The sequence below is a fragment of the Zootoca vivipara genome, chromosome 3, assembly GCF_965207765.1.
Source record: "Zootoca vivipara chromosome 3, rZooViv2.hap1.1, whole genome shotgun sequence".
Lineage (NCBI taxonomy): Eukaryota > Metazoa > Chordata > Lepidosauria > Squamata > Lacertidae > Zootoca > Zootoca vivipara.
The window spans coordinates 112,085,820-112,147,675 of record NC_142586.1 but is presented as its reverse complement, the minus strand read 5'-3'; the positions used below and the strand labels follow the sequence as shown (position 1 = coordinate 112,147,675).

General features: G+C 43.4%; 1 protein-coding gene and 2 long non-coding RNA genes across 4 annotated transcripts in view; all 3 read right to left on the bottom strand.

Moving 5' to 3' along the window:
- Positions 1-3,713: 3,713 nt before the first annotated feature.
- LOC148686411 (uncharacterized) lies at positions 3,714-13,540 on the bottom strand. The gene is made up of 2 exons (XR_015949202.1): positions 13,413-13,540; positions 3,714-3,929 (listed from the first exon to the last, which is right to left on the bottom strand). It is a non-coding gene; the product is annotated as an uncharacterized LOC148686411 (long non-coding RNA).
- Positions 13,541-26,896: 13,356 nt separating this feature from the next.
- LOC148686410 (uncharacterized) lies at positions 26,897-36,867 on the bottom strand. Of its 2 annotated transcripts, XR_015949201.1 has the most exons (5): positions 36,734-36,867; positions 36,376-36,501; positions 32,999-33,136; positions 31,923-32,048; positions 26,897-27,115 (listed from the first exon to the last, which is right to left on the bottom strand). It is a non-coding gene; the product is annotated as an uncharacterized LOC148686410 (long non-coding RNA). The 2 variants fall into 2 exon arrangements; XR_015949200.1 differs by having other exon boundaries at positions 36,376-36,809.
- An 8,275-nt stretch (positions 36,868-45,142) lies between these two features.
- The window catches only part of LOC148686409 (uncharacterized), a 22,861-nt gene continuing 6,147 nt past the window's right edge, over positions 45,143-61,856 (bottom strand). Inside the window, exons 4-6 of the mRNA XM_088666898.1 lie at positions 47,541-47,678; positions 46,463-46,588; positions 45,143-45,516 (exon numbers count right to left, since the gene is read on the bottom strand). Of these exons, the coding sequence (XP_088523024.1) occupies positions 45,470-45,516; positions 46,463-46,588; positions 47,541-47,678 (311 nt within the window). The 3' untranslated portion in view covers positions 45,143-45,469. The remainder of the gene's footprint in view (positions 45,517-46,462; positions 46,589-47,540; positions 47,679-61,856) is intronic.

Genomic DNA, 61,856 nt, shown 5'->3' with positions numbered 1-61,856 from the left:
CGCCTCTGCCACGTGCAGGGGCGTCGCAACAGAGAGCGGGCAGTGCCCCCTGGCCCAGGGCCGGCCCTATGGCCAGGCTGTGTGGCGCAGGGCACTGGCCCTCCAGGCGGCAGCCACGCTGTGCTGTCCTGGAGGGATCCGTCGCACCACGGCGCCAGGTATGCTTATGATGGCCCCTGGCTGGACTCTTATAATTGTCGGGATGTCCAGGAGGCTGCCTACTCACAAGTAGGACCCTGGCAGAGACACATGCCCTGCTGGCATGTTCTCCCCCTCCTGGGTGATCGTTCGGGAGCTTCTTAAGCATTCTCCAGCCCGAACATCACAGCAACTGGTGCCAGAAGACACCAGCACACTTTAGGAACCCGCAGAGGTTGCGCAGTTGCGTAACAGACCTCAGTAGCACAACATCTTGGCTAAACTAGTTTATTTAAATATAAACACACACGGAGCTCTTCATCATTTTGTGCATTTTTTGTGCATTTTGGATTGTGTTTATTTTGTGCATTTTGGATTGTGCTGTGGTTTTATTGCCAGCTTAACATGTGGTCTTACAATTTTAGCAGCATGTCAGTATATTATGAGAGGAAGGGGTCCTTGCTTACTCTGGTACACACGATTAAATCCCTGAGGCCTAAAATCTGCAGCTGAAAGGATCAGAGAGCAGACGACTTGACAAACTGAGATGTAAGGGAGCACTTCAGAGTCACAGTCAGGAATACTGCACCAGAACAAGGCGGTTTCCTAAATGATTGCACAGAAAGAACAATCTCCTTATTGCTGCTTGCATTTAAGGAGCATCTGCACCTCTGCAGGGAAAACAGTTTGGATTCAAAGCTGTTCCTCAGGTGCTTTGCAGACAACTTAATCTCTCCAGATCCTGTCAGCTGCCCTTGGGATTCCCCGATGGAGAACCTCTGGAGCAGCTGGTCCCAGACTGCTCTTTGAAGCTGAGCACCTGTGTTTTGAGAGGTACCTGCACTGCACTTTGCATCCCTGACAATTAGCTGAGAATCAGTGCCATGCCAAACCCAGACACAACATTGCCTGCCCCACACCTGCCAACATGCATGTCATCAAGTGTAGGACATACAGAGTATCCCTGTGAGAGGGAGGGGAAACCCAGGAAAATCTGAAAAGAAACCAGCTATTTTCTTCCTTCTTGCTTGCTCAATGCCCCCCCCCAAAAAACCCCACCATGTTCTGAAAGTCAATGTGTAAAAAACAAAGAAAGCACCAACAGAGAAAAACATAAGGAAAATATATGAAACATCAAAAAACCTCATTGGACCCAAAGGAGCAGAAGAGGCCTCCTTTGCTTGAAAAAACATTGTCCATCCGCTTCCCATTACATCCATAAACAACCAACAGGAAACTGCTTATTCAACTTCCTGTTTGGCTGCCATGGCGAACGGCTGTGTCCATTACATCTGAGCCTTTTTGTGCGGAATTCGAGGAAAATATGGGAGTAATTACCCTCCCAACCAGGGCTGTGGGGGCAGCTCCACCCGCAGATCGTCCGATACCTGCTGCCCATCTGGAAGGAACGAGAGGGCAGGGGGAGCTGGGTGCGATGCACTGTGTGTTTTTGGCAACTCTCCAAAGTTGTTGCCATGAGCAGAGGACACCTGCTTTTTAAGATGAAATTCGGACTTAATTAACAGGTATGCTCTGGTCTACAGGAGCTAAAGTATTCTGCTAACTGATTCAGCCACTGGGTGTCAAAATACACAAGCGGGATTGAAAGAATATTTAACTATCATTATGATTATGGTTTAACTATAGCTGGTGGTGTGAAATTGGACTACGATTTTCGCAATCACTTTCAATGGAAAGATAAAAAGAATTTACCAGAGGAGTAATGGTGTTCTTGCTGAAACATCGGTTTATTAGCAGTTGGAATGAGACCAGAAATGACAGGGGGCCAGGTCTCCCCTTTGTCTTAATTGTGACACATTGAGAATTGACTTTGTGTTGAAGGGAGAGATTTGTCAATTGTGTTATTCAGCTAAATCTGATCATATAGTTTGCATTGTATAATTCTGATTGTATGGCTTAGCCCCCCATATCCCTAAAATGCTTCTTAAAATGCTTTCCTCTTTGCCTCTGCGTCTGTGCACCAAAGTGGGCCAAAGTGTAATAAAAACATTTGATAACAAGACAGAATGCCCTGCTAAGCTATCAAGGCTGGATGACTGTCTTATGTGATGCTAGCAGTCTGACGCGAAGAGCAGGCAAAGAGCAGGCAAGATAGATAGAAATTCAAGCCCCCACTCAAGGCTGAGTGAGGATGCTACCGGGGTAGCATGAGTCAGCATGTGTTTATGCACAGGACCGGACATGGATCTTCCTTATATGTACTTGTGACCCCCTTTGTGTTTATGAGAAGGACAGGATACGGATTTTCCTAATATGGATTTGTAACCTGTGACCCCCTTGCGTGCGCACATTTACAGAGGAGGGGGAAAGGAGCCCAAGAAGTGTATAAGAAGCTTTGAAAATTTGTGTTTCTTTACTCTTGTCATGAAGCTTGTTCACCAAGAGTCTCTTAAATTTAAGAAATTAAATTCTTTCTCTGAATTCCACCCTCGGTGCCATTATTGGCTGTCTCTGTCCCTGCCTGGGCGCAACTTAAAGGACCCTTGGTAGCTAATAAGGCTACAGTGTGTAGAAAGTGAAAAAGAAAGCAGTCGATGAAATTAGAATCACAAAGGGAAAATAAAGAAGAAGAAACTTATTTCACACAGAATTATAAAGGATTAAGCCACTTGCTCAATGAATTCTGAGCCTGTTAAAAATAAATGAAGGATTAACATCAGAAATGTTTTATTGGGATTTTTTGAATTATTCAAGGAATGCAGTACAATGTGAGATCATCACTCCTCAAACTTCAGAGCATGGGAAGTCAGCAAAGATATATAATTTGGCATAAAATTTGGTCTTTTTTATTGTATCATAATTCGGAATGTATTTAATGTGGTTTTTATTGGATTGTCAAATTGGAAAACTTAATAAATATTTTTTTAAAAGGGGGGGGAGGAAACTGCTTATTCATTGAGGGCAGCCCATTCCATCAAGCTCTTTTTGCCTTTCTAGAACGCGGTTACAAACATTCATTAAAACTTCCTGTTTCAAGTACTGTATAATGTAGAAAAAGAACATTGCTGTTATCCTGTTCAGCAGACAGGACCATAAACAACAGCAACTTGTGAGAATTCCCTGGACACTTGAACCATTCATTATATTTCCAAATTGTGGAATCTGGGGGCTTTCCAAGAACCTTTGCTGCAAATAAAATTGGCAACACCTGAAATCTAAATAGCATATTATTATACATACTAACATTTTTATTGTGACTGTTCTGCCTGCTTGGGACAATTTTGAGCTTCTCCAGCTGCTCATCATATTATCCCTCTGGTGACAGGGGAGGGAGAAACCTGCGTTTGTGTCTGGGAACTGGGGAAGAAGGAGTGTTTTGCACCTGGGATTGTGTGCCAGCTCAGTTTGAAGTGAAGGAGGAAGCAGGAGAGCCACAGGAGACTATTAAACACAAACACACACCAGGCCTTGTCCAAGTTCCTTTCAAGCTGAGATCCTTTCCTTTGAAGCCAAAGAAAACCAGGGAGATTTTTAATTCTACCATATAGCAATGAAATAAACAAGGTAACTTTGCCTCCCAGTTTGCATAGAAAAAGATGACAAAGGACTTGGTCTGCAGATCAGGTATGGTTTTATTAGGAGCACAAAGGAATGAGATAGTTAATTCCTGGAAAGCCTCTCAGTAACCAAAAGTAACACCTGAAAGATGGTTCATCTATCAAATGCTTCAGAATAGCAATAGAAATAGGGCTCCATTCTTTACGAAGACACAGGTGCAACTTAGGAATTTCCTGTCACACTCTTACAAAGGTATCATTGGGATATTCCCCCTGTCAAAGAGAAGAGAACAAGTGATGTTAAATCTCATGCAATATTCCACACTTGGGGGAGGGGGGCATATTAAATGAGAAAATTAGAAAAGCCAGAATTCTTGAGCATATATTTCTAACTGGAATGCTTTGTAAAGCAAATATCTTGAAAGATAAAGAAGAATGGTTAGCTTCCCTTCTTGCCATTCGATCTATGCATTCATTCTCTAGGGTTAGTACCCAAAGTTAGTCCAAGTCTGGTTAAAAATTGGCTTGACTAACTGAAGCCCATGAATTTTAATGCTCCACTCCAAATACAACTTAGTTGTCCTTTTCTTAAAGTTGCATCATCATTTTGCATATTAATTAAAATAAATTTTTATATAATTTACATAGATATTCCTTCCCAAAACTTTAAAGTTGTCAAAGCCACCAGCCCATTTTTTTCTGGAGCAGCAGTCCAAGTTAGGGGTTGGTGGTACTGCTTTGTGGTGACTGACATCATACTTCTAGGGTTGTTTCCCAAGGGTGATGCTTGCAGCCCCATTGAACCTTCAATGTGGGGTTCTTTAGCGTTCAGTGTTATCCCCATGCTGTTTAACATCTGCATGAAATCTGGCCTCTCTTTTTCTCTTTCATTGAAGAGCAGGATGTTTTAATGCCATCACAATCACAGAGGTGTCTGTTGAGGGGCTATATTGATTAAAAATATCTACACAACCAGATCAGTAGTTGGGTTCCTATTCAGGATATTTAGAAAGCCAACATGACAATGTTGTGGGATGGAGGATTGCATTGATCATTCTGTGGTATTATGCCAGTGGACAATAATTTATTGTATTTTTTGAATAAATGTTTTTTTTTGGGGGGGGGGTTAAGCATCTACATGAAAGCATTGAGTGGGGTTATTCAGAGTTCTGGAGTAGATTGTCATCAATATGCTGGTGTCATCAATATGCTGGTGACAGATAGCTCTACCTCTCCTTTATATCTGCAAGTGTGGAACTGGAAGTCTTGCCTCTGTAATGGACTGGATGAGAGGCAACAAACAAAACAAAAGCTCAATGCAGATAACACTTAGTGCACTTAGTGGGTGGGAGGTTGCCTGCTCTTGATGGGGTCACACTCCCTCTGAAGGAGTTAATACGCAGCTCAGGGGGTATTTCTGGGTCCTTTACTGTCATTTGAGGCTCAGGTGGCCTCAGTGGTGGAGATGGCCTCCCATCATCTTCAGTAGGTGGCCCAGCTGCAACCCATCTCTGTACAGATAGACTAACCTCTGTTGCCTATGCTCTGACCACTTCAAGGTTAGATTACCGCAATGCCTTAAATGTATATGTGCTGAGCAGCAGCACTTTTTCTCTGTCCCCCAATAGCATCTCTTTGTCTTCTCTCACACACAGCACCTGCTCCTTGTTTGTTTTTCTTGTTGCTTTGAATACTACTGTTTATTATCTTTAACCTCTTTTCCAAATCATAATAATTGAGGCTCATAACAAAATAATTGAGGCCATAACAATAATAATAATAATTGAGGCTCATAACAAAAGCATAAATATAGACATAAATATAGACATAAATATAGACATCCTGGGCATCAGTGAACTAAAATGGAAGGAAATGGGCGAATTCAGTTCGGGTGACTATCGTATCTACTACTGTGGGCAAGAATCCTGTAGTAGAAATGGAGTGGCCCTCATAGTCAACAAAAGAGTGGCAAAAGCTGTAATGGGATGCAATCTCAAAAATGACAGAATGATCTCGATACGAATCCAAGGCAGACCTTTTAACATCACAGTAATCCAAGTTTATGCACCAACTACCGGAGCTGAAGAAAGTGAAATTGACCAATTCTATGAAGACCTATGAAGACCTACAACACCTTCTAGAAATGACACCAAAGAAGGATGTTCTTCTCATTACAGGGGATTGGAATGCTAAAGTAGGGAATCAAGAGATAAAAGGAACAACTGGCAAGTTTGGCCTTGGAGTTCAAAATGAAGCAGGGCAAAGGCTAATAGAGTTCTGTCAAGAGAACAAGCTGGTCATCACAAACACTCTCTTCCAACAACACAAGAGACGACTCTACACATGGATATCACCAAATGGGCAGCATCGAAATCAGATTGATTATATTCTCTGCAGCCAAAGATGGAGAAGCTCTATACAATCAGCAAAAACAAGACCTGGAGCTGACTGTAACTCAGATCATCAGCTTCTTATAGCAAAATTCCAGCTTAAACTGAAGAAAGTAGGAAAAACCACTGGGCCAGTAAGATACAATCTGAATCAAATCCCTTATGAATACACAGTGGAAGTGAGGAACAGGTTTAAGGATTTAGATTTGGTGGACAGAGTGCCTGAAGAACTATGGATGGAGGCTCGTAACATTATACAGGAAGCAGCAACGAAAACCATCCCAAGGAAAAGGAAATGCAAGAAAGCAAAATGGCTGTCCAACGAGGCCTTACAAATAGCGGAGGAGAGGAGGCAAGCAAAATGCAAGGGAGATAGGGAAAGATACAGGAAACTGAATGCAGATTTCCAAAAAACAGCAAGGAGAGACAAGAGGGTCTTCTTAAATGAGCAATGCAAAGAAATAGAGGAAAACAATAGAATGGGGAAAACCAGAGATCTGTTCAAGAAAATTGGAGATATGAAAGGAACATTTCGTACAAAGATTACCATAATCAAGGACAAAAGTGGTAAGGACCTAACAGAAGCAGAAGACATCAAGAAGAGGTGGCAAGAATACACAGAGGAATTATACCAGAAAGACATGGAGGTTTCGTACACCCCAGGTAGTGTGGTTGCTGACCTTGAGCCAGACATCTTGGAGAGTGAAGTCAAATGGGCCTTAGAAAGCACTGCTAATAACAAGGCCAGTGGAAGTGATGATATTCCAGCTGAACTATTTAAAATTTTAAAAGATGATGCCGTTAAGGTGCTACACCCAATATGCCAACAAGTTTGGAAAACTCAGCAATGGCCAGAGGATTGGAGAAGATCAGTCTACATCCCAATTCCAAAGAAGGGCAGTGCCAAAGAATGCTCCAACTACCGCAGAATTGCGCTCATTTCACACGCTAGCAAGGTTATGCTTAAAATTCTACAAGGCAGGCTTAGGCAGTATGTGGACCGAGAACTCCCAGAAGTGCAAGCTGGATTTCGAAAGGGCAGAGGAACCAGAGACCAAATAGCAAACATGCGCTGGATTATGGAGAAAGCTAGAGAGTTCCAGAAAAACGTCTACTTCTGCTTCATTGACTATGCAAAAGCCTTTGACTGTGTCGACCACAGCAAACTATGGCAAGTTCTTAAAGAAATGGGAGTGCCTGATCACCTCATCTGTCTCCTGAGAAATCTCTATGTGGGACAAGAAGCTACAGTTAGAACTGGATATGGAACAACTGAGTGGTTCAAAATTGGGAAAGGAGTACGACAAGGTTGTATATTGTCTCCCTGCTTATTTAACTTATATGCAGAATTCATCATGCGAAAGGCTGGACTAGATGAATCCCAAGCCGGAATTAAGATTGCCGGAAGAAATATCAACAACCTCAGATATGCAGATGACACAACCTTGATGGCAGAAAGCGAGGAGGAATTAAAGAACCTTTTAATGAGGGTGAAAGAGGAGAGCGCAAAATATGGTCTGAAGCTCAACATCAAAAAAACCAAGATCATGGCCACTGGTCCCATCACCTCCTGGCAAATAGAAGGGGAAGAAATGGAGGCAGTGAGAGATTTTACCTTCTTGGGCTCCTTGATCACTGCAGATGGTGACAGCAGTCACGAAATTAAAAGACGCCTGCTTCTTGGGAGAAAAGCAATGACAAACCTAGACAGCATCTTAAAAAGCAGAGACATCACCTTGCCGACAAAGGTCCGTATAGTTAAAGCTATGGTTTTCCCAGTAGTGATGTATGGAAGTGAGAGTTGGACCATAAAGAAGGCTGATCGCCGAAGAATTGATGCTTTTGAATTATGGTGCTGGAGGAGACTCTTGAGAGTCCCATGGACTGCAAGAAGATCAAACCTATCCATTCTTAAGGAAATCAGCCCTGAGTGCTCCCTGGAAGGACAGATCGTGAAGCTGAGGCTCCAATACTTTGGCCACCTCATGAGAAGAGAAGAATCCTTGGAAAAGACCCTGATGTTGGGAAAGATTGAGGGCACTAGGAGAAGGGGACGTCAGAGGACGAGATGGTTGGACAGTGTTCTCGAAGCTACCAACATGAGTTTGACCAAACTGCGGGAGGCAGTGGAAGACAGGAGTGCCTGGCGTGCTATGGTCCATGGGGTCACGAAGAGTCGGACACGACTAAACGACTAAACAACAACAACAATCCTAAAGAAATCAAATGTTGGGTGTGCAATCAATTCTGCCATAAAAGTTTTCACTGTAAAAATAAGCAAGATAAAGCTCCAAGTGTTAGCCCTCAGAAGCAAGCTTATTGTATCCAGTCAGCTGAGGCAAGTCAAGCTAGCCCAATCACCACGACGACAGCAGCTCCACTCAGGCCTCATGCTGTGGCAGTTGAAGACACAGTAGCTCATTGCTATACCATTAAATATGAAAATCAGTTGTTGAAGAAAGCTGGGGAATTTATTGGGATTGAGGGGAGGCAATTTCTTGCGATTCGTGATACAGGATCCCAGGTGACTCTGGTGCACACAAATTTTGTTAGTCCCTCTAAAATAATCCCTGGAAAAGTGAGGAGAGTAAAAGGAATTTCTAAACAGCCAGAGGTGCTGAAGGTCGCACGGCTTCAAATTCAGTACCAGAATTGGTCAGGAGAATGGGAAGTGGCAATATCTGAAGAGATTCCCTCTGCTGTGTTAATAGGATGGGATCTCATAGAGCACGTACAGAGTTCTTTTGTATTAACACGTACTAAAGTGAGTCAGCGCTCACCTCATGCTGAGGAGATTGCTACTGTTGCCCATGAAGCTAGAGCTGAGGAACTAAACTGTGAGGGGGAAAATGAAGCCCTGTTGGTTCCTATTATAAGAAAACAAAAACCTAGCTTTGCTCAGAAACAACAAGAAGATTCTGAGTTGTTAAATTGTTTTGAGGCAGCCAATCCTTTAACACCTGGAAGCCCTGAAAAGTTTTGCTTGAGCAAGAGACTTTTAGAAAAGGAAGTCCAAGCTACACAAGCCAGGGAAGGAAAAGAAATGTTTATAGAACCTGTGATGGCGAACCAAACCCTTAGTTTGGCTAAAAAGCAAAACGAAGACACTGAGAGGCTGCCACATGATTTATTGTTAATGCAAATTACTCAGAACCCAGAAGTAATAATTAGCCCGCCAAGTTCTTTAGGGAATACCTTTACTAACACCAGTGATGCAAAGGAAAACAATTTGCTTTATCAAGGCTGGGGGAAAGTAGATAAAACTAGTCTGAGTCAAGTTGCAGTAAAAGGGCATGAAGAAGTTAAAGTGGGGGGAGAAAAAGATTCCAAGTTAGAGAGTGATCCTTGTCTCTCAGGACCCACACAAGAGCTTCCTAATGCCGCACAATCTCACAAGAGTTGTATGGATAGGAAAAACTTATCATACCATGTTCCTGGTTCAGCGAAAATATTACATATGAATGAGAGCAGTTCGAACACTTCTGACAAACCCAGACGGGTACAGTTTAACCGTGCTCCAGGAAAACTCAATAGGTCAAGATCCATGCCTAGAGATTGTTTCACTTCAGTAACTGACACGATTACTCTTTCAAAAACAAGTCTGAATGATACTGATACTCAGTGGCAGAAGGACCTGTGGCATGTAAGCAAAGTCCAAAATAGCTGCAATATTACTCAAGTGCCAGCTGAGAAAGCAGAGTATGTGATCAGGAAGTCTATTAGTTCCAAAGAAACCAAAGAGACCAAACCTATAGTTTTTAAGGAAACTACTGAAGAACTTAACTTAAGTAATACAGAAGGAAATGACCAAATTGGTGCCAAAAAGAGAAAGCTGACTGTGCATTGTGGGTCAGTTAAGCGAAATAGAATATCTGTTGCAGATGAAGTAAAAGTAACAGAATTAGAAATCTCGAAAAGTGAGAATTTGTCAGAACAACTTAGGGAAGATATTGAGAAATCAGATGATGCAGCTATCCCTAAGATGTTTAGAAGAGGGAGGAAGCGAAAGGCTGGAAAACAAGCCATAGTTAAAGAAATAGCAGAGACAACCACCATGGCAGTGCCTGTCAATCCAAAGACAAGTCCTAACCGAGGAATGCCAGTTGCGTCTGCAGCAAAGATGCCAAGACCCAGAGGCAGACTAAAAGTATGCCCACCTGAGAGGAATGCTATTCGCGAGGGAGACAAGCATGAAAGAGACGTCGGTTGTGAGCATCCACGAGCTTAAGTCAGAGAAGAGATCCCAGTTGACACCCACAGAAAGTCATCTCATAGATCAAGAGCGTCATCAACGTCTGGATCCGACAAGAGTGACAGCGGTACCTCTGATATCCGAAATTTGGACTGACAATCTACCCAGGACACCGGAGGAAGAAGACCAAGTGGACATTTTTTTAAAAAAGTTTGTTTTATGCATTTAGAAGTGGTATGTATATGTGTATATTTGGAATGGGAGGAGGAAAAGGTAAAAGTATAAATGTTGTATTTTGAACTATTGTTGTTTGAACAGGAGAGTAACTGTGAGAAGTTAACACTCCTGTTTCAAACTTATTAAGGGGGGAGGTATGTGGCGTTTCACCTCTAGAGGGCCTAGAAGGGGTTAAGTTACCAGGGAGGGAGATGGCCAATGGGAGCTCTCCAGCCAGAAGCAGGGTGTATATAGGGAGAAGCAGGCAGGCAGGAGAGGGGAGTGAGTTAGATGAGAGGAGTTGGTGTGAAGATAAGAGCTGGTTATTATTGTGGTGGCTGTTAAATAGTGAGATAGACAGGATACAGTGTTATGAGTTTAGTGATGATTATTATTAGTTATATTTAGAGGTAATAGGCCAGTAATTCATATTTAGAGGTAATAGGCCGGTATAGGAACCATCTGTGATTTGAAACCGTTTAAGCTTTGTACAGTAACCAATACGCATAAGAACATTCAATAAACCATCTTGTTTTATTTTACGATATCCTGGTCTGAGGTGTGTGAGTGATTGAAAGCATTTGTTTGTCGTTGGCACATCACCAATAGACCGTCAAACGTCCGGGGGTGATGTGCAGATCAGAGTGACCGCGACAGCCACGCTTCGCAAGGCGAAGCAGGGGCCATAGAAAAACTCATCGTCTTGCGAGGCAACCTCCGATCGCAAAATCCATTCGTCTAGCAAAAAATTCCTCTTACAGAGCATTCGTTAAGTGAGGCACCACTGTATCCAAAACTGACCAGTTGGGTCTTCTACAGCCAACTGCAGTGCTGAGAATAGCTGGCCCTCCCTTGGCAAATGTAGCAGTATGAAGAAGGAAACAAAGAATGGAATAGGCTAAGACCGCTGTGGTTGAACACTCGTTCTGCTCCAATCTCAAGAAGACTCACAGATATAATCAAAAGTTTCCCCTTATTTATGGATCATTGCTGAAGGATGTCGTGGCACCCACAAGGAAAGGAACAAACAGGCTACTTGTTCTCAACAGCCCATCTCAATGGCTAGACAATATGTACCTTTCTGGTGGCTTGCTCTTTCCCTGAAAAGCAGCCATAAAAAAAAATCAATATCTGTGTCCTCTTTGGATGAAAGACTGACCGAGATGGCCAGCTGGAGTCTCTCCTTTATTGATCACCCAAGATCCTGAAAAGGGAAGTATTGTATCATTTGCATGGTTTGTTATTTTGTTTAAGGACTGTCACTGTTTTTTGTGCCCAATTTAAGCATGCTATTTCATGCTTTCCTCCACATGCATGCTGTGCACCCAGGGATGGGGTGATCCCCTGAGGGATAGCACCCAGGGAGGCCCACAAGCCCCGCATCCCCTTCCTCCGCCAATGTAGAATTGTGCTGTGGTTCCCCTGACTCCCCAATGACTCTTGCATTTGGCAAAATACCAGCCATCTGGTGAGTGGTTGGGAGCATGTCTTTCTCAATCAAATTGCAGGTAGGTAGCCGTGTTGGCCTGACGTAGTTGAAACACGAATGCACACGAAAGCTGATACCAATGACAAACTTAGTTGGTCTCTAAGATGCTGCTGGAAGGATTTTTTTTTGTATTTTGTTTCTCAATCAAAGTAAAGCTTAAAGCTCCCAGTTCTTCTTTGAAGTTCCATCCTGAGCCACATGTTATCATGTATGACAGCATGAGACTGTGGGGCTTTTTAATGGGGAAATCTGGAAGGACTTGTTTGTTCTACAGGGCTGATTTTCACTCCCCCCCTGCCATAATGGAATCAAACCTTTGTCAAAAGTATAGCTAGACTCATGGCCGTCTCTAGGCTCCGCCTCCTGGGTGATCGTTCGGGAGCTTCTTAAGCATTCTCCAGCCTGTTTCTCCACTTGAGTCGGAACTCTCCCTGCTTTCCCCAGCGCTTGGAGATGGGCTGGATCTCAAGATGGGAGGGACCTCCCGATATCCCCTGTCCCTCACACAGACGATCTCATAATCACTACAGAACAGCCTGAAGAAAGTTTGAATAAGGTATTGGAAATCATGCAAGATTACGGAAAGGTCATATTGCAGCAGGTTGGACTAGATGACCCTTGGGCCTCCTCCCTCTTCTCCTCAATTCCAATGTCGGGGGGGAAGGGTCTGTGGTCTGCCTTATTCCTCTCCTCTCTCTCCCTCTCCCTCTCTTCCTGCCTGTGGAGCAGGGGCTCTTGGATGTTGCCAGAGCCTGGGCACTCCCTTTCCGTCTCCTGACTTTCCTCATCCACTCCTTCGCTTTCCTGACTGCTTGGAGATGGGCTGCTTCTGATGAGGGGGGGGGGCTGTTCTCTATAAGCCCTTCCCCTTACACCCCTGATCCTTATTTGCTCTTCCACCTGCTTTGAACAGAGCCGCACAAAACCCTGCTTCTTATCTTTTCACCACTTATCCAAATCATAATTATTGCAACTCATAATAACACTTTAGCACCTTACCTTCCTCTTTATGGATTTTTTCTTTTTTCTTTTTTATTCAATTGGAATTTTAAGTATATGTAAAGCCATGATAAATGTTAAAGGAATAAGGAATGAATATAGAAATGGAAAATACAATGAACATAGAAATGGGAAAACTTAATAAAAATTATTGCCAAAAAAGAAATAAGATTCATCTGCCATGACTTGTTTCTTTTGAGAAACTCCTGCCAGTTTTCAGTAACGATGGCATCCTTTTCAATATGCTCACAGATCCACTGTTTTATTATCTTTTTTAATGGGCGTTGAGCAGTTGCACCTTCCCTCCGTCACACAATAGCACCTCTCTGCCTTCTCCACACAGAGCCCCTGATCCTTCTTTGCTCTTCCACTTGCTTTGAACAGAGCCACACAAAACCCTGCTTCTTATCTTTTCACCACTTATCCGAATCATAATTATTGCAACTCATAATAACACTTTAGCACCTTACCGAACTCTTTGCAGCAGAAGACGTGACCAGAGTCCGGGCAGGGGTCCAATGGAGACTCATATTCTCCAGCTGAACAGCGTCGCTTGCAGACACCATTACAAAGGCTTTTTTTGGTGGTAGTTGGTCCTGGCGAAATATTATGAAGATAGAAATCAATCCCTCAGGTGAAAAGAGATTACCAAAATCTCTATGCATTCCCTATTGTATATGTGAATGGAGCTAGGGTCCCAAGGGTTGTATGAGCTTAACATGAGTTAACAGTGTGATGCAGCAGCAAAATGAAAAGCTTATGCTATTGTAGGCTGCATCAATAGAAGTATATACATTGCAGGTGGTTGAGCTAGATACTGCCCTTCCAACTCTACAATGCTACAGTTCTATTCAGCAAAAGCAGCCCATTCCATTTCCCACTTAATCGGGAAATAGAACTTAAATCTTACGTAGACAACATAGTATCAACTGGGCTAATATTTCAAGCAGTGCAAATCAGCCAATGGGCTAGTTAGGAAGGTCTTCTTGGAGTTCTGTGGATGGACAGCCCTTTAGATTTTACCTGGGACCGACAGCAGCACCAAAAGGAGAAGTAGAGAGGCAGAGGTCTTCATGGCTGAATGCTGGAGCCACCAGAGTTGCCTTCTAGCTCAAAGATTTCGCAGAGAGAGAAAGGTTCCTCTATTTGTACTTCCTAAGGGAATGGTGAGAGGAAGCTTTCGGGGGGGAGGAAAGGAATGTGTGTTCCAAACATTATGCTAATGATATTCATAGCTACCATTCTCCCTTTCTGTTTTGGATAATTAATTCTTGCTAAAATAGATGGCTTCAAGAGGAATTGACAAATTCATGGAAGAGAAGACTAGCTTGGGTGACTATGCTCTGCTTCCACATCTGGAGGCAGTGATGCTTGTGAATGGCAGTTGCTGAAGGGCTGACTGCTCTTGTGCTCCTCATCTGATTGGCCAAAGCGAGAACAGGATGCTGGACTTGATGGGCCATTAACTCCTCTTATGTTCCTCATATAATCATGGAGTTGGAAGGGACCCCATGGGCCATCAAGTCCAACCCCCTGCAATGCAGGAATCTCAGCTAAAGCACCCAGGACAGCATCCTGGGCATTCTGAAACACAAATATCCCAAACTAACCAGTTGGGTCTTCTACAGCCAACTGCAGTGCTGAGAATAGCTGGCCCTCCCTTGGCAAATGTAGCAGTATGAAGAAGGAAACAAAGAATGGAATAGGCTAAGACCGCTGTGGTTGAACACTCGTTCTGCTCCAATCTCAAGAAGACTCACAGATATAATCAAAAGTTTCCCCTTATTTATGGATCATTGCTGAAGGATGTCGTGGCACCCACAAGGAAAGGAACAAACAGGCTACTTGTTCTCAACAGCCCATCTCAATGGCTAGACAATATGTACCTTTCTGGTGGCTTGCTCTTTCCCTGAAAAGCAGCCATAAAAAAAAAATCAATATCTGTGTCCTCTTTGGATGAAAGACTGACCGAGATGGCCAGCTGGAGTCTCTCCTTTATTGATCACCCAAGATCCTGAAAAGGGAAGTATTGTATCATTTGCATGGTTTGTTATTTTGTTTAAGGACTGTCACTGTTTTTTGTGCCCAATTTAAGCATGCTATTTCATGCTTTCCTCCACATGCATGCTGTGCACCCAGGGATGGGGTGATCCCCTGAGGGATAGCACCCAGGGAGGCCCACAAGCCCCGCATCCCCTTCCTCCGCCAATGTCCAACTGTGCTGTGGTTCCCCTGACTCCCCAATGACTCTTCCATTTGGCAAAATACCAGCCATCTGGTGAGTGGTTGGGAGCATGTCTTTCTCAATCAAATTGCAGGTAGGTAGCCGTGTTGGTCTGACGTAGTTGAAACACGAATGCACACGAAAGGTGATACCAATGACAAACTTAGTTGGTCTCTAAGATGCTGCTGGAAGGATTTTTTTTTGTATTTTGTTTCTCAATCAAAGTAAAGCTTAAAGCTCCCAGTTCTTCTTTGAAGTTCCATCCTGAGCCACATGTTATCATGTATGACAGCATGAGACTGTGGGGCTTTTTAATGGGGAAATCTGGAAGGACTTGTTTGTTCTACAGGGCTGATTTTCACTCCCCCCCTGCCATAATGGAATCAAACCTTTGTCAAAAGTATAGCTAGACTCATGGCCGTCTCTAGGCTCCGCCTCCTGGGTGATCGTTCGGGAGCTTCTTAAGCATTCTCCAGCCCGAACATCACAGCAACTGGTGCCAGAAGACACCAGCACACTTTAGGAACCCGCAGAGGTTGCACAGTTGCGTAACAGACCTCAGTAGCACAACGTCCTGGCTAAACTAGTTTATTTAAATATAAACACACACGGATCTCTTCATCATGGCTCCCTCTCTCTCTAGCATCAGACAGATAAGAGAAAGAGCAAAGGAACAACACTTGCACTTAGGAACACAGTAAGACAAACATCCTGTCTACGTCACTTCCCACTCTGTGGAATCAAAACACATACCCAGTCATGTGATAGACAACAAACCCATGACGGACTGCATACGGGGACTGAATCTCTCAACAATAATACCCTCCTTTTTATTCTGTTCTAGGCCACATTATGTTAGACAATACGTCTGGCACCCAATTCATATTCAGCATCATTGAATTGTTTGAATATTAGCCATTTTCAAGTGTTGCTTTGAAAATTTGGCTATGACTTCCCCCATCTTCGTGACCCCATGGACCATAGCACGACAGGCACTCCTGTCTTACACTGCCTCCCACAGTTTGGTCAAACTCATGTTCGTAGCTTCGAGAACACCGTCCAACCATCTCGTCCTCTGTTGTCCCCTTCTCCTTGTGCCCTCCATCTTTCCCAACATCAGGGTCTTTTCCAGGGAGTCTTCTCTTCTCATGAGGTGGCCAAAGTATTGGAGCCTCAGCTTCACGATCTGTCCTTCCAGTGAGCACTTAGGGCTGATTTCCTTCAGAATGGATAAGTTTGATCTTCTTGCAGTCCATGGGACTCTCAAGAGTCTCCTCCAGCACCATAATTCAAAAGCATCAATTCTTCGGCGATCAGCCTTCTTTATGGTCCAGCTCTCACTTCCATACATCACTACTGGGAAAACCATAGCTTTAACTATACGGACCTTTGTCGGCAAGGTGATGTCTCTGCTTTTTAAGATGCTGTCTAGGTTTGTCATTGCTTTTCTTCCAAAAAGCAGGCGTCTTTTAATTTCATGACTGCTGTCACCATCTGCAGTGATCAAGGAGCCCAAGAAAGTAAAATCTCTCACTGCCTCCATTTCTTCCCCTTCTATTTGCCAGGAGGTGATGGGACCAGTGGCCATGATCTTGGTTTTTTTCATGTTGAGCTTCAGACCATATTTTGCGCTCTCCTCTTTCACCCTCATTAAAAGGATCTTTAATTCCTCCTCACTTTCTGCCATCAAGTTTGTGTCATCTGCATATCTGAGGTTGTTGATATTTCTTCCGGCAATCTTAATTCCTGCTTGGGATTCATCTAGTCCAGCCTTTCGCATGACCAATTCTTAAATAAGCAGGGAGACAATATACAACCTTGTCGTACTCCTTTCCCAATTTTGAACCAATCAGTTGTTCCATATCCAGTTCTAACTGTAGCTTCTTGTCCCACATAGAGAATTCTCAGGAGACAGATGAGGTGATCAGGCACTCCCATTTCTTTAAGAACTTGCCATAATTTGCTGTGGTCGATAGTCAATGAAGCAGAAGTAGACTTTTTCTGGAACTCTCTAGCTTTCTCCATAATCCAGCGCATGTTTGCTATTTGGTCTCTGGTTCCTCTGCCCCTTCGAAATCCAGCTTGCACTTCTGGGAGTTCTCGGTCCACATACTGCCTAAGCCTGCCTTGTAGAATTTTAAGCATAACCTTGCTAGCGTGTGAAATGAGCGCAATTGTGCGGTAGTTGGAGCATTCTTTGGCACTGCCCTTCTTTGGAATTGATCTTCTCCAATCCTCTGGCCATTGCTGAGTTTTCCAAACTTGCTGGCATATTGGGTGTAGCACCTTAACAGCATCATCTTTTAAAATTTTAAATAGTTCAGCTGGAATATCATCACTTCCACTGGCCTTGTTATTAGCAGTGCTTTCTAAGGCCCAATTGAATTCACTCTCCAAGGCTGGCATCCCCAAACTGCGGCCCTCCAGATGTTTTGCCTACAACTCCCATGATCCCTAGCTAACAGGACCAGTGGTCAGGGATGATGGGAATTGTAGTCCAAAACATCTGGAGGGCTGAAGTTTGGGGATGCCTGCTCCAAGATGTCTGTCTCAAGGTCAGCAACCACACTACCTGGGGTGTACGAGACCTCCATATCTTTCTGGTATAATTCCTCTGTGTATTCTTGCCACCTCTTCTTGATGTCTTCTGCTTCTGTTAGGTCCTTACCACTTTTGTCCTTTATTATGCTTACTCTGGTAAACACGATTAAATCCCTGAGGCCTAAAATCTGCAGCTGAAAGGATCAGAGAGCAGACGACTTGAAAAACTGAGCTGTAAGGGAGCACTTCAGAGTCACAGTCAAGAATACTACACCAGAACAAGGCAGCTTCCTAAATTCTTTTTTTTTCCAAATAATTTTTATTATTTTCCATTAACAACCTCACTGTAAATACATCCTAATTCCAATTTCCTTCATAGAACCAAAAGACAAAACAAAAAACAAAAAAACAAAAGAAGGCCTAAGAAAAAGAAGGCCAAAAAAGATAAGAAAAATAAGAAAAAAGGCGAAAAAGAAAGGAAAAAAAACACAAAAATAAAAATTAAACTTCTTAATTCAAATCATTTCATAACCATCTAGACTTCCCCGACTACCCCCACTCTGAATTCCTTATTAATTATCAATTGGACAGTTTTCACAATAATAATTCATCCCTTCATAATAATCAAAATTAACTTTCCTACTTTACACATAATACTCATATTTGTAAATCTATACTTTCAATTTTATATTTCCAATTTCCAAACTTATTTCAACTCTATTTCAATTCTTCAAACTTTTAACTCTTCCCTTAACTTATTATTTTTTACCAAGAATATATTTTTTTCAGATTATAAAAATCTAACCTCTTTCCTTCTCACTAATCAATTTATCACATCCCCCCTACTACTGTAACCGAATCCCTTAGACATTTCAATGAATTCCATTAATCATACCCAGATCATGCCATACATATCAGTCCATTAAAAATATTTATCACTTATTCATCCTATTCCCACCCTTTCCCAGACCCACCCCAAATGTTCTCTCCCCATCTTCTGCCACCCCTTCCCATCAAGACCTGTTGCCCAATCCCTCTCCTCTTCCTTTGCGTTCTTTTCCCCCTCTACATTATGGAGCCAAATCTTTACATTGTCAATCTCCACATCTATCTCTTTTTTCCTCCTTTTTCCTTCCAGTTCCCAGCTTTTACCCTGAACTCCTCTCACTAGGAGTTCAGCGGTGTCCACTGTTTCATTTTTTAGGACTCCTTGTAAAGAATCTATATCTTGCCCCACATCTCCCACTTGTGGAGCACTGTGTTGTTCATGTTCCTCTTCTTCAAAAATTTGTGGTTGTAAGTCTTTTGCACTGTCTCTGTCTCTCCATGATTTGTTGAGCTCCTGCAGTTGTTCATTGTCTTGCTTTAACACCTGTTTAATGTCCAATAGCACAGAGAGAATGTTTTGCCAAACAAAGTCTTGTGATGTTGTTATGACTGGGTCGTTCTCAGACATCTCGAATTTCATGTGGCTCTAATTGTTTGTGCATCCGGGTAAAGGCAGGGATCAAATTCCAACTTTCTCCTCGCCATTTTTTATTGGATTGAGTATATTCCATCTTCTTTATAAAACTCCATTGTCATCAAATGTCTCTTAAAATCATTATCTGCTTATTCAACTTCCTGTTTGGCTGCCATGGCGAACGGCTGTGTCCATTACATCTGAGCCTTTTCATGTGGAATTCGAGGAAAATATGGGAGTAATTACCCTCCCAACCAGGGCTGTGGGGGCAGCTCCACCCGCAGATCGTCCGACACCTGCTGCCCATCTGGAGGAAGGAGAGGGCAGGGGGGCTGGGTGCAATGCACTCTGAGTTTTTGGCAACTCTCCAAAGTTGTCGCCATGAGCAGAGGACACCTGCTTTTTAAGATGAAATTCTGACTTGATAAACAGGTATGCTCTGGACTACAGGAGATAAAGTATTCTGCTAACTGATTCAGCCACTTGGTGCCAAAGATTCAAAGTGGAGGAGGACTATTATTGCAATTGGATTGGTATGTTGGAATGGAGGAGAGGGGATGACCCTCCATTATTTCTCTTTGATATATTTTGCATTTGCTGTTTTCTCTGGCAAAGCTCCCCCAAAAGACTGACTCCCTGTCTTTTCAAAATACACAAGCGGGATTGAAAGAATATTTAACTATCATTATGGTTATGGTTTAACTATAGCTGGTGGTATGAAATTGGACTACGATTTTCGCAATCACTTTCAATGGAAAGTTAAAAAGAATTTATCAAAGGAGTAATGGTGTTCTTGCTGAAACATCAGCTTATAAGCAGTTGGAATGAGACCAGAAATGACGGGTGGCCAGTTCTCCCCTTTGTCTTAATTGTGACACATTGAGAATTGACTTTGTGTGTAGAAAGTGAAAAAGAAAGCAGTTGGTGAAATTAGAATCACAAAGGGAAAATAAAGAAGAAACTTATTTCACACAGTATTATAAAGGATTAAGCCACTTGCTAAATGAATTCTGAGGATGCTAAAAATAAATGATTAACATCGGAAATGTTTTATTGGGATTTTTTGAATTATTCAAGAAATGCAGTACAATGTGAGATCATCAATCCTCAAACTTCAGACATGGGAAGTCAGCAAAGATATATAATTTGGCATAAAATCTGGTGTCACAGTGGCCGGAGTGGACTACTTCAGAGTAACGACGCTACGCAGCTCTGCATTTTATTCTTTTATTGGTGCTGCGTATTTACAGTGCTGAAGTCATGCTATTTACACGGAGTGATGTGATCAGTCGGTTTCAGAACCTCCTAATGGCTTTTGGCGCGTCTTTCTCCAACACAAAAGCTTTGGCAGACCCATCCTCTTTCCCCTCCTCTTTCTGCGTAGTTCTGGTGTTGGGGGGATGGGTCTCCCTCCCTTGTTCGCCCCTTCCTGTCCCGCCTGGGACCCTGGCTCCTCTACCTTGCCTGAGCCTCGGACCCGACTTCCTGCTTCCCTACTGGAATCGGAACTCTCTCTGCTTTCCCCTGTGCTCGGTGATTGGCTTGAACTCAGGAGGGGAGGGACTTCGCGATATCCCCTGTCCCTCACATCCACCCCCCTCCCAAGCTCTCCTTCACCCCTCCCCAGGTCCCCCCCAGGTGTCGGTGACGACTGGAAGCCTAAGAACTCAGTGCTTTCCGAGCCCGTTGGTGTGAACACCTCCCCCCAGTCCTGCAAGCCCCCCCCTTCCGCCTGGGAGGATGGGAATCCCAAGAAGTCCGTGGCGTCAGAGCTGGTGGGGGTAAAAATGTTCTGCCAATCTGCTCCTTCCTCTGACTGGGTGGATCTCGGTGACACCCATACCTCATCCTCTGGTTCCTCAAACTCCGCTTCCCAGCGCCATGGTGAACTGCTCTCCCGTGCTTCCTCCCCCTCCCCCTCCCTTTCCATGTGCCAGGGCTTGGGTCTATGGGGAAAGAGGGTGTGAAATTCTTCTACCAGGAATTCCTCCTGTATCTGAGTGGCTGGGACCCATTCATTCTGGGACGGTGGAGCATCCTCCCATGCCATGAGGTACTCCAGTCCCCCCACCCCCCACCTTGAATCCAGGATGGCCGTGGCCTCATTGAGTTGCTCCCTGCCTTCCCTCTCCCCCCCTCCCTCAGGGGTTTGTTCGCTGTCTCGGAGCCTGCTGCTTTCCCTGTACGGCGACAGCAGCGATCTATGAAACACAGGGTGCACCCTCATGTCCTCTGGCAGTGCCAGCCTGTATGCCACCGGGTTGACCTGTTGCGTGACCGTGAAGGGGCCCAACCTTCTGGGCGCCAGCTTTTTGCATCGCCCTCTGATGGGAAGGCCCTCCGAGGACAACCACACTTTGTCCCCCACCCTAATGACCTCCCCCGGTCGCCTGTGGCGATCTGCCCCCTTCTTGTACGCTTCCTTGGCTCTCTCCAAGTGTTCTCTGAGCTGCTGGTGCACCGTCTCCAGTTCCTCTGCCCAATCCTCAGCCTGTGGGCCCTCCTCCTCCTCCTCCCCCTCCCTCTCTGGGAAAGATCTGAGGTCACGCCCGTAATTGGCCTTAAAGGGCGACACCCCTGTGGAGACGTGCACCGCATTGTTGTAGGCAAATTCTGCCAGTGGCAGGCGATCCACCCAGTCCGTTTGCCGCTGGCTGACGTAGCATCTCAGGTACTGCTGCAGAATGGCGTTGACCCTCTCCGCCTGTCCATTGGTCTGCGGGTGTCTAGCCGTCGACAAGCTGACCTCCACCTGCAGGAGGTTCATGAGCCGCCGCCAGAACCTGGAAACAAATTGGCGGCCACGATCCGAAATAACCCTTAAAGGTAATCCATGCAGTCTGAATACGTGATCCACAAACAGTTTGGCTGTCTCTTCTGCAGAGACCGCCCTGGCACACGGTATAAAGTGGCACATTTTGGACATGAGGTCCACCACCACCAACACTGCGGTCTTGCCCCTGGACGACGGCAGGTCTGTGATGAAGTCCATGGACACTACTTCCCACGGCCTGTGCGGTGTGGCTAAGGGCTCCAGCAAACCTGCTGGTGGCGCTCTGACCACCTTTGCCCGCTGGCAGGTGTCACAGCCCCTTACATAATCCCTCACATCCTCCCGCACCCCTGGCCACCAGAAGTGTCTCATGACTAGGTGAGCGGTTTTGTCCCTCCCAAAATGACCCGCCGTTGGGTTGTCGTGCATCTGCTTGAGGACCGTACGTCTAAGCTGGGTGGTGGGCAGGTACAGTGCACCCTTGTAGAAAAGCAGCCCCCTGCGTTCTGCAAAGTCGTTTGCCTGCTCCCCCCCCTCTCAGTTCTCTGAAGATGCGGTTGGCAAATTCATCCGCTGCCGTCAGTGCTGTGAGTTCTGCCTCGCTTACCACTGCTGCTCCGCAGGACCAAGCTGACGGGGGGAAGATGTGCCTGGGTGCCGGTGGCGCCTCCTCCTCCATGTACTCTGGCTTGCGGGAGAAGGCATCCGCCCTGACATTCTGCTCTCCCGGGATGTAGTGTATGGAGAAGTTGAAGTTCGAGAAGAACTCTGCCCACCGTATCTGCCGCTGGTTGAGCACCCTGGCAGTTCTCCAGAACTCCAGGTTCTTGTGGTCTGTGCACACCTGGATGGGGTGCTTGGCGCCCACCAGGAAGTGTCTCCAGTGCTGGAACGCAGCGTGGATCGCAAGAAGTTCCCGATCAAACACCGTGTAGTTTCGCTCTGGCTGGGTCAACTTCCTGGAGAAGAAGGCACAGGGTCTCCACTCTCTGTTGGCGTCCAGTTGCAACAAAATGGCGCCCACAGCTTTATCAGAAGCATCTGTCTCCACGCGTAGGGGCGCGTCCTGAACCACGTGGAACAGGTTCTGGTCTGAGGCGAACACCCTCTTGAGGCTTTCAAACGCTGCTTGCGCCTCTGGTGTCCACCTGAACTTCTGCTTGCCTCTCAGGCAGTCAGTGATGGGAGCCGTAACGCGAGACAAGTTCTTGATGAACTTCCTGTAGAAGTTGGCGAAGCCTAGTAGGCGTTGGGCATCTTTGCGCGTCCTGGGGCTGTGCCAGTCCAGGATGGCCTGCACCTTGTCCTTGTCCATCGCCAGCCCCTTGTCTGACAGCTTGTAGCCTAGGAAGTCCACCTCCTTGGTGTGAAACTTGCACTTCTCCAGCTTCACATACAGGTGGTTCTCCTTCAGGCGCTGCAACACCTCCCTGACATCCTTCACATGCTGCACTGGGTCATCGGAGTAGATAAGGATGTCATCCAGGAAGACCAAGCATTTCCTGAAAAGGAGGGACCCCAGGACGTGGTGCATGAAGGCCTGGAAGCATGCTGAGCCCCCTTGCAACCCGAAGGGCATCACCAGATATTCAAAAGAGCCCAGAGGCGTGAACATCGTGGTTTTCCATTCATCGCCTTCCCGGATCCTGATCAAGTTGTACGCCCCCCTCAGGTCTAGCTTGGTGAAAATCTTGCCCCTGCGTGCCGCTGTCAGGAGATCATCCACTCTGGGCATGGGGAAAGCCACTGGCTCTGTCACTGAATTCAGTCGTCTAAAATCCACCACCAGACGGCGCTGTTGCGTGTCTTTCTTGTCCACCCAGAAGACCGGGCTGCCCCCTGCTGCCTTGCTTTCTCTGATGAACCCCCGCTTGAGGTTCTTGTCGATGAAAGCGCGCAGATCCTCCAGTTCCTGGTCTGACATGGCGTACAGCTTGGCTGGGGGTATAGTTGCCCCTGGCACCAGGTTGATCTGGCAGTCAAAAGGCCTGTGTGGGGGTAGGTGGTCGGACTCCGCTTCGCTGAAGACCTCCTGCAGGTCCCAGTACGGCTTGGGTATCGCCTCACCCCCTTTGATGTGCATGGTGGCCACCGTGGCTATCGGAGGCCCCTCCCCTGGTTGGTGCTGCATGCAATGTTCCAGGCAAAAGTCCGATCCAAAAGTGATGCATCTCTGGTGCCAACTGATGGAGGGGTCGTGGCGCGCCAGCCAGCTCATGCCCAAGACGATGGGGGGGTCTGAGATGGTGGTGACGTTGAATGCCAGTGTCTCTGAGTGCCTTCCCACCGTCATTCTCATGGGGGGGGGGTTTGATGCGTGATGGCCCCTCCCAGCAGTTCTCTGCCGTCAATGGTTGCCACGTGCAGAGGAAAATCCAGCTGCAGAAGCTGGATCTGGTGCTCTTCTGCAAAGTTTCTCGAGAAGAAGTTCGCTGACGCCCCACTGTCAATTAGGGCGAGGACCGTCAGGGGATAGCCATTTGGGAGCGTGAGCGTCACTTCTAGAACCACTCCTGCTCTGGGAGGGGTGGGCTGGCTCTGCTCCTCTCTGTGCGGGTGGGTGGGCTGGGGCTGTTGTCTGCTGACTGTGCCTGGCTGCTGCCCCTTGTCTCCTGCAGCCAGGCTTTCCCGTTTCCCTGCTGTGGTGCTGCGTCAGTGGGGGAGGGCACAACCGTTCCCGCCTTTCCTTGCCACTCCCTGCGATGTGGGCAGTCTCTGACGAGATGCTGGGGGGAGTTGCAGAGAAAGCAATTCCCACCCCTTCCCTCCTTGCGTCTTGGCGCCGCTGGGGTTTGAAAAGCCCGCGCGCGCGCGCTATCAATCTGCATGGGTTCCTGGTCCTGACTGGCCCCAGGCGTGGCTTGAAAGGGTTGTTGGGGGAGTGGCTTTTCCTGCGACCGTGGGAACCAAGCCCGCTTTGCGCGCGTTGCTTGCTTGTCGCTCCACCGGGATTCCTGTCTCACCCCCACCGCCAGAGCCGCTTTGCTCAGCTGATCCATATTACTGGGCTTTGGACCTCTCGAGAGCTCATCCTTCACCTCCTCATGCAAACCCCAAGTAGAACGCCGCTTGCATTGGGGGTGACTCGAGTTCCCACCCCAATCTGTGCACCAGCATGGTGAATTTCGCCCAATACGCGCGAACTGTCATATTTCCTTGGCGTAAATTATGAAGTTCCTCCTTAGTCTGGTCCATATGACTATCGGACGAATACATCGTTTTCAAACCTTCTAGAAATAGTTTGACATTCTTCATGCAAGGATTCTTTGTTGCGATTAACGGTCTTAGCCACTCCCTGGCTGCCCCGGTAAGGTGCTCCACAATAAACGCTACCCTGTGCTCATCATCAGGGAACTCAGCGTGGTGCAGCTCAAGAGCATACACAATCTCAGTCTCAAAGCCCTGATATTCCCTCGGGTCTCCATTGAACTTGCTTACTAGCGTCCCGGCTCTCCTTCCTGGCAGCACTTGGACTTGGGGTGCCCCTCCCGCCTTGTTTTTCTCTGCATCCAGCTTGTTTTGGAGGTCTACCGCCACCGCCCTTAATTCCTGCTCTCTTTCCTGTAGCGCTCTCACCTGTTCCGCAAGTTGTAGCCGGTCGTCCTGGACCTTCCTAGTCTCTTCTTTAGCTGCCTTCAATTCCCCCTGCGCCTGCAGCGACAGCTGCTGCAGTTCTTGCTGGGCTTGCTCCGCGATCTGCCGCCATTTCTCCGCCTCTGACACGCTCATCCCGGCAACTCCAAAGTAGCCCAAAAAAGGATTAGGAGGTTGCTGTCACAGTGGCCGGAGTGGACTACTTCAGAGTAACGACGCTACGCAGCTCTGCATTTTATTCTTTTATTGGTGCTGCGTATTTACAGTGCTGAAGTCATGCTATTTACACGGAGTGATGTGATCAGTCGGTTTCAGAACCTCCTAATGGCTTTTGGCGCGTCTTTCTCCAACACAAAAGCTTTGGCAGACCCATCCTCTTTCCCCTCCTCTTTCTGCGTAGTTCTGGCGTTGGGGGGATGGGTCTCCCCCCCTTATTCGCCCCTTCCTGTCCCGCCTGGGACCCTGGCTCCTCTACCTTGCCTGAGCCTCGGACCCGACTTCCTGCTTCCCTACTGGAATCGGAACTCTCTCTGCTTTCCCCTGTGCTCGGTGATTGGCTTGAACTCAGGAGGGGAGGGACTTCGCGATATCCCCTGTCCCTCACATCTGGTCTTTTTTATTATATCATAATTCAGAATGTATTTAAGGTGGCTTTAATTGTATTGTTAAATTGGAAAGCTTAATTATTATTTTTAAGGAAACTGCTTATTCATTGAGGGCAGCCCATTCCGTAAAGCTCTTTTTGCCTTTCTACAACACGGCTACAAACATTCATTAAAACTTCCTGTTTCAAGTATAATGTATAAAAAGAACATTGCTGTTATCCTGTTCAGCAGACAGGACCATAAACAACAGCAACTTGTGAGAATTCCCTGGACACTTGAATCATTCATTATATTCCCAAATTGTGGAATCTGGGGGCTTTCCAAGAACCTTTGCTGCAAATAAAATTGGCAACACCTGAAATCTAAATAGCATATTATTATACTTATTAACATTTTTATTGTGGCTGTTCTGCCTGCTTGGGACAATTTTGAGCTTCTCCAGCTGCTCATCATATTATCCCTCTGATGACAGGGGAGGGAGAAACCTGCGTTTGTGTCTGGGAACTGGGGAAGAAGGAGTGTTTTGCACCTGGGATTGTGTGCCAGCTCAGTTTGAAGTGAAGGAGGAAGCAGGAGAGCCACAGGAGACTATTAAACACAAACACACACCAGGCCTTGTCCAAGTTCCTTTCAAGCTGAGATCCTTTCCTTTGAAGCCAAAGAAAACCAGGGAGATTTTTAATTCTACCATATAGCAATGAAATAAACAAGGTACCTTTGCCTCCCAGTTTGCATAGTAAAAGATGACAAAGGACTTGGTCTGTAGAACAGGTATGGTTTTATTAGGAGCACAAAGGATTGAGATAGCTAATTCCTGGAAAGCCTCTCAGTAAACAAAAGTAACACCTGAAAGATGGTTCATCTATCAAATGCTTCAGAATAGCAATAGAAATGGGGCTCCATTCTTTACGAAGACACAGGTGCAACTTAGGAATTTCCTGTCACATTCTGAGGTTTCATCACCCGTATTCCCCCTGTCAAAGAGAAGAGAACAAGTGATGTTAAATCTCATGCAATAGTCCACACTTGGGGGGAGGGGGGCATATTAAATGAGAAAATTAGAAAAGCCAGAATTCTTGAGCATATATTTCTAACTGGAATGCTTGAAAGATAAAGAAGAATGGTTACCTTCCCTTCTTGCCATTTGATCTATGCATTCATTCTCTAGGGTTAGTACCCAAAGTTAGTCCAAGTCTGGTTAAAAATTGGCTTGACTAACTGAAGCCCATGAATTTTAATTCACACTCTGAGTACAACCTAGTTGTCCTTTTCTTAAAGTTGCATCATCATTTTGCATATTAATTAAAATAAATTTTTATATAATTTACATAGATATTCCTTCCCAAAACTTTAAAGTTGTCAAAGCCATCAGCCCATTTTTTTCTGGAGCAGCAGTCCAAGTTAGGGGTTGGTGGTACTGCTTTGTGGTGACTGACATCATACTTCTAGGGTTGTTTCCCCGAGGGTGATGCTTGCAGCCCCAAGGAACCTTCAATGTGGGGTTCTTTAGCGTTCAGTGTTATCCCCATGCTGTTTAACATCTACAGGAAATCTGGTCTCTCTTTTTCTCTTTCATTGAAGAGCAGGATGTTTTAATGCCATCACAATCACAGAGGTGTCTGTTGAGGGGCTATATTGATTGAAAATGTCTACACAACCAGTTGGGTTCCTATTGAGGATATTCGGCAAGCCAACATGACAGTGTTGTGGGATGGAGGATTGGATTGATCATTCTGTGGTATTATGCCAGTGGACAATAATTTATTGTATTTTTTGAATAAATGTTTTTTGGGGGGTTAAGCATCTACATGAAAGCATTGAGTGGGGTTATTCAGAGTTCTGGAGTAGATTGTCATCAATATGCTGGTGACAGACAGCTCTACCTCTCCTTTATATCTGCAAGTGTGGCACTGGAAGTGCTGGACCATTGTCTTGCCTCTGTAATGGACTGGATGAGAGGCAACAAACAAAAGCTCAATGCAGATAAGACGGGGGCACTTAGTGGGTGGGAGGTTGCCTGCTCTTGATGGGGTCACACTCCCTCTGAAGGAGTGAATACGCAGCTCAGGGGGTATTTCTGGGTCCTTTACTGTCATTTGAGGCTCAGGTGGCCTCAGTGGTGGAGATGGCCTCCCATCATCTTCAGTAGGTGGCCCAGCTGCAACCCATCTCTGTACAGATAGACTAACCTCTGTTGCCTATGCTCTGACCACTTCAAGGTTAGATTACCGCAATGCCTTAAATGTATATGTGCTGAGCAGCAGCACTTTTTCTCTGTCCCCCAATAGCATCTCTTTGTCTTCTCTCACACACAGCACCTGCTCCTTGTTTGTTCTTCTTGTTGCTTTGAATACTACTGTTTATTATCTTTAACCTCTTTTCCAAATCATAATAATTGAGGCTCATAACAAAAAATGAGCATGCTACTTTTCTTGTTACAGCAGTAGACTAAATCAGGATGATGGCAGAAGGTTGTTGAAGCCAGTTCCCCAGGAATTCTCACAGATTATAGACAAAGGCTCTGAAATTACATCTGCAAACTCCTTTTGTACCTTGGATGCAGCTCAACAGGCCTTGGAGATTTGAATTTCTTTAAAGTAACTGGGCGTTCTCTTACCACCTCTTTTCCTTTCTTGGGCTGCAGCTCCCTCCCTGCATTATTAATTGTAATATCAACACATTGCACACTGCTAAATTGTAATATCAACACATTGCACACTATCATTCTGCCCTGCTAAATCCCCACACATGATTCAGTTCTGCGGGGACCTGGAAGCATTTTTCCGCCGTTTACGCCTGAAGGAGTATTTTCATCACAAACAAGAACAAGACAAAGTAGAACAAACTACATCCCCACAACACAACACCTCTCAACTTACTGGGGAACAACCATCACCCTCCAAACGCATTAATGAACAGAACATCGACCACCAACCACCACCGAAAAGATGTTACACAAAAAGGGACTCCACGTGGACCCCTCCTGATGGACGCAATACCACACTAGATCTGTACATCGACTGCTTCCGCCACAGAATCCAAACGGATGTGACCAGAAAACACCATCACTTACAACAAAATCTAAACCATGCTGAAAGGAGAGCCATAGAAAATCTCAGGAACAACCCAGACATTATAATTAAAGAGGCAGACAAGGGTGGAGCTGTCGTCATCATGAACAAAACTGATTACATCCAAGAGGCCCACAGACAACTTTCCAATACTGCCTTTTACATGAAATTGGACTCAGACCCCACACAAGCATACAAAAAAGAACTGAACAAGATTGTCAAGGAGCTACCCCTACACATCCAAGAACAGATCCTCACAAACACACCAGCGGAACCTCGACCAGGAACTTTCTACCTTCTACCTAAAATACACAAACCAGGAAATCCAGGACGCCCCATCATCTCAGGTATTGGCACCATTACAGTGGGTGTTTCCGGCTATATGGACTCTGTTCTGAAACCATATGCTATCAGTGCTCCCAGCTATGTACGTGACACCACAGATTTTCTGAGGAAAATACAATCTTTGAACAATCTTCCTAACAATACTATACTAGCCACTATGGATGTGGAATCTCTATACACCAACATCCCACACAATGATGGTTTACAAGCCATAAGGAACACCATTTCAGATAAAACCACAGCGGACTTTGCTACCAAACTCTGCCACTTTGTCCTTACCCACAACCACTTCAAATTTGGTGATGACCTGTTCCTCCAGATCAGCGGCACAGCCATGGGCACCCGCATCGCCCCACAGTATGCCAACATCTTCATGGCAGATTTAGAACATCGTTTCCTAGACTCCTACCCACTCAAACCTCTCTTGTACCTACGATACATTGACGATATCTTTATTATCTGGACACATGGACAACAGACCCTGGAAACCTTCCACCAGACATTCAATGACTTTCACCCCACCATCAACCTAACAATGAACCAATCCATGCAAGAAATACATTTTTTGGACACTACTATAAAAATACAGGATGGACGTATAGACACCACCTTATACAGAAAACCAACTGACCGACAAACATATCTACATGCTTCTAGCTACCATCCCAAACAATCCATCGTATACAGCCAGGCCCTACGTTACAACCGTATCTGTTCCAACTCTACAGACAGAGAATCTCACCTAAGAGATCTACAGCAAACCTTTTTAGAACTAAAATATCCACCTGATGAAGTCAAACAACAGATCAACAGAGCCAGACTGATACCTAGGGAGAACCTGCTGCAAGACAGACCCAAAAAAGAAAATAACAGAACACCACTAGTCATCACATACAGCTCCCAAGTTAAAACAGTACAACGCATCATCAGAGATCTACAGCCTCTCCTGGACAATGACAGCTCCCTTTCTCAAGCTCTGGGAGGAAGACCTTTCATTGCCTACAGACAGCCACCCAATCTTAAACAACTCATCACCCACAATAATACAACCACCAGACTTAACATGGACACTGGTACCAGAGCTTGCAATAAACCCAGATGCCAACTTTGCTGCCACATACACCCGGACAACATCATTACTGGCCCCAAAAACATCCAACATACCATCTCAGGACTATTTAATTGCTCATCTTCTAACATTGTGTATGCCATCAAATGCCAACGGTGGCCTTCAGCTCTCTATATTGGACAAACAGGCCAAACCCTACGCCAAAGGATAAATGGACATAAATCTGACATCAGGAACCATAAGACTGAAAAACCAGTAGGAGAACACTTCAATCTCCCAGGACATTCTATACAAGATCTCAAAGCAGCTGTTTTATTACAGAGAAATTTCAGGAACAGACTGGAAAGAGAAGTTGCTGAATTGGAAATTATTACCAAGCTTAAAACCATGGAAGCACCTGGGATGAATAGAGACATCGGATTCTTATCTCATTATGCATGATCAAGCTTTCTTTAGCACCTCAGCCCAGGACTAATTGCAGCCATCAGCAGCCATTAACAGCCATTAACAGGTTTACCACTCCCATCAGCCCATCACCCATTCCCACCCACCCCCACCACCCTCTGTATATATATAGGGTCTGACACTTCTGTTTCTAGTGTATCTGAAGAAGTGTGCATGCACACGAAAGCTCATACCAAAATATAAACTTAGTTGGTCTTTAAGGTGCTACTGAAGGAATTTTTTTATTTTACATTGCACACTGTTTTCCTTTTGAAAAAGACAGAGGCAAAGTGGGCGTTGATGAGCTCCATTTCCCCCCCCCCACTCACCTAATAGCACCTCTCCACCCGATTCCTAGCCAAGCTGACCAACCAGTTATGTTCCCAGGTCCTCTTTCTTTTGCTTTTTGAAGATGACAATGAAGTTCGCCCACTTCCAGTGTGCAGGGACACCACCTTTTCTCCAAGGATTCCCAAATATTCTATACAGAGGCTGCAAGATTACACCTGCAAGTTCCTTTAGTACATTTAGGTGCCGTTCTAAGGCCCTGAAGATTAGAATTCATTCAAAGTAGCTTGGTGTTCCCCTACCAACTCTCTTCCTCTCTTGCGCTGAAGCCCCCTCTCTGTATGTTTTATTCTATTATCATCAAATTGTACACTTTTTGGACCGAGGCAAAGTAGGTGTCCACCTTCTCTCTGTCACCCAAAAGCATTTCTCCATCCACTCAGCGCAGAAAACCTACTCCTTGTTTGTTCTTTGTCTTCCTTCAAGCATAGCCAAACAACCCTGTTCATTATCTTCACCTTCTTTTCCAACTCATGATTGCTGCCCATAACAAAAAAAATTTACCTTTCTTTTGGCAGCAGTAGACATCAATAATACCTTTGCAGGTGATTGTTGAAGCCTCATATTCTTTACGTGAACATCTTGGTTTGCAGCGACCTTTACAGATATCAACCAGGGTGAAAGCGGTGTCTGGAGAAATATTATGAAGAGAGAAATCCATCCTTCAGATGAGAAGAAATTACCAACATGTCTAAGCATCTCTAAGCAGTCCATTACATTTTCCACTAAATAAAACTATGCACAAATGGCATAGTTTCAAATGAGCTAATGTTTTGAGCAAGGTAGAGTAGCAAAAGACGCCAAAATGGGCTAGTAAGACTTTTTTTTTTTTTACTACAGTCCTGTGGTAGAACAGACATTCATTTTTTACCCAGGAAACTATAGCAAAATCGATTGTAGGAGTCACAAAAGTCACCTTCTGGCTCAAAGATATTACAGGAAGAGAGCCACTCTTTCTTTAACTTTCAGTATCAAAGTCAGGCAGTCAGGATATCCAGCTCACCAGCTTGTAGTTACCTGGGTTGGCTTTTAACCCATTTTGAAGATGGGGACAACAATTGTACCTCTGCTGCGCTGGGCTGCTGAGTGTTTCCTGCTTGGCAGGGGGTTGGACTGGATGGCCCTTGTGGTCTCTTCCAACTCTATGATTCTATGATTGCCCGCCTCCAGTTCTCCAGGAATTCTCACAGATTATAGACAAAGGCTCTGAAATTACACCTGCAAACTCCTTTTGTACCTTTGGATGCAGCTCATCAGGCCTTGGAGATTTGAATTTCTTTAAAGTAACTAGGTGTTCTCTTCCACCTCTTTTCCTTTCATGGGCTGCAGCTCCCTCTCTGCATTATTAATTGTAATATCAACACATTGCACACTGTTTTCCTTTTGAAAAAGACAGAGGCAAAGTGGGCATTGATCAGCTCCATTTCCCCCCCAGTCACCTAATAGAACCTCTCCATCCCATTCCTTGTTTGTTCTTTCTCTTGCTTCAAACATAGAAAGAAAGAAAAAACACCACTGCTCACCCACCCACCCCGAATCAAATAATAGTTGCAGTCCTTAGGAAAAGATTGATATGTTACCTGAAATATCACAGCAGTAGACATAATCAGGATGTACGCAGAAAGTTGCTGAAGCCACATATTCTTTATCTGAACAACTTCGTTTGCAACCTGTACAACTTTCATTCGGTGGGTTGGTGGGTGGTGGAGTAACATTCGCTGTGTGGAGAAATATTAACAAGATAGAAATCAATCCCTCAGAAGAGAATTTGTTCCTCTTTATCCCTCTGCATCATTTATTCTATAATCCCCACATTGCACTGTTTCCTTTTATGAGAAGACAGAGGTATAGTAGTTGTTGAGCAGTTCCACCTTCTCTCTAGCCCCCCAACATCTCAATGCATGGGACTTTCTTGTCATTGACAGGATGGATGCAGAGGAGTGCTGAGAGGTCCCAGCTGGGCAATCCCCAGGAAATCCTCAAAGGAAGAAGGGTCAGAGCCAGGGGTTTGGTGGTGGGGCAAGGATGAGTGGTCTGGGGGGAAAGAGGGAGCAGACTGAGAGAAGGAGGTCTTGGAAGCTGAAGAGGGAACAGGATTTAGTGAGGAGGAAGAGGAGGTGACAGAGAGCAGTCCAGAATCAGATAGAAGTGGAGGGTGGAGAAGAGGAGGGAGGCAAGAGACAGATGAGGCAAGTTGCTGAAGTATCCAGGGAGTCTGCCCCTCCTGCTGCAACCAGTATCCTCTCCCCTGGTCTCCCAGAACACACAAAGAGGAATGAAAAGAGCAGAGCACAGCAGAGATTAGCAATGAGAGACTAGATGAAGGAGCCTGAGATTGCTTGGGAAGGGCCCCTGAGGGAGAAGAAGTTCTAAAAGCAGTGGGAAGGTGGGAACTTTTAGCCTCACAACTGCCTCATTGGGGCAACCCCTACTGAGAAGAGGTGCTGCAACCACTAGGCCTGCACTGTTTTGGTTCCTTTGAAAAAAGAGACGGTTTAGTTGCTGACCTACGTCTGACTCCAGCTCCAATGGATTTGTAACTGGCTGGCTGACCGAACCCAAAGGGTGCTCATCAATGGCTCCTTCTCATCCTGGAGAGTAGTGACTAGTGGGGTGCCACAGGGTTCTGTCTTGGGCCCAGTCTTATTCAACATCTTTATAAATGACTTGGATGATGGGCTTGAGGGCATCCTGAGCAAGTTTGCAGATGACACCAAATTGGGAGGGGTGGCTAATACCCCAGAGGACAGGATCACACTTCAAAATGACCTTAACAGATTAGAGAACTGGGCCAAAGCAAACAAGATGAATTATAACATGGAGAAATGTAGAGTACTACACTTGGGCAAAAAAAAAATGAAAGGCACAAATACAATATGGGTGACACCTGACTTGAGAACAGTACATGTGAAAAGTATCTAGGAGTTTAGGTAGACCACAAACTTGAGATGAGTCAACAGTGTGATGTAGCAGTTAAAAAAGCCATTGCAATTCTGGGCTGCATCAATAGGAGTATAGCATCTAGATCAAGGGAAGTAATAGTACCACTGTATTCCGCTCTGGTCAGACCTCACCTGGAGTACTGTGTCCAGTTCTGGGCAACACAGATCAAGAAGGATACTGACAAGCTGGAACGTGTGCAGAGGAGGGCAACCAAAATGGTCAAAGGCCTGGAAACGATGCCTTATGAGGAACGGCTTAGGGAGCTTGGCATGCTTGGCATGAGAAGGTTAAGGGGTGATATGATAGCCATGTTCAAATATATAAAAGGATGCCATATATAGGAGGGAGAAAGGATGTTTTCTGCTGCTCCAGAGAAGTGGACACGGAGCAATGGCTTCAAACTACAAGAAAGTAGATGCGACCTAAACATTAGGAAGAACTTCCTGACAGTAAGAGCTGTTTGACAGTGGAATTTGCTGCCAAGGAATATGGTAGAGTCTCCTTCTTTGGAGGTCTTTAAGCAGAGGCTTGACAGCCATCTGTCAGGAATGCTTTGATGGTGTTTCTTGTTTGGCAGGGGGTTGGACTGGATGGCCCTTGTGGTCTCTTCCAACTCTATGATTCTATTATCCTAACACTACTCCTTGTTTGCTCTTCTTCATGCTTTGAACATAACAACCACCACCACCTGTTTGTTATCTTTAACCTCATTTCCTGTGTGTTCCCAATCCTAACAGCTCCCATCCTTAAAAACAAAAAATTAACATCTTATTTTGGAGAAACAGGTGATGTGGAAGGGGTTGATTTGCTTCATAAGCATAAATCACCGCATGGATGAGATAAGCCAACAGGTGCAAAGTCAGTCAGACAGACATGTCAGCATTGCAATGCAAAACAGCAAATTTTCACGCTCCTACCCAGGACTAAGTCTTCCTGAAGTCAATGAGATGTGTATTAGGCCAGGATGGATGTGTCTAAACTTGCTCCAATCTTAGACCACGTATTTGGAAAACACATTCTGTATTTTGCACCCAAGATTATCCTGACTGTGTTTTCCTTGCTGCATGGAATAGCACATCAATCAGAACTTTGCATTTAGTCAGTAAAACATTTTAAACTTACTTAACAATGTGTGCTCTTTTCAAGAGAGGTAGGGAGATGAGCAAAGAGCTTTAGAGCAGACCAAATGGGATATTCAGGAGGACAGAACAGCCCATCTTCCACACTACACTGTGGCTTAACTATGTGAATGGTTTTATACTCTGGTGGTAGCTCTCTTGTGCTAGAGAGTTTGCAAAGCCCGCATTTTGAATCTAGGCACTCAGCCAATTGTTTTGTTAATTGCCCAGAGATGGGCAGGATCTATCTTTCACCTCCACAATTAATGCACATCAGTTCTAGTGTTGGGGTCTGTTGTGTGTCAGGGTTTTGAGCTGTCTGTGTCCAAGTCAGTCTAGTGAAGTAACACAGACTCAAACTCACACCTTGTTGCTGGAACAAAAGAAGTACTTGTTACTTGTATGCAGTTGTATCTACAAAGCCTAAACTTGTGTGTATATATATCAATGTCCAGAAATGTATTACTGAAGCCTTATCTTTTGCAATGGTAAGCTATTTTGGATGTTAAACTGCCTCTTGTTTGGTGACTGGATCTGGGGGCAACTTCCACAAAGTGGCTATCTCATTTCAGATTTCCAATCATTACCTGTCCTTTCGCATCAGTAGACATAATCAGGATGATGGAAGCGGTTTGTTGAACCCCCATATTCTCTACCACATATGCTCTATTATTCACATTGTGTAATGTTTTGGAGGAAGACAAAGGCAAAGTAGGTGTTGAGCAGTCCACCTTCTCTCTGTCACCCAGAAGCATTTCTCCATCTTCTCCATGCAGAAAACCTACTCCTGGTTTGTTCCTCCTCTTCCTTCAAGCATAGCCAAGCAACCCTGTTCATCATCTTTCCCTTCTTTCCAAATCATGATTGTGGCCCTTAACAAAAAATTAGCATGTTACCTTCCTTTCGGCAGCAGTAGACATGATCAGGATCGTCGCAGGAGGTTGTTGAAGCAACATATTCTCTACGTGAACATCTTGATTTGCAGCGACCTTTACAATCATCATTCGGGGTGGGAGTGGTTCCTGGAGAAATATTATGAAGAGAGAAATCAGTTCCTCAGATGAGAAGAGACTACAAACATCTCTAAGCAAGACAGAACCCTGTGGCACCCCACTTTATAAAAGTCATTTATAAAGATGTTGCACAACAGCAGGCCTAGGAAAGAACCTTGTGGTGACCCACTTTTCACTTTTTCCAGGAAGACATGGAATCATGGGGGAGTTTGTCAAAAGCCTTACTGAAATCAAGACATACTCTATTCACAGAATTCATATGATCTACCAAGCTTCCCACTGTATCAAAAACAGAAATAAGATTCATCTGCCATGACTCTCTGCCTTCTCCACACAGAGCCCCTGCTCCTTATTTGCTCTTCCACTTCCTTTGAACAATCACAGAAAACCCTGCTTCTTATCTTTTAACCTTCTTTCCCCAAATCATGATGATTGCAGCCGGTAAAATCAATTTAGCACATTACCAAACTTTTTACAACCGAAGACATGACCAGATTCCCTGCAGGGGTCTAATGGAGACTCTCATTCTCTAGTTCATTCTCAGTGGTAGTGGGTCCTGGGAAATATTATGAAGATACAAATCTATCCCTCAGGCAAAAAGAGATTACCAATATTTCTATGAATTTCCTCTTGCCAGTAGTACATCTGAAAACCTCCAAGCTTTGCATGTGTCAGCAGTGTGATGCAGCAGCAAAAAGAAAAGCTTATGCTATTGTAGGCTGCATCAACAGAAGTATATACATTGCAGGACGTTGGGCTAGATACTGCCCTTCCAGCTCTACAATGCTACAATTCTATTCAGCAAAAGCAGACCATTCCATTTCCCACTTAATCAGGAAATAGAAGTTCAATCTTACACAGATGACATATTTCAAGCAGTGCAAATCAGCCAATGGGCTAGTTAGGCAGGTCTTCTTGGAGTTCTGTGGATGGACGGCCCTTTAAATTTTACCTGTGACCGACAGCAGCACCAAAAGGAGAACTAGAGAGGCAGATGTCTTCATGGCTGAATTCTGGAGCCACCAGAGTTGCCTTCTAGCTCAAAGATATTGCAGAGAGAGAGAAAGGTTCCTCTATTTGTACTTCCTAAGGGAAAGGTGAGAGGAAGCTTTCGGGGGGGAGGAAAGGACTGTGTGTTCCAAACATTCTGCTAATGATATTCATAGCTACCATTCACCCTTTCAGTTTTGGATAATTAATTCTTGCTCCCTCTCTCTAAAATAGATGGCTTCAAGAGGAATTGACAAATTCATGGAAGAGAAGACTAGCTTGGGTGACTATGCTCTGCTTCCACATCTGGAGGCAGTGATGCTTGTGAATGGCAGTTGCTGAAGGGCTGACTGCTCTTGTGCTCCTCATCTGATTGGCCAAAGCGAGAACAGGATGCTGGACTTGATGGGCCATTAACTCCTCTTATGTTCCTCATATAATCATGGAGTTGGAAGGGACCCCATGGGCCATCAAGTCCAACCCCCTGCAATGCAGGAATCTCAGCTAAAGCACCCAGGACAGCATCCTGGGCATTCTGAAACCCAAATATCCCAAACTGACCAGTTGGGTCTTCTACAGCCAACTGCAGTGCTGAGAATAGCTGGCCCTCCCTTGGCAAATGTAGCAGTATGAAGAAGGAAACAAAGAATGGAATAGGCTAAGACCGCTGTGGTTGAACACTCGTTCTGCTCCAATCTCAAGAAGACTCACAGATATAATCAAAAGTTTCCCCTTATTTATGGATCATTGCTGAAGGATGTCGTGGCACCCACAAGGAAAGGAACAAACAGGCTACTTGTTCTCAACAGCCCATCTCAATGGCTAGACAATATGTACCTTTCTGGTGGCTTGCTCTTTCCCTGAAAAGCAGCCATCAAAAAAATCAATATCTGTGTCCTCTTTGGATGAAAGACTGACCGAGATGGCCAGCATGAGTCTCTCCTTTATTGATCACCCAAGATCCTGAAAAGGGAAGTATTTTATCATCTGCATGGTTAGTTATTTTGTTTAAGGACTGTCACTGTTTTTTGTGCCCAATTTAAGCATGCTATTTCATGCTTTCCTCCACATGCATGCTGTGCACCCAGGGATGGGGTGATCCCCTGAGGGATAGCACCCAGGGAGGCCCACAAGCCCCGCATCCCCTTCCTCCGCCAATGTAGAATTGTGCTGTGGTTCCCCTGACTCCCCAATGACTCTTGCATTTGGCAAAATACCAGCCATCTGGTGAGTGGTTGGGAGCATGTCTTTCTCAATCAAATTGCAGGTAGGTAGCCGTGTTGGCCTGACGTAGTTGAAACACGAATGCACACGAAAGGTGATACCAATGACAAACTTAGTTGGTCTCTAAGATGCTGCTGGAAGGAATTTTTTTTGTATTTTGTTTCTCAATCAAAGTAAAGCTTAAAGCTCCCAGTTCTTCTTTGAAGTTCCATCCTGAGCCACATGTTATCATGTATGACAGCATGAGACTGTGGGGCTTTTTAATGGGGAAATCTGGAAGGACTTGTTTGTTCTACAGGGCTGATTTTCACTCCCCCCCTGCCATAGTGGAATCAAACCTTTGTCAAAAGTATAGCTAGACTCAGGGCCGTCTCTAGGCCGAGGCCTGGTGGTGCATCATGGCACCAGGGCGCCAGGCCATCAGGGGTGCCGTGCCGGATGCAGCCCCAGGCACGCCTCTCAGCTGTTCAGCGGCTTCAGGCCGCTCTCCAGAGGCGCGCGCGATCCTGGGGCCGCCTCTGCCACGTGCAGGGGCGTCGCAACAGGGAGCGGGCAGTGCCCCCTGGCCCAGGGCCAGCCCTATGGCCAGACTGGGTGGCGCAGGGCACCGGTCCTCGATGTGGCAGCCGCGCTGTGCGCTGCGCCCGCCCCACTGGGAAACGGGGTGGGGGGCGCTTAAGACGGCCCTGGCTGGACTCTTATAATTGTCGGGATGTCCAGGAGGCTGCCTACTCACAAGTAGGACCCTGGCAGAGACACATGCCCGGCTGGCATGTTCTCCCCTTCCTGGGTGATCGTTCGGGAGCTTCTTAAGCATTCTCCAGCCCGAACATCACAGCAACTGGTGCCAGAAGACACCAGCACACTTTAGAAACCTGCAGAGGTTGCACAGTTGCGTAACAGACCTCAGTAGCACAACGTCCTGGCTAAACTAGTTTATTTACATATAAACACACAGAGAGCTCTTCATCATGGCTCCTTTTCTCTCTAGCATCAGACAGATAAGAGAAAGAGCAAAGGAACAACAGTTGCACTTAGGAACACAGTAAGACAAACATCCTGTCTATATCACTTCCCACTCTGTGGAATCAAAACACATACCCAGTCATGTGATAGACAACAAACCCATGACGGACTGCATACGGGGACTGAATCTCTCAACAATAATACCCTCCTTTTTATTCTGTTCTAGGCCACATTATGTTAGACAATACGTCTGGCACCCAATTCATATTCAGCATCATTGAATTGTTTGAATATTAGCCATTTTCAAGTGTTGCTTTGAAAATTTGGCTATGACTTCCCCCATCTAGTAAACACATTGATGTGGAATCATCGTAGGGTGCCATTTTGTCCTTTACCTCTGACAAAGAAATGCCTCAGGCCAGCTCTTATACTATATGTTGCTTCTATTGTCTTGATTCAAGAAACACATTCCTTTAAAATCCCTTTTGAGTTTATTTTGTGCATTTTGGATTGTGTTGTGGTTTTATTGCCAGCTTAACATGTGGTGTTACAATTTTAGCAGCATGTCAGTATATTATGAGAGGAAGCCGTCCTCGCTTACTCTGGTACACACAATTAAATCCCTGAGGCCTAAAATCTGCAGCTGAAAGGATCAGAGAGCAGACGACTTGAAAAACTGAGCTGTAAGGGAGCACTTCAGAGTCACAGTCAAGAATACTGCACCAGAACAAGGCGGCTTCCTAAATGCTTACGCAGAAAGAACAATCTCCTTATTGCTGCTTGCATTTAAGGAGCATCTGCACCTCTGCAGGGAAAACAGTTTGGATTCAAAGCTGTTCCTCAGGTGCTTTGCAGACACCTTAATCTCTCCAGATCCTGTCAGCTGCCCTTGGGATTCCCCGATGGAGAACCTCTGGAGCAGCTGGTCCCAGACTGCTCTTTGAAGCTGAGCACCTGTGCTTTGAGAGGTACCTGCACTGCACTTTACATCCCTGACAATTAGCTGAGAATCAGTGCCATGCCAAACCCAGACACAACATTGCCTGCCCCACACCTGCCAACATGCATGTCATCAAGTGTAGGACATACAGAGTATCCCTGTGAGAGGGAGGGGAAACCCAGGAAAATCTGAAAAGAAACCAGCTATTTTCTTCCTTCTTGCTTGCTCATTGGACCCAAAGGAGCAGAAGAGGCCTCCTTTGCTTGAAAAAACATTGTCCATCCGCTTCCCATTACATCCATAAGCAACCAACAGGAAACTGCTTATTCAACTTCCTGTTTGGCTACCATGGCGAACGGCTGTGTCCATTACATCTGAGCCTTTTTGTGTGGAATTCGAGGAAAATATGGGAGTAATTACCCTCCCAACCCAGGCTGTGGGGGCAGCTCCACCCGCAGATCGTCCGATACCTGCTGCCCATCTGGAAGGAACGAGAGGGCAGGGGGAGCTGGGTGCGATGCACTGTGCGTTTTTGGCAACTCTCCAAAGTTGTTGCCATGAGCAGAGGACACCTGCTTTTTAAGATGAAATTTGGACTTAATTAACAGGTATGCTCTGGTCTACAGGAGCTAAAGTATTCTGCTAACTGATTCAGCCACTGGGTGCCAAAGATTCAAAGTGGAGGAGGACTATTATTGCAATTGGATTGGTATGTTGGAATGGAGGAGAGGGGATGACCCTCCATTATTTCTCTTTGATATATTTTGCATTTGCTGTTTTCTCTGGCAAAGCTCCCCCAAAAGACTGACTCCCTGTCTTTTCAAAATACACAAGCGGGATTGAAAGAATATTTAACTATCATTATGATTATGGTTTAACTATAGCTGATGGTGTGAAATTGGACTACAATTTTCGCAATCACTTTCAATGGAAAGAAAAAAAGAATTTACCAGAGGAGTAATGGTGTTCTTGCTGAAACATTGATTTATTAGCAGTTGGAATGAGACCAGAAATGACAGAGGGCCGGGTCTTCCCTTTGTCTTAATGGTGACACTTTGTGAATTGACTTTGTGTGTAGAAAGTGAAAAAGAAAGCAGTCAATGAAATTAGACTCACAAAGGGAAAATAAAGAAGAAGAAGAAACTTATTTCACACAGAATTATAAAGGATTAAGCCACTTGCTAAATGAATTCTGGGGCTATTAAAAAAATGAAGGATTAACATCGGAGATGTTTTATTGGGATTTTTTGAATTATTCAAGGAATGCAGTACAATGTGAGGTCATCACTCCTCAAACTTCACAGCATGGGAAGTCAGCAAAGATATATAATTTGGCATAAAATTTGGTCTTTTATTGTATCATAATTCGGAATGTATTTAAGGTGGCTTTAATTGGATTGTTAAATCGGATAAAAAAATTATTAATTTTTTTTTTAAAGAAAACTGCTTATTCATTGAGGGCAGCCCATTCCGTAAAGCTCTTTTTGCCTTTCTACAACGCGGCTACAAACATTCATTAAAACTTCCTGTTTCAAGTATAATGTAGAAAAAGAACATTGCTGTTATCCTGTTCAGCAGACAGGACCATAAAAAACAGCAACTTGTGAGAACTCCCTGGACATTAGAATCATTCATTATAGATGGATTGTCATCATTGTATTATAAAAAAATTATGAATGTATTATCAGAACCATTAAAAATATTAATGAACAATATTCTAGAAAAGGAGACAATTCCAAAATCCTGGGAAGAAGCCTATATCGCGGTAATCCCTAAACCAAATTCAGACATATCTCAGATTAAAAATTTTCGCCCAATTTCCCTGCTAAATAACGATTATAAGTTGTTCGCAGATATATTGGCAAACAGAATGAAAATTATATTAGGAACATTAATTAATAAAGATCAAGCAGGATTTTTACCAAAGAGGAGAATGTACTATAATATGAGGAATATTATAGATATTTTGGAATATCTAAGTGTTAAAATAAATAAAAAGGTGGCCCTTTTATTATTAGATGCCGAAAAGGCATTTGACAAAATATCATGGATTTTTATGGGAAAATGTATAGAAAATCTAGGATTTGGGGGAAAATTTGCAAAAGGCATAGGAGCAATCTATAATAAACAAAGAGCCAAATTGATTTTAAACAGTGAGTTGACAGAAGAAATTGAGATACAAAGAGGGACCAGGCAAGGCTGCCCTCTTTCGCCTCTATTATTCATCTTATGCTTAGAATTCTTGTTAAAAGCTTTGAGGGAAGATGGAAAAATTAAGGGTATAACAATTGGGAAGGATACCCATAAATTAAAGGCGTTTGCTGATGATGTCATTCTCACTCTGGAAGACCCGGAGGAAAGTATTCCTCAGGCATTAGATAAAATCAAAGAATTTGGTGAATTGGTGGGGTTTAATATAAACAAAGACAAAACAAATATTTTAGTCAAAAATTTAAGGAAGGAAGAAATTGATAGATTACAGAAAAAGGTGGAATTGAAAGTGGTTAAAAAGGCAAAGTATTTGGGAATATGGATTTCTAATACTAATAATTTGGTGAAAGATAACTATATTAAAATTTGGAATGATGTGAAAAAAGATTTGGAAGTATGGAAGAGATTAAACCTAACGCTCCTGGGAAAAATAGCAACAATTAAAATGAACATATTACCTAGAATGTTATTTATATTTCAAATGCTGCCAATTTTGGGGACAGAAACCAAAATCTTTAAACAATGGAACAAAGATTTGACAAAATTCATTTGGAACAACAAGCCGGCCAGAATAAAATACAAATTATTAATTGATACAAAAGAGAGAGGAGGATTGGGATTTCCAAATTTAAAGATCTACCATGATGCCTCAAGCTACCTCTGGATAAAAGAATGGATCACCCTGGAGAATCATCAACTATTAGATTTAGAGGGATTTGAGAACAAACGGGGTTGGCATGCCTACCTACAGGATGGGAAAATCAGAATACACAAAGGGTTCAACACACATATTATTAAAAATCTTTATTGAACGTATGGGAGAGATACAGACGTTTGCTGGAACCCAAAACACCAAAATGGCTGTCACCAATCGAAATAATAACAGTGAAAAGATTAAATAATGAAGGGAATTGGGAAAAATATGGAGATTTGATAGAGGAAAAAGAAGGAGTAAATAAATTAAAAAAATACGAGGATATTAAACAATATTTGAAAGGGTGGCTCCAATATCAACAAGTGTATAGCAGATTCCAAGAAGATATGAAGAAAAATGGGTTTATGTCTAAAGCATCTTTATTGGAAAATAGTTTATTACAGAGTGAGCAAAAGGTTATTTCCAAAATGTACAATACCATCTTAGAATGGGAGGTGAAAGACGAAACAATTAAAGAAACAATGACAAAGTGGGCAATGGAACTGGGCAAAATAATAGAAATGGATAAATGGGAAAAACTCTGGAGGGTAACATGGAAATTCACGGCGTCAGAGGCAATTAGAGAAAACCTAATAAAAATGTTTTATCGGTGGTATCTGACGCCGGTAAAGATTCATAAAATGTATAAAATTAAAGATAACAAGTGTTGGAGATGTCAGATGGAAACAGGCACATTTTTACATGTATGGTGGTATTGCGCTAAGATAAAGCCTTTTTGGAGTGGGGTAATGGAAGAATTAAAGAAAATATTTAAATATAATATTAGGAAAACCCCAGAGTCTTTCCTACTAGGCATGGTCGAGCAAGAAGTAGAAAAAAAGGACGAGAAGATATTTTTGTATTCAGTAGCGGCAGCGAGAATTTTAATCGCTAAATTATGGAAATCCCAGGAAGTACCCACGATCAGAGATTGGCAAGAGAAGTTAATAAGTTATATTGATCTGGCCAAACTGACAAATTTGATAAGGGGTGGTTCAAATAAAAAGTTTAATAACAATTGGGAAAAATTTGGAACATAAGAGGGAAAAATTGGACGCAGTGAGAAAGTTTAATAATTCGAGCCAGGGAGGAAGAGAAGGGGAAGTGAATTGTGAAAAGATGGAACTTTTATTTGAAGGTTTTTTGATTGTTTATTTGTATAGATATACTTTTATTATTATTTTGGTCGTTATGAAATTTTGTTGGAATTTTAGTTGTCATGTTTTGTTTGTTTTATAATTATTTTAATTCAATAAAGATTAATTTTAAAAAAAACTTCCTGTTTCAAGTATAATGTATAAAAAGAACAATGCTGTTATTCATTATATTCCCAAATTGTGGAATCTGAGGGCTTTCCAAGAACCTTTGCTGCAAATAAAATTGGCAACACCTGAAATCTAAATAGCATATTATTATACTTATTAACATTTTTATTGTGGCTGTTCTGCCTGCTTGGGACAATTTTGAGCTTCTCCAGCTGCTCATCATATTATCCCTCTGATGACAGGGGAGGGAGAAACCTGCGTTTGTGTCTGGGAACTGGGGAAGAAGGAGTGTTTTGCACCTGGGATTGTGTGCCAGCTCAGTTTGAAGTGAAGGAGGAAGCAGGAGAGCCACAGGAGACTATTAAACACAAACACACACCAGGCCTTGTCCAAGTTCCTTTCAAGCTGAGTTCCCTTCCTTTGAAGCCAAAGAGATTTTTAATTCTACCATATATCAATGAAATAAACAAGGTAACTTTGCCTCCCAGTTTGCATAGAAAAAGATGACAAAGGACTTGGTCTGCAGAACACGGATGGTTTTATTAGGAGCACAAAGGAATGAGATAGCTAATTCCTGGAAAGCCTCTCAGTAACCAAAAGTAACACCTGAAAGATGGTTCATCTATCAAATGCTTCAGAATAGCAATAGAAATGGGGCTCCATTCTTTACGAAGACACAGGTGCAACTTAGGAATTTCCTGTCACACTCTGAGGTTTTATCATCCGTCTTCCCCCTGTCAAAGAGAAGAGAACAAGTGATGTTAAATCTCATGCAATAGTCCACACTTGGGGGGAGGGGGGCATTCATTCTCTAGGGTTAGTACCCAAAGTTAGTCCAAGTCTGGTTAAAAATTGGCTTGACTAATTGAAGCCCATGAATTTTAATGCACACTCTGAGTACAACCTAGTTGTCCTTTTCTTAAAGTTGCATCATCATTTTGCATATTAATTAAAATATTTTTTCATATAATTTACATAGATATTCCTTCCCAAAACTTTAAAGTGGTCAAAGCCACCTGCCCATTTTCTTCTGGAGCAGCAGTCCCTGCATTATTCATTGTAATATCAACACATTGCACACTGTTTTCCTTTTGAAAAAGACAGAGGCAAAGTGGGCGTTGATGAGCTCCATTTCTCCCCCAGTCACCTAATAGCCCCTCTCCACCCGATTCCTAGCCAAGCTGACCAACCAGTTATGTTCCCAGGTCCTCTTTCTTTTGCTTTTTGAAGATGGCAACGAAGTTCGCCCACTTCCAGTGTGCAGGGACACCACCTTTTCTCCAAGGATTCCCAAATATTCTATACAGAGGCTGCGAGATTACACCTGCAAGTTCCTTTAGTACATTTAGGTGCCGTTCTAAGGCCCTGAAGATTAGAATTCATTCAAAGTAGCTTGGTGTTCCCCTACCAACTCTCTTCCTCTCTTGCGCTGAAGCCCCCTCTCTGTATCTTTTATTCTATTATCATCAAATTGTACACTTTTTGGACAGAGGCAAAGTAGGTGTCGAGGAGTCCAACTTCTCTCTGTCACCCAAAAGCATTTCTCCATCCACTCCGCGCAAAAAAAACCTACTCCTTGTTTGTTCTTTGTCTTCCTTCAAGCATAGCCAAACAACCCTGTTCATTATCTTCACCTTCTTTTCCAACTCATGAGTGCTGCCCATAACAAAAAAATGTTACCTTTCTTTCGGCAGCAGTACACATAAGAAAAAACGGTGCAGGGGATTGTTGAAGCCTCATATTCTTTACGTGAACATCTTTTTTTGCAGCGACCTTTACAGTCATCAATCAGGGTGGAAGTGGAGTCTGGAGAAATATTATGAAGAGAGAAATCCATCCTTCAGATGAGAAGAAATTACCAACATCTCTAAGCATCTCAGTGAAAGCAGTCCATTACATTTTCCACTAAATAAAACTATGCACAAATGGCATAGTTTCAAATGAGCTAATGTTTTGAGCAAGGTAGAGTAGCAAAAGACACCAAAATGGGCTAGTAAGACTTTTTTTTTTTTACTACAGTCCTGTGGTAGAACAGACATTCATTTTTTACCCAGGAAACTATAGCAAAATCGAATGTAGGAGTCACAAAAGTCACCTTCTGGCTCAAAGATATTACAGGAAGAGAGCCACTCTTTAACTTTCAGTACCAAAGTCAGGCAGTCAGGATATCCAGCTCACCAGCTTGTAGTTACCTGGGTTGGCTTTTAACCCATTTTGAAGATGGGGACAACAATTGTACCTCTGCTGTGCTGGTCTGCTGAGTGTTTCCTGCTTGGCAGGGGGTTGGACTGGATGGCCCTTGTGGTCTCTTCCAACTCTATGCTTCTTATTGCCCGCCTCCAGTTCTCCAGGAATTCTCACAGATTATAGACAAAGGCTCTGAAATTACACCTGCAAACTCCTTTTGTACCTTTGGATGCAGCTCATCAGGCCTTGGAGATTTGAATTTCTTTAAAGTAACTAGGTGTTCTCTTCCACCTCTTTTCCTTTCATGGGCTGCAGCTCCCTCCCTGCATTATTAATTGTAATATCAACACATTGCACACTGTTTTCCTTTTGAAAAAGACAAAGGCAAAGTGGGCGTTGATGAGCTCCATTTCCCCCACCCCCCAGTCACCTAAAAGCACCTCTCCATCCCATTCCTTGTTTGTTCTTTCTCTTGCTTCAAACATAGAAAGAAAGAAAAAACACCACTGCTCACCCACCCACCCCGAATCAAATAATAGTTGCAGTCCTTAGGAAAAGATTGATATGTTACCTGAAATATCACAGCAGTAGACATAATCAGGATGTACGCAGTAAGTTGGTGAAGCCACATATTCTTTATCTGAACAACTTCGTTTGCAACCTCTACAACTTTCATTTGGTGGGTTGGTGGGTGGTGGAGTAACATTCGCTGTGTGGAGAAATATTAACAAGATAGAAATCAATCCCTCAGAAGAGAATTTGTTCCTCTTTATCCCTCTGCATCATTTATTCTATAATCCCCACATTGCACTGTTTCCTTTTATGAGAAGACAGAGGTATAGTAGTTGTTGAGCAGTTCCACCTTCTCTCTAGCCCCCCAACTTCTCAATGCATGGGACTTTCTTGTCATTGACAGGATGGATGCAGAGGAGTGCTGAGAGGTCCCAGCTGGGCAATCCCCAGGAAATCCTCAAAGGAAGAAGGGTCAGAGCCAGGGGTTTGGTGGTGGGGCAAGGATGAGTGGTCTGGGGGGAAAGAGGGAGCAGACTGAGAGAAGGAGGTCTTGGAAGCTGAAGAGGGAACAGGATTTAGTGAGGAGGAAGAGGAGGTGACAGAGAGCAGTCCAGAATCAGATAGAAGTGGAGGGTGGAGAAGAGGAGGGAGGCAAGAGACAGATGAGGCAGGTTGCTGAAGTATCCAGGGAGTCTGCCCCTCCTGCTGCAACCAGTATCCTCTCCCCTGGCCTCCCAGAACACACAAAGAGGAATGAAAAGAGCAGAGCACAGCAGAGATTAGCAATGAGAGACTAGATGAAGGAGCCAAAGATTCTTGGAAAGGGCCCCTGGGGGAGAAGAAGTTCTAAAAGCAGTGGGAAGGTGGGAACTTTTAGCCCTCACAACTGCCTCGTTGGGGCAACCCCTACTGAGAAGAGGTGCTGCAACCACTAGGCCTGCACTGTTTTGGTTCCTTTGAAAAAAGAGACGGTTTAGTTGCTGACCTACGTCTGACTCCAGCTCCAATGGATTTGTAACTGGCTGGCTGACCGAACCCAAAGGGTGCTCATCAATGGCTCCTTCTCATCCTGGAGAGTAGTGACTAGTGGGGTGCCACAGGGTTCTGTCTTGGGCCCAGTCTTATTCAACATCTTTATAAATGACTTGGATGATGGGCTTGAGGGCATCCTGAGCAAGTTTGCAGATGACACCAAATTGGGAGGGGTGGCTAATACCCCAGAGGACAGGATCACACTTCAAAATGACCTTAACAGATTAGAGAACTGGGCCAAAGCAAACAAGATGAATTATAACATGGAGAAATGTAGAGTACTACACTTGGGCAAAAAAAAAAAAATGAAAGGCACAAATACAATATGGGTGACACCTGACTTGAGAACAGTACATGTGAAAAGTATCTAGGAGTTTAGGTAGACCACAAACTTGAGATGAGTCAACAGTGTGATGTAGCAGTTAAAAAAGCCATTGCAATTCTGGGCTGCATCAATAGGAGTATAGCATCTAGATCAAGGGAAGTAATAGTACCACTGTATTCCGCTCTGGTCAGACCTCACCTGGATTACTGTGTCCAGTTCTGGGCACCACAGTTCAAGAAGGATACTGACAAGCTGGAACGTGTGCAGAGGAGGGCAACCAAAATGGTCAAAGGCCTGGAAACGATGCCTTATGAGGAACGGCTTAGGGAGCTTGGCATGCTTGGCATGAGAAGGTTAAGGGGTGATATGATAGCCATGTTCAAATATATAAAAGGATGCCATATATAGGTGGGAGAAAGGTTGTTTTCTTCTGCTCCAGAGAAGAGGACACGGAGCAATGGCTTCAAACTACAAGAAAGAAGATGCGACCTAAACATTAGGAAGAACTTCCTGACAGTGAGAGCTGTTCGACAGTGGAATTTGCTACCAAGGAGTGTGGTGGAGTCTTTGGAGGTCTTTAAGCAGAGGCTTGACAGCCATCTGTCAGGAATGCTTTGATGGTGTTTCTTGCTTGGCAGGGGGTTGGACTGGATGGCCCTTGTGGTCTCTTCCAACTCTATGATTCTATTATCCTAACACTACTCCTTGTTTGTTCTTCTTCATGCTTTGAACATAACAACCACCACCACCTGTTTGTTATCTTTAACCTCATTTCCTGTGTGTTCCCAATCCTAAGTGCTCCCATCCTTAAAAACAAAAAATTAACATGTTATTTTGGAGAAACAGGTGATGTGGAAGGGGTTGATTTGCTTCATAAGCATAAATCTCCCCATGGATGAGATAAGCCAACAGGTGCAAAGTCAGCCAAGTCCGTTGCTATGGAAATGGCCCAGTGCCAACTATATGAGATGAATGTGGGAGACTGCAGCCAAACATAACAATGCATGAGTGCTAGTTAGTATGTGAATGGGGTTAAAACCCAATAATTCATTTCCTGGACACAACTAGGTCGTGCTCCCTCACTGTGAGTGTGGAAGTGATGCTTCTTCTATTTCCTTTCTTTCCTCTCATTGTGCCATGTATTAGACCAGGATGGATGTGTTTAAGCTTGCTCCAATCTTAGACCACATATATGGAAAACACATTTCTTAATCAGTGAAAGCAATCCATTACATTTCCTAATCGATAAAGAAATAGAACTTTAATTTTGCGCATATGACATAGTACCCGGTGGGGAAAGATTTCTAGCATGCCAGAGCACTAAAGGACACCCAAATGGACAGCTGGACAGGTCTTCTTTGAGTCCGCACTTTATTGACCAAGGGATGCTTGGCTTAAGGCGAGCAGTAGCTGACCAATGAGACACAATGACCGTATGCTAATCAGATTGAGTTTATAACTCATAACTACTACCTCCCACATTGTTTTTGCTTTGTTAACAGCACCCAAGTGACCTCTCTGGGCCACAAACCTAAGCAATGTGTATGCAGGTCCTGGGACTAAATTAAATGGGGCTCATTTCAGACTGTGAGCTGATAGGGTTAATAGCTCAGCAGTCGTCCTGTATCACGGGGGCCCTGTGACATGTTCATATAAATAGGAAGTAGTACCTGTTGCTGTTGTATCTGTTATATATGACACTGTATGTTGTTATTGTGTTCTGTTCGTGTCGCAGCTTCCAGTCGAGATGGAGATGAACTCCCCCGGCTGAGCTGCTCTAAGCAATAAATCTTTGTTTTAACAAACAAGGGAGTGGACGTGAGTTATTTCACAGGCACAGAAAAGCTAGATAAAGTTTCCGCTGCTACGGACTGTTATCTGAACTTGGGAGGAAAAGTTTCTGGAGTTTTAGAAACGAGGCTTGACATTTGTGACGGAGCGTACTGGACGAGTCTGCAACACAGCTAAAGTTTTTCGTAGACAGATAGATTTCTCTGCTATCTTTCTGTCTCACAAAGCTGTGTTATTGATAATTGCCAATTAGACAATTGGACGATTTAACACAGACAGACATGTCAGCATTGCAATGTAAGACAGCAAATTTTCACGCTCCTACCCAGGACTAAGTCTTCCTGAAGTCAATGAGATGTGTATTAGGCCAGGATGGATGTGTCCAAACTTGGTCCAATTTTCGACCACATATTTGGAAAACACATTCTGTATTTTGCACCCAAGATTATCCTGACTGTGTTTTCCTTGCTGCGTGGAATAGCACATCAATCAGAACTTTGCATTTAGTCAGTAAAACATTTTTTACTTACTTAACAGTGTGTGGTCTGGTCTTTTCAAGAGAGGTAGAGAGATGAGCAAAGAGCTTTAGAGCAGACCAAATGGGATATTCAGGAGGAGAGAACATCCAGGTATGTGAATTAATGAAAGAATATTTCAAAATAAATTGTAATGGCGAAGTTGAATATAAAACAATTTGGGATGCCTGAAAAGCGGTGGCCAGAGGCTATTTCATCCAACAGAATAAGATAGATAGGAAACAAAAAGAGGAGAGAAAAATGAAATTAATGGAGGAAATAAAAAGAAAGGAAAAATTATTATATAAAACCAATTAAAAAGATATAAATCAAGAAATTAATATATTAAGAAAGGAATATGAAAATTTAATAGAACAAGATATAGATAAAGAAATACAATTCTGGAGATATAAAATTTTTGAGTGGGCCAACAAACATGGGAAGCTATTAGCCTGGCAATTGAAAAAAAGAAAAAATGAAAGTTCTATTAATAGATTGAAAATAAATGGGAAAATAATTGAAAAACCAAAAGAAATAAGAGAAATTTTTGAAAAAAATTACACAAATCTTTATCAGAAAGGGGGAGAAAATCAACAGGGAATAGAAGAATTTTTAAGAAGACATAAATTACCAAAAATATCAGAGAGAAAAAGGAAAATATTAAATGAGAATATTACAGAATTGGATATAAGAGAGGTGTTAAAGAAGATGAAATTAGGAAAATCCCCAGGGCCAGATGGGATACCTATAGAATATTATAAAAATTTGGAGGATATAATAATAAAACCATTAAATAAAGTAATGAACGAGGTGTTGGATAAAGGAATAATCCCAGAATCGTGGAAGGAAGCAAATACGGTATAACATTATTACAAAAACAAAATACAGATATAGAATCTCCATCCAATTATAGACCCATCTCACTTTTGAATTGTGATTATAAAATATTTACAAGGGTATTGGCCAATAGAATAAATTTGATATTAAAAGAAATAATACATGAAAACCAAGTGGGATTTGTTAAAGGAAGACAATTAAGAGATAACATAAGAGATATAGTTAACATCATAGAGTGCTTGGACAATGACAGGGGAAAACAAGCGGCCATTATGTCCATTGATGCAGAGAAAGCATTCGATAATGTCAATTGGGTTTTCATGAAAAAAGTATTAGAAATGTTGGAAATTGGAGAAAAAAATAAAAAAGGAATTGGAACAATTTATGAGAATCAAAAAGCCAAAATTATAATAAATGGAGTGTTGACAGAGGAGGTTAAAATATACAGAGGCACGAGATAGGGATGTCCGTTATCTCCCCTATTATTTATAATAGTATTAGAGGTTTTATTAAAAAGTATAAGGGAAGAAAAAGAAATTGAAGGAATAAAAATTGGAAGGAGAAATTATAAGATAAGGGCATATGCGGATGATATAGTGGTCACCACAGAAAATCCAATAAAAAGCATACCCAAAGTATTGGAAAAAGTAAGGGAATTTGGAAAATAGGCGGGGTTCAAAATAAATTTAAAGAAAAGTGAGATTTTGACTAGAAATTTAGAAGAAAAGGAAAAGAAGGAATTACAGGAGGTAACTGGGATAGAAATTAAGAAAAAAATTAAATACCTACGAATAAATATGTCAGTAAAGAGTATTGATCTTTATCAAGAAAATTATGAAAAAATATGGAAGGAAATTAAACATAAAATGGAATCCTGGAGTAAATTAAAAATTTCATTGCTGGGGAGAATTTATATTGTAAAAATGAATATCTTACCAAAATGTATGTTTTTATTTCAAAATTTACCAATATTAGGAAGGTCAAAATGTTTTGAAAATTAGAAAAAAAGAAATAAGTAAATTCGTTTGGGAAGGCAAGAAACCAAGAATAAAATATAAATTATTAACGGATAAAAAAGAAAGAGGAGGATTAGGATTACCAGAATTTAAATTATATCATGATGCAGCTGCTTTGTGGTGGTTGAAGGAGTGGATGGAATTGAAAGACGGTGAAGTGCTGGATTTGGAGGGTGCCGGGTTGGGACATGGGTGGCATTTATACTTATTGAAGGAAAAGATGGAAAAAAATAACTGTTTTTTGAATAATATTATACGAAAATCAGTGTTCAAAGTTTGGAAAAAGTATCAACGTATATTGGAGCCAAGAGTGCCATGGTGGGTATCACCAAAAGAAATTATAGCAGTAAGGAGAAGTAATTTGGAAGGAAATTGGCCAATGAATAAAGAATTGCTTGAAGAAATTGATGGGAAATTAAAATTAAAAGATTATAATGAAATTAAAAAATATTGTAACGTTTGGTTACATTTTTCCAAATTAATGAAAGATTCAAAAAAGATAATGAAATTGGGTTTGAAAAAGAAATGTCTAAATTTGGGGAAATTCTATTGGAGGGGAAAGAGAAATATATAAAACAGTTATATGATTTATTATTAGAATGGGAAACAAAGGATGAATTAACAAAAGATGTCATGATTAAGTGGGCGCAAGATTTAGGGAAAGATATTATGTTTGAAAATTGGGGGAAATTATGGATAAGAGATTTGAAATATATTATAAATTATTATATAAGAGAAAATGTTATTAAATTACAATATAGGTGGTACCTCACCCCAGCTCGACTGGCAAAAATATACAAAAATAGTGATAACATCTGTTGGAGATGTAGGGAAGAGATAGGCACATTCATACATATATGGTGGGGCTGCAAAAAAATTAAAATATTTTCGGAAGAAATTTATAATGAATTTTAAAAAAATTGTGAGATATTCATTTAAAAAAGAACCAGAGATTTTCCTTTTGGGTATGATGGGAGATGAAATTAAAGCTAAAGATAGATGTGTGGTAATACATGTAATGGCAGCTGCCAGAATTTTAATTGCTAGAAATTGGAACAGTGATGTAATTCCTAGTAAAGAAGATTGGCTATTGAAATTAATCACATATAAAAATTTGGCAACAAAAGAAGAAATCCCAAAAAATTCGGAAAAAAATAAGGCAGAAAATGGGAACCAATTAATCAATATTTAAAAAAAAACGATTGAAAAAGCTAATCTTATAGCAGAATTATGTAAGGTGTAAATAAAAGAAAAGTGTAAGAAGAATATAGAATAAAGGACGCACAAAATAAAGGAAATAAATTCAGCTCATAGGAAAGGCTGGAAGCCATCGGTGATGGGGGGAAAGAAATGGGATTTTATTAATACTTCTGTTTATTTTTGTTTATTTAGTGGTATATAAATTACGTTGTGTTTTGTTTAGAATATAATTTGGAATATGATTTGATTATGATTTCGTTGAAATTTTGGTTATGATTCTGTTATGATTTAATTATGATTTAGTTGTTGTTTTTTGTTATGATTGGTTTTGTATTGTTTTTATGTTGTTGTTTTTATGAATTTTTTGTTGTATGTATGTTTATTTTTGTTGTTTCGTTTGTATTTTTAAAGAATTTAAATAAAGTATTTTAATTAAAAAAAAAAGGAGGACAGAACAGCCCATCTTCCACACTACACTGTGGCTTAACAATGTGAGTGGTTTTAAACTCTGGTGGGAGCTCTCTTGTGCTAGAGAGTTTGCAAAGCCCGCATTTTGAATCTAGGCACTCAGCCAATTGTTTTGTTAATTGCCCACAGATGGGCAGGATATAATAATAATAATAATAATAATAATAATAATAATAATAATAATAATAATAATAATAATAATTTATTTATACCCCGCCCATCTGGCTGGGTTTCCCCAGCCACTCTGGGCGGCATCCAACCACTCTGGGCGGCTTAAAAACAGTACAGCATCAAACATTAAAAACTTCCCTAAACAGGGCCGCCTTCAGTTGTCTTCGAAATGTAAAATAGTTGTTTATTGCCTTGACATCTGCTGGGAGGGCGTTCCACAGGGCGGGTGCCACTATCGAGAAGGCCCGCTGTCTGGTTCCCTGTAACCTCACTTCTCGCAATGAGGGAACCGCCAGAAGGCCCTCGGTGCTGGATCTCAGTGTCCGGGCTATCTTTCACCTCCACAATTAATGCACATAAATTCTAGTGTTGGGTTCTGTCTGTTGGGAGATTCATTCCCCGTCTGCAGTCATAGGATTGTTGTGTATCATATGACTGTATGTATTTTGATTCCACAGGGAGGAAGTGACGTAGACAGGATGTTTGTCTTACGTGTTCCTGAAGTGGAACTGTTGTTCCTTTGTTTACTCTCTTTACTGCCTGTGATGCTAGAGAGAGGGAGCCATAATGAAGAGCTCCGAGTCTGTTTATATGTAAATAAACTAGGTTAGCCAGAATGCTGTGCTGTTGAGTCTGTCACGCAACTGCGCAAACCTCTGCGGATCCCTAAAGTGTGCTGGTGCTTCACATAACCAGTCACTGTGATGTTCGGGCTGAAGAACGCTCAAGAAGCTCCCGAACGATCTCCCAGGAGGGAGGGAACATGCCAGTCGGGTATGTGTCTCTGCAATGGCCTTACTCACGAGTAGGCACCCTACTGGACATGCTGACACTGTCAGAGTTTTGAGCTATCTGTGTCCGAGTCAGTCTAGGGAAGTAACACAGACTCAAACTAATACCTTGAATTGCTGGAACAAAAGAAGTACTGGTTACTTGTATGGATTTGTATCTACAAAGCCTACATGATGTGTGTATATATATCAATGTCCAGGAATGTATTACTGAAGCCTTATCTTTTGCAGTGGTAAGCTATTTTGGATGTTAAACTGCCTCTTGTTTGGTGACTGGATCTGGGGGCAACTTCCACAAAGTTGTTAAAATTCATCTTGTTTGCTTTGGCCCAGTTCTCTAATCTGTTATTGTCATTTTGAAGTGTGATCCTGTCCTCTGGGGTATTAGCCACCCCTCCCAATTTGGTGTCATCTGCATACCTGCTCAGGATGCCCTCAAGCCCATCATCCAAGTCATTTATAAAGATGTTGAATAAGACTGGGTCCAAGACAGAACCCTGTGGCACCCCACTTTATAAAAGTCATTTATAAAGATGTTGCACAACAGCAGGCCTAGGAAAGAACCTTGTGGTGACCCACTTTTCACTTTTTCCAGGAAGACAAGGAATCATGGGGGAGTTTGTCAAAAGCCTTACTGAAATCAAGACATACTCTATTCACAGAATTCATATGATCTACCAAGCTTCCCACTGCATCAAACAAAGAATTAAGATTCATCTGCCATGACTCTCTGCCTTCTCCACACAGAGCCCCTGTTCCTTGTTTGCTCTTCCGCTTCCTTTGAACAGAGCCGCACAAAACTCTGCTTCTTATCTTTTAACCTTTTCCCCCCAAACCATGATGATTGCAGCCCGTAAAATCAATTTAGCACATTACCAAACTTTTTACAACCAAAGACATGACCAGATTCCCTGCAGGGGTCTAATGGAGACTCTCATTCTCCAGCTGTACAACGTCCTTTATAGACGCCATTACACGGTTCATTCTCACTGGTAGTGGGTCCTGGGAAATATTATGAAGATATAAATCTATCCCTCAGGCAAAAAGAGATTACCAATATTTCTATGAATTTCCTCTTGCCAGTAGTACATCTGAAAACCTCCAAGCTTTGCATGTGTCAGCAGTGTGATGCAGCAGCAAAAAGAAAAGCTTATGCTATTGTAGGCTGCATCAACAGAAGTATATACATTGCAGGACGTTGGGCTAGATAATGCCCTTCCAACTCTACAATGCTACAATTCTATGCAGCAAAAGCAGACCATTCCATTTCCCACTTAATCAGGAAATAGAAGTTCAATCTTACACAGATGACATATTTCAAGCAGTGCAAATCAGCCAATGGGCTAGTTAGGCAGGTCTTCTTGGAGTTCTGTGGATGGACAGCCCTTTAGATTTTACCTGTGACCGACAGCAGCACCAAAAGGAGAACAAGAGAGGCAGAGGTCTTCATGGCTGAATGCTGGAGCCACCAGAGTTGCCTTCTAGCTCAAAGATATTGCAGAGAGAGAGAAAGGTTCCTCTATTTGTACTTCCTAAGGGAATGGTGAGAGGAAGCTTTCGGGGGGAGGAAAGGACTGTGTGTTCCAAACATTCTGCTAATGATATTCATAGCTACCATTCACCCTTTCAGTTTTGGATAATTAATTCTTGCTCCCTCTCTCTAAAATAGATGGCTTCAAGAGGAATTGACAAATTCATGGAAGAGAAGACTAGCTGGGATGACTATGCTCTGCTTCCACAGCTGGAGGCAGTGATGCTTGTGAATGGCAGTTGCTGAAGGGCTGACTGCTCTTGTGCTCCTCATCTGATTGGCCAAAGCGAGAACAGGATGCTGGACTTGATGGGCCATTGATTCCTCTTATGTTCCTCATATAATCATGGAGTTGGAAGGGACCCCATGGGCCATCAAGTCCAACCCCCTGCAATGCAGGAATCTCAGCTAAAGGACCCAGGACAGCATCCTGGACATTCTGAAACCCAAATATCCCAAACTGACCAGTTGGGTCTTCTACAGCCAACTGCAGTGCTGAGAATAGCTGGCCCTCCCTTGGCAAATGTAGCAGTATGAAGAAGGAAACAAAGAATGGAATAGGATAAGACCGCTATGGTTGAACACTCGTTCTGCTCCAATCTCAAGAAGACTCACAGATATAATCAAAAGTTTCCCCTTATTTATGGATCATTGCTGAAGGATGTCATGGCACCCACAAGGAAAGGAACAATCAGGCTACTTGTTCTCAACAGCCCATCTCAATGGCTAGACAATATGTACCTTTCTGGTGGCTTGCTCTTTCCCTGAAAAGCAGCCATCAAAAACAATCAATATCTGTGTCCTCTTCGGATAGAAGACTGACCGAGATGGCCAGCTGGAGTCTCTCCTTTATTGATCACCCAAGATCCTGAAAAGGGAAGTATTTTATCATTTGCATGGTTAGTTATTTTGTTTAAGGACTGTCACTATTTTTTGTGCCCAATTTAAGCATGCTATTTCATGCTTTCCTCCACATGCATGCTGTGCAAAGAGGGATGGGGTGATTCCCTGAGGGATAGCACCCAGGGAGGCCCACAAGCCCCACATCCCCTTCCTCCGCCAATGTAGAATTGTGCTGTGGTTCCCCTGACTCCCCAATGACTCTTGCATTTGGCAAAATACCAGCCATCTGGTGAGTGGTTGGGAGCATGTCTTTCTCAATCAAATTGCAGGTAGGTAGCCGTGTTGGCCTGACGTAGTTGAAACACGAATGCACACGAAAGCTGATACCAATGACAAACTTAGTTGGTCTCTAAGATGCTGCTGGAAGGAATTTTTTTGTATTTTGTTTCTCAATCAAAGTAAAGCTTAAAGCTCCCAGTTGTTCTTTGAAGTTCCATCCTGACCCACATGTTATCATGTATGACAGCATGAGACTGTGGGGCTTTTTAATGGGGAAATCTGGAAGGACTTGTTTGCTCTACAGGGCTGATTTTCACTCCCCCCCTGCCATAGTGGAATCAAACCTTTGTCAAAAGTATAGCTAGACTCAGGGCCATCTCTAGGCCCAAGCCTGGTGGTGTATCGTGGCACCAGGGCGCCAGGCCACCAGGGGTGCTGCTGCGCTCGCTGAGAGGCGCGGCGGAGGCCGCCCCAGGCGCGCCAGATGCAGCCCCAGGCACGCCTCTCAGCTGTTCAGCGGCTTCAGGCCACTCTCCAGAGGCGCGCACGATCCTGGGGCCACCTCCACCACGTGCAGTGGCGTGGCAACAGGGGGTGGGCGGCTGTGCGCTGCACCCACCCGCCCCGCTGTGAAACGGGGCAGGGGGGCGCCGGAAGGATCTGTCGCACCACGGCGCCATGTATGCTTAAGACGGCCCTGGCTAGTAGACTCTTATAATTGTCGGGATGTCCAGGAGGCTGCCTACTCACAAGTAGGACCCTGGCAGAGACACATGCCCGGCTGGCATGTTCTCCCCCTCCTGGGTGACCGTTCGGGAGCTTCTTAAGCATTCTCCAGCCCGAACATCACAGCAACTGGTGCCAGAAGACACCAGCAAACTTTAGGAACCCGCAGAGGTTGCACAGTTGCGTAACAGACCTCAGTAGCACAACATCTTGGCTAAACTAGTTTATTTAAATATAAACACACACGGAGCTCTTCATCATGGCTCCCTCTCTCTCTAGCATCAGACAGATAAGAGAAAGAGAAAAGGAACAACAGTTGCACTTAGGAACACAGTAAGACAAACATCCTGTCTACGTCACTTCCCACTCTGTGGAATCAAAACACATACCCAGTCATGTGATAGACAACAAACCCATGACTGACTGCACACGGGGAATGAATCTCTCAACAATAATACCCTCCTTTTTATTCTGTCCTAGGCCACATTATGTTAGACAATACGTCTGGCACCCAGTTCATATTCAGCATCATTGAACTGTTTGAATATTAGCCATTTTCAAGTGTTGCTTTGAAAATTTGGCTATGACTTCCCCCATCTAGTAAACACATTGATGTGGAATCATCATAGGGTGCCATTTTGTCCTTTACCTCTGACAAAGAAATGCCTCAGGCCAGCTCTTATGGTATATGTTGTTTCTATTGTCTTGATTCAAGAAACACGTTGTTCCTTTAAAACCCCTTTTGAGTTTATTTTGTGCATTTTGGATTGTGTTGTGGTTTTATTGCCAGCTTAACATGTGGTGTTACAATTTTAGCAGCATGTCAGTATATTACGAGAGGAAGGGGTCCTTGCTTACTCTGGTACACACGATTAAATCCCTGAGGCCTAAAATCTGCAGCTGAAAGGATCAGAGAGCAGATGACTTGAAAAACTGAGATGTAAGGGAGCACTTCAGAGTCAGAGTCAAGAATACTGCACCAGAACAAGGCGGCTTCCTAAATGCTTGCACAGAAAGAACAATCTCCTTATTGCTGCTTGCATTTAAGGAGCACCTGCACCTCTGCAGGGAAAACAGTTTGGATTCAAAGCTGTTCCTCAGGTGCTTTGCAGACAACTTAATCTCTCCAGATCCTGTCAGCTGCCCTTGGGATTCCCCGATGGAGAACCTCTGGAGCAGCTGGTCCCAGACTGCTCTTTGAAGCTGAGCACCTGTGCTTTGAGAGGTACCTGCACTGCACTTTGCATCCCTGACAATTAGCTGAGACACAAACCCAGACACAACATTGCCTGCCCCACACCTGCCAACATGCATGTCATCAAGTGTAGGACATACAGAGTATCCCTGTGAGAGGGAGGGGAAACCCAGGAAAATCTGAAAAGAAACCAGCTATTTTCTTCCTTCTTGCTTGCTCAATTCCCCCCCCCCCAAAATACCCCACAATGTTCTGAAAGTCTATGTGCAAAAAACAAAGAAAGCACCAACAGAGAAAATCATAAGGAAAATATATGAAACATCAAAAAACCTCATTGGACCCAAAGGAGCAGAAGAGGCCTCGTTTGCTTAAATAAACGTTATCCATCCGCTTCCCATTACATCCATAAACAACCAACAGTAAACTGCTTATTCAACTTCCTGTTTGGCTGCCATGGCGAACGGCTGTGTCCATTACACCTGAGCCTTTTCATGTGGAATTCGGGGAAAATATGGGAGTAATTACCAGTAATTACCCTCCCAACCAGGGCTGTGGGGGCAGCTCCACCCACAGATCGTCCGACACCTGCTGCCTATCTGGAAGGAAGGAGAGGGCAGGGGGGCTGGGTGCAATGCACTCTGAGTTTTTGGCAACTCTCCAAAGTTGTCGCCATGAGCAGAGGACACCTGCTTTTTAAGATGAAATTCTGACTTAATAAACAGGTATGCTCTGGACTACAGGAGAACGGAGGGGAGGGGATAAGCCTCCATTATTTCTCTTTGATACATTTTGCATTTGCTGTTTTCTCTGGCAAAGCTCCCCCAAAACACTGACTCCCTGTCTTTTCAAAATACACAAGCGGAATTGAAAGAATATTTAACTATCATTATGGTTATGGTTTAACTATAGCTGGTAGTGTGAAATTGAACTACGATTTTCGCAATCACTTTCAATGGAAAGATAAAAAGAATTTATCAGAGGAGTAATGGTGTTGTTGCTGAAATATCAGCTTATTAGCAGTTGGAATGAGACCAGAAATGACGGATGGCCAGTTCTCCCCTTTGTCTTAATTGTGACACATTGAGAATTGACTTTGTGTGTAGAAAGTGAAAAAGAAAGCAGTTGATGAAATTAGAATCAAAAAGGGAAAATAAAGAAGAAGAAACTTATTTCACACAGAATTATAAAGGATTAAGCCACTTGCTGAATGAATTCTGAGGATGCTAAAAATAAATGATTAACATCGGAAATGTTTTATTGGGATTTTTTGAATTATTCAAGGAATGCAGTACAATGTGAGATCATCACTCCTCAAACTTCAGAGCATGGGAAGTCAGCAAAGATATATAATTTGGCATAAAATTTGGTCTTTTTTATTGTATCAAAATTCGGAATGTATTTAATGTGGTTTTAATTGGATTGTTAAATTGGAAAACTTAATTATTATTATTTTTAAGGAAACTGCTTATCCATTGAGGGCAGCCCATTCCATAAAGCTCTTTTTGCCTTTCTACAACACGGCTACAAACATTCATTAAAACTTCCTGTTCAGCAGGCAGGACCATAAACAACAGCAACTTGTGAGAATTCCCTGGACACTTGAATCATTCATTATATTCCCAAATTGTGGAATCTGGGGGCTTTCCAAGAACCT